The 72,089-nt window shown below is 38.4% G+C and overlaps 1 protein-coding gene across 1 annotated transcript; it reads left to right on the top strand.

Moving 5' to 3' along the window:
* Positions 1–29,392: 29,392 nt before the first annotated feature.
* Crispld1 (cysteine rich secretory protein LCCL domain containing 1) lies at positions 29,393–64,788 on the top strand. The gene is made up of 15 exons (XM_013110931.3): positions 29,393–29,770; positions 30,670–30,989; positions 47,099–47,217; positions 47,518–47,650; positions 48,499–48,614; positions 49,308–49,408; positions 51,227–51,367; positions 51,737–51,797; positions 51,897–51,963; positions 52,161–52,291; positions 54,197–54,240; positions 54,330–54,402; positions 57,696–57,771; positions 61,351–61,481; positions 63,691–64,788. Exons 2-15 carry the CDS (start codon positions 30,732–30,734, stop codon positions 63,740–63,742), a joined length of 1,503 nt encoding a protein of 500 aa, XP_012966385.1. The 5' UTR covers positions 29,393–29,770; positions 30,670–30,731; the 3' UTR covers positions 63,743–64,788.
* The last annotated feature ends 7,301 nt before the right edge of the window (positions 64,789–72,089 follow it).

Genomic DNA, 72,089 nt, shown 5'->3' with positions numbered 1-72,089 from the left:
TTTATAGTTGATTTTGGTGGCATCTCAGAAAAGCATAAACCAAAAGAAGAAGAGTAGTATAACTCTTAATTTCTTGAATCATAAAGGAGGCATGATGCTTATTACAGCAAATACAATATCCTGACTACCGCACTTACTTTAAAGTAAATTCTACTAGTCTGAACTCCTAAACACAATCTTGACCGTTTTAAATATGACTTTTAAGCCATCCTTTAATTTCCATTATGTTAGTGACTTTTAATGCAAAGATGACCCAATGTTCAATCCTGCTGGGTAACTAAAACACAAGTTTCTTGAATATTCTGGACAGCTATTTTAATGTACTGTCGAACTTATTTTGTTAAACTTTGAGTCTCAAATTATCAGTATTTCTTACTTATTATTTGTAATTTTTCCATTTTCTGTTTTTGTTCATATTTTCTTTGTATATTCCTTCAGAGAATCAGTTTCCCTATATTTCCATGAATCATTTAAAATAAGATAAAAATTTTTACTCCTTTATTGTTTGAGAACATTTTATAATCCAAGTTAAGCCAGTTGGCATTTACTGTATGACTGGGGTGGGTTAGGGTGATCTCAGATTCTTCTGTGCTGACTTGGTCATTTCAATAGTCTATCTCTTTAGTTAAATTTCCAACTTCTCTGAAAATTGTTTACTTGTTTTGGTTTTTCAAGACAGGGTTTCTCTGCATTGCTTTGGAGCCTGTCTTGGAATTCACTCTGTAGATCAGGCTGGACTCTAACTCACAGAAATCTTCCTGCTTCTGCCTCCTCAGTGCTGGGATTAAAGGTGTGTGCCACCACCTGCTGATTGAAAATTGTTTCTTAAATTAGCATATTTACTTAAAATTAGTAAACTTTACTTAAAATTCTACTTTCTTCTATCTTTTCATTCCTGAATGGGATACTGGAAATAAAAACTTCTACATATCTGGGTGTCAGCAACACACACATAAAAATTATAAATAATAGTTTTAAACAAGCTCTTCCTTAAGTGATACAATCATAAACGTTATTCATGGGGTGCTTTTCTCAACAACATGTCCCTTATCCTCCTTATTCCTCATGATGAGGCAACAATAAATAGAACTACACATTTTCCCAATCACTGTTGGAACAGAAACCAATTAATATTATACATGACATGAGTATCAGAGAGCATAATTTCAGCATATAATTAGTATGTAAAATGAGGAAAAGTCATCAGAAATGAGTAAAAGTGTTTACAGTTTAATGATGCTCTGAGTAAACTGGCCCTTTTTATACTCAGATTTTGTTCTGCACCTTGGTGATGATTAGGGAAAGTTTCAAGTTTTGTTTATTATTGCCTCATCTTGAGGAATGAGGGTAGGGGACATTTTGTTAAGAGAAATATCCAAATGAATTCTACTTATTATTTTTATTACTGATTAATATTTTATAACAATTTTAACATGGGATCCTCTCTATAATATTGAGAGAAGTAAAATAGCACAATTTGTTATACATATTAAATGATGTGCTAGCTATTTATTTACAGTAATTGTGATTATCAATTTATTAGGAAAAGTACTTATTTATACTCACAGTTTGGGGGTTTCAGTCTGTGGATCAGAAAAAAAAGACCTATTAATTATATGGTAAGGAAGCAAAAGAGATATGAGGTCATCTGTGGTTTTGATATTTGACTGAGACCAGCCCCAGTGACAGGGAGACCCCCTAGGTCCCAGACAAGTCAGTAACACTTTCTAATGACTGCAAGAACGTTTAAGGATAAATTACTGAAGCCATAAAGAGTTGAAACAAAGGTAAAGTGTTATAGTTATCTATACATTATGGAAGTGCTGGCTTATACTTTTAATTCCAGAACTTAGGCAGAGATAAGGGAATCAGAAGTTCAAAGCCAGCCATAGCTACACAGTCAGCCTGGATTACATGACACTCCTGTCTCAATAAACAAAAGGCAAACAACAAAAACCAAAGTCTATCCAAAACAACAGTAGAAAACTCTGAAGTTCAAGTCAGAGAAAGTTTTTTAATGATGATAACAAATAAGTAAATGCTTTAAATATGAAGTTTAACAGAATGGATTAGTTTACATTAAGTTAGATATTTAATTGGCAATAATGTGAGCTGTGTCATTTGGGTGGCTTCATTAACAAACTGTTGTGAAATACCCACATTTCCCCTGTGACAATGTAATATTTCATTCCCATAAAGTGAAATCTTAAATCATTGTCTCATCAGCTATACTTCTATTATAGACTTTCAGTTACAACAAAACTAGAATGTTGCAATAAATTGCCATTTTTCACAAATCTATCTGTGGAAGCCTCCACTAGATTACTGAGTGTATAGCAATTCAATTTTGTGTCAAGGTTGTTATTCTTGTAAAATTGTCTATCATGTTTCATCTCTCTGTCAAATATCAATTCAATTCTTTGTTTATTGAAAAGTCTGAACATCTTTTTCAGATCTGCCTAAAACAATCAACTGATTATTTTCAGGTCAAAAAAGAAGGCTTTGAGAAACTTGTCAGTAAATCAATGATCATTTTTTCACTATAAAGGAAACAATTGCCTATCATCATTATGAATCTAAAAGACATTGAGTTTTTCAAGCACAATATTTTGTGATATTATTTCACATTTTAATTTTTATGTTCACTTTTACCTAATCAAACTCTAAAGTAGCATTAAATATTGAAGAAAATGCTATCAAAATGATCAGAAATTATATCAGTTGCATTTCTTTTCAACACTGTTATAGGGACCACTCTTAAGAGTTACAATACTGGCCTTCCAAGACCCCAACCCCAGCGAGTCCAGCTTCAAGTGAGATTGGGTCTCCGGCGGGGACCCCTGCCCAACACCCATCCCCTTGATCTTCCGGGGCCGCTCCTGGCATCCAGAAAACCAGCCCACACAGGAAAGACATCAGCCCTTTCAAGCCCCAAACCGCAGCGAGTCCAGCTTCAGGTGAGATTGGGTCTCTGGCAGGACACCCCGCCCAACACCCATCCCCTTGATCTTCCGGGGCCGCTCCTGGCATCCAGAAGACCTGCCCACACAAGAAAGACATCAGCCCTTCCAAGACCCCAACCCCAGGGAGTCCAGCTTCAGGAAAGACATCAGCCCTTCCAGGCCCCAAACTCCGTGTCAGCATTCCCAGCTTCAGCTTCAGAAAGGAAGGAGATCAGTGGAAAGGGAATGACCCCACCAGCACCCACTGGAAGAAGAGATGGGAAGAAGACAGAACAAGAGCTCACTCAGCAATAGAAAGACCAACATGACCCCACCAGAATCTAGGGATCCAAACACCAGCAAGACCCGAAAAGCACTACATAGATGAAGAAGAGAAGACAGACCTTAAAAATTATTTCATGAAGATGATGGAGACCCTCAAAGAAGAAATGAGGAAATCCCTTAAAGAAATAGAAGAAAAAACAAACAAAAAATCCATGAAATGGGGAAAAAAATTCAAGAAATAAACAAATCTCTCAAAGAATCTAAAGAGCACCAAGAAAAAACAACCAAAAAAATGAAGGAAACAACTTAAACAGTTGAAGGATTGAAAGCTGAAATAGAAACGATAAAGAAAACACAGAATGAAGGGATGCTGGAAATAGAAAAGCTGGGTAAATGATCAGGAACTACAGATGCAAGTATCACCAATAGAATACAAGAGATAGAAGAGAGAATCTCAGGTGTTGAAGACTCATTAGAGGATATAGAGTCGTCAACTAAAGAAAATCTCAAAACCAACAAATCCTTAACACAAAATATCCGGGAAATATGGGACACCGTGAAGAAGCCAAACCTGAGAATAATAGGTATAGAAGAAGGTGAAGAAATACAACTCAAAGGTACAGAAAACATATTCAACAAAATCATAGAAGAAAACTTCCCTAACCTAAAGAAAGTTATGCCTATGAAAATACAAGAATCTTACAGAACACCAAATAGGCTGGAACAGAAAAAGAAGTCACCTCGCCATATAATAATCAAAACATCAAACATACAGAGTAAAGAGAAAATATTAAGAGCAGCTAAAGAAAAAGGCCAAGTAACATACAAAGGCAGACCTATCCGAATTACACCTGACTTCTCAATGGAAACGATGAAAGCCAGAAGATCCTGGACAGATATCCTACAAATGCTAAGGGAATAAGGATGCCAGCCCAGACTACTATATCCAGCAAAGTTCTCAATTACCATAGATGGAGAAAACAAAATATTCCATGACAAAGCCAGATTTAAACAATATGTATCCATGAATCCAGCTCTACAGAAAGTGCTAGAAGGAAAACCTAGATCCAAGGAAGATAACTACATTCACAAAGACACAGGCAATATATAATCCCACTTTACAAACACCAAAAGAAAAAGGGAGGAGAAAGTACACAAAATAACTTCACTAACAATAAACAAAGCACAAACAAGATTCATCAATCAATGGTCATTAATATCCCTCAATGTCAACGGCCTCAACTTGCCTATAAAAAGACACAGACTAGCAGAATGGATATGAAGACAGAACCCTTCCTTCTGCTGCATACAAGAAACACATCTCAACATCAAAGACAGATGTTATCTCAGAGTAAAGAGTTGGGAAAAGATCTTCCAATCAAACGGTCCCAAGAAACAAGCAGGTGTAGCAATCCTAACATCTAACAAATTAGACTTCAAATTAAAATCAATCAAAAGAGATGAAGAAGGACACTTCATATTCATCAAAGGAAAAGTGCATCAAGATGAAGTCTCAATTTTAAACATCTACGCCCCAAATACAAAGGCACCTACATTCGTGAAAAAAAACATTACTAAAGCTCAAAATGCACATAAAATCCCACACACTAATAGTAGGAGACTTCAACACTCTGCTCTCACCGATAGACAGGACCTCCAGACAGAAACTTAACAAAGAAACAAAAGAACTAATAGAAGTTATGACCCAACTGGGTTTAACAGACATCTATAGAACATTCCACCCAAATACAAAGGGCACCTTCTTCTCGGCACCACATGGAACCTTCTCTAAAATTGACCACATAATAGGAAACATAGCAAATCTCCACAGATACAAAAAAATTGGAATAACCTCCTGTATCTTATCAGACCACCATGCATTAACATTAGAATTCAACAATAACACAAATCACAGAAACCCTACAAACTCATGGAGAGTGAACAATGCACAATTGCACCATCCCTGGGTAAAGGAAGAAATAAAAAAAGAAATTAAAGACTTCCTCGATTTCAATGAGAATGAAGACACAACATACACAAACTTATGGGACACTTTGAAAGCAGTGCTGAGAGAAAAGTTTATAGCACTAAGTGCCCACATGAAAAAACTTGAGAACAGTCTTACTAGAGAATTAATAGCACAGCTGAATGTTCTAGAACAAGAAGAAGCAAACTCACCCAGGAGGAGCAGACGCCAGGAAATAATCAAATTGAGGGCTGAAATCAATCAAGTAGAAACCAGGAAAACACTGAGAAGAATCAATGAAACAAAGAGTTGGTTCTTTGAGAAAATCAACAAAATAGACAAACCTCTGTCCAAACTAACCAAAAGACAGAGAGAGAGCATGCTAATTAGCAAAATCAGGAATGAAAAAGGGGACATAACAACGGACTCGGAGGAAATCCAGAGAATCATCAGGGCATACTTTGAAAATCTGTACTCCACAAAATTTGAAAATTTAAAGGAAATGGACAATTTCCAGGATAGATATCACTTGCCAAAACTAAATCAAGAACAGATAAACAATCTAAACAGACCTATAACCCCTAATGAAATAGAAGCAGTCATCAAAAGTCTCCCAACCAAAAAAAGCCCAGGCCCAGATGGCTTCAGTGCAGAATTCTACCAGAAATTCAAAGAAGAGCTAATTCCAATACTCCTCAAAGTATTCCACACAATAGAAGCAGGAGGCTCACTGCCAAACTCTTTTTACGAGGCTACAATTACCTTGATACCCAAGCCACACAAAGACACAACTAAGAAAGAGAACTATAGACCAATTTCCCTCATGAACATCGATGCAAAAATACCCAATAAAATACTCGCAAACCGGATTCAAGAACACATCAGAAAAATCATCCACCATGATAAAGTAGGCTTCATCCCAGGAATGCAGGGATGGTTCAACATTAGAAAATCTATCAATGTAATCCACCATATTAACAAACTGCAAAAGAAAAACCACATGATCATCTCACTAGATGCTGAAAAAGCCTTTGACAAAATCCAGCACCCCTTCATGATAAAGGTCCTAGAGAGATCAGGGATAACAGGATCGTACCTGAATATAATAAAAGCAATATACAGTAAACCAACAGCTAACATCAAACTAAATGGAGAGAAACTCAAAGCAATTCCTCTAAAATCAGGAACAAGACAAGGCTGTCCACTCTCTCCATATCTCTTCAATATTGTACTTGAAGTTCTAGCTACAGCAATAAGACAACAAAAGTAGATAAAGGAGATACAAATAGGAAAAGAAGAAGTCAAACTTTCACTATTTGCAGATGATATGATAGTTTATATAAGTGACCCAAAAAACTCCGCAAGGTTACTCCTAGAGCTGATAAACACCTTCAGCAATGTGGCAGGATACAAGGTAAACTCAAAAAAATCAGTGGCCCTATTATATACAGATGATGAAGTGACTGAGAAAGAAATCAGAGAAACATCACCCTTTACAATAGCCAAAAACAGCATCAAATATCTGGGGATAATGTTAACCAAGGAAGTGAAAGACTTGTATATCAAGAACTTTGTGTCTTTAAAGAAAGAAATCAAAGAAGATACCAGAAAATGGAATGAACTCCCATGCTCTTGGATTGGTAGGATCAACATAATAAAAATGGCAATCTTGCCAAAAGCAGTCTACAGAATCAATGCAATCCCTACCAAAATTCCATCACAATTCTTCAAGGACCTGGAAAGAACATTAATCAACTTTATATGGAAAAACAAAAGGCCCAGGATAGCCAAAACAACCCTATACAATAAAGGAACTTCAGGAGGCATCTCCATCCCTGACTTCAAGCTCTACCATAGAGCTATAGTCCTGAAAACAGGTTGGTATTGGCACAAAAGTAGACAGATAGACTAATGGAACCGAATTGAAAACCCTGATTTTAACCCACACACCTATGAACACTTGATTTTTGACAAAGAAGCTAAAACTATACAATGGAAAAAAGAAAGCATCTTCAACAAATGGTGCTGGCATAACTGGGTACTGGTATGCAGAAGACTGCAGATAGATCCATGTATATCACCTTGTACAAAACTTAAGTCCAAATGGATCAAAGATCTCAACATAAATCCAGCCACACTGAAACTCTTAGAAGAGAAAGTGGGAGATACTCTTCAACAAGTTGGTACAGGAGACTACTTCCTAAACATAACACCAGTGGCACAGACACTGAGATCGACAATTAACAAATGGGACTTCTTGAAACTAAAAAGCTTCTGTAAGGTAAAGGACACAGTCAACAAGACAAAAAGGCAGTCCACAGAATGGGAAAAGATGATCACTAACCCTACATCTGACAGAGGGCTAATCTCCAAAATTTACAAAGAACTCAAGAAACAAGTCTCCAAAACACCAAAGGATCCAATTAAAAGGTGGGGTACAGAACTAAATAGAGAATTCTCAAAAGAGGAGGCTAATATGGCCAAGAGACACTTAAGAAAGTGCTCAACATCCTTAGCCATTAGGGAAATGAAAATCAAAACAACTCTGAGATACCATCTTATTCCTGTCAGAATGGCTAAAATCAAAAACACTGAAGACAACTTATGCTGGAGAGGATGTGGAGAGAGGGGAGCACTCCTCCACTGCTGGTGGGAGTGCCGACTCTTACAGCCTCTTTGGAAATCAGTATGGAGATTCCTCAGGAAAATGGGAATTAATCTACCACAACACCCAGCAATTCCACTATTAGGAATATATCCAAATGAGGCAAATTCATACAACAAGGGCATCTGCTCCACTATGTTCATAGCAGCATTATTTGTAATAGCCAGAACCTGGAAGCAACCTAGATGCCCCTCAACTGAAGAGTGGATAGAGAAAATGTGGTACATTTACACAAGGGAGTATTACTCAGCAGAAAAAAATCAATGGAATCTTGAAATTTGCAGGTAAATGGATAGCACTGGAAGAAACCATCCTGAGTGAGGTAACCCAGTCGCAAAAAGACAAACATGGTATGTACTCACTCATATATGTATTTTAGACATGGATCAGGATAGTGCCAGTCTGTACTTCCACTGATAGAGAGTCTGGGAAACAGGAAAGAACCTAAAAGATATGCATATATACATAGTACCCAAGAGAAGAGGATTGAGACAAGATCCCCTGAATGGATGGGGAACACGGCGAGGGGTGGGGGGGAGTGGGAGCTGGGAAGAAGAGAGGGGGAGAAGAGGAAGAGAGAGTAGGTCATGGGGGAACAGGAAGTTGAGTGAGTGGGGGTAGAATAGGGAGAAGAGGGAATCATAGGTTAGAAGACAGATCAGGCACCAGAGTGACCTCGAGTGATCTAAAGGGATAACACCAATTGGCAAGCTAAGCAATAGTGGAGAGACCACCTCGAATGCCCATTCCTGATAATGAACTTGATGTCTATAACCATCCGGGGGCCTTCATCCAGTGATTAATGGAAGCAGAGGCAAACACACAATTAATCACTGAACTGAACCCAAGAAACCCAGTGACAGAGAGAGGAGTGATGAGCAAATCGGCAAAGAATGGGCTGGCAAAACCAGCAGAGACAGCTGATCTGAACAGGGGAGAGCTCTTGGACCCCAGACTGACAGCAGGGAGGCCAGCATGAGACTGATCTGGACCCCCAAATGTGAGTGTCAGCGAGAAGGCCTGGGCAACCTATGGGTGTGTCTATCCCTGGAATACAAACAGTCATCGTGTGCCCATAGCACAAAGAGGAATGCACTCTCTGCCTGGACTCTTAGGGGAGTGCCTGGACCCTACCCAGAGTGAAATGACAGACTGTAGATATCCCCTATGTGGAAGGATTTGGCAATAGGGTGGGAGGCTGGGGGGGAAGGGGAGTGCGGGGGAGGAGAGGGAGAGGGAACTGGGATTGACATGTAAAACAAGCTATTTAAAATTAAAATAAAAAATGATAAAAGAAAAAAAAGAGTTACAATACTGTTTTTCTTCATCACTGTGTAGTTTGCCATAATTTACAATCTGTCCTATTATTTAATTATCATCTGGAACTTTATTATCTTAATGAGATATTTTTTAGAATGTTATAGTAATCTCATAATTCCAAACTTTACCTTAAAGTCCTAGAAGTAGGACATACATTCCTCTCAGTAAAATAGTGTTTTGCTGCAGAATGATCAATTCATTTTGGCACACGCCCTTGCTACCCTGACAGGAATATTCATTGGTGGAGGAGGAGCCTCGTGAACTGTTTCTTTGTGGGCAATGCTCTGAGATCTGTGCCCAGCACTCCATTGGATGTTCTTATTAATATCATTTCTGTATGTGACATTTGAAGAAAATGGTCATATTAAAGTACAAAATGTCATATTACTGTGCTTTTATGTTTCCCGACTTAACTTTTTTGTTTTTGAGAAACAAGACCACAAACTGTGTTAGCTGTATCAAACCAGGCTCCTAGGAGCAAGCAGTGTAGAAGTCAACTGACTAAAACAGATATTTTCACACCTGGGAAGAAGGACCTACTTTGTTTAGAAAAAAATGCTTTGCGTGCCCACTTTCAATAAGACGTTCATTGTTGTCTGCTACCTCTCTGCTCAATGACCCTGCCAGCCCGGGTATTTTTCCCTCCTCCCTCCAATTAAGCCATGAAATAAAAAACTCCCAAGTCTCAAACCTCAACAGTTTCAAAGATGATCCTCTAGAGGGCTCCAACGTGCTCACCATTTTAGACGATGGGGGGGGGTTGGAGCACAAGTTGGAAAGAGACATTTTACAGACTAAGACAGTGTTCCGAGATGTTTTTCACTGCCTTCCTTCTGCTCTTTAGGGCTTCCTCCTATGTTTCGCATAGCTCTAGCACACAGCACACTCCCCGCTGATGAAGGCAATTACTTCATTGCTGACAGAATCTTTGGCACTACTTTTCTCCCTCCACAGCCTGACTTGGTATTCTGCAAGATGCTTGCACCAGTTGGACCGTGACCATATCTTTTCTGCCACATTAACGCTCATCTAACTTTTAAGAAACTAGCATATTTTTTTAATTGGTTTTTAAGAGACAGGGTTTCTCTGTATTGTTTTGGAGACTGTCGGTCCAGCCTGGCCTCGAACTCACATGGATTTGCCTGCCTCTGCCTCCCGAGTGCTGGGATTAAAGGCGTGCGCCACCACCGCCCGGCAGAAACTAGCATAATTTTACATCTCATTCCTCTGAAAAAAATTAAAATTCCAAATCAGTGGTTTATGAATTCATTTGCATCATGGGCCATTGTCTTGGCTTCTCATCAGCAATAAACAATATTAAATAAATAAAACCTCAGGGGAAAGTGAGCTTTACTTTCTCATAAAAGATTAGATTGTATTTAAGCAGATTCCCTCAACCTATACAGTGCTTCAATCCACCTAAAATATCATCTGAATTGTAATTATTTTCTAGAGCATTGGTCAGGGGATCCTCTCAAATGTTCTTAGGCTAAGTGTACACCAAAGAGTCTTATTGCCTTCTCTTTTTAATATGTATCTACCAGAAGAGGGAGCAGTCTATCTAGTCTATGGGTGCTTGATCTGTCTGCCTTACATTAACCCTTTGAACACTAGCTAGAGCTTTATGTGAGTGACATTGGTAATTTCAAGTTTTATTTTGTGTTTATCAAAGTAAAACATACAGGAAAGTAATAACTCTAACCTACAGTAAGTAATGGACAATGAGTGTTTATGGAATGAACTACCTTCAATTACTTTTCCTGAGGGAATTAAATGAGCCTTTGCTATAGTTAAGAGTTGAATCCTGGAGGACATTAAAACATAATTAGGAGGTATGACTTTGGCATTGTAAGGACTACCAACTGCTTTCTCCATTTTATCAAAATGATTTTGACCATTTACAGAAGAAAAGATAAGAGGTATTGGGTGACTTTTTCCTGTAATATATCTTGAACTTACATTATCTTAATAAACAGAGTGTGTAAGTTGACCAACAGATTTTGCACAATTATTTTGATGCAGTTACTTGAAGACTGAACAATCATTCATCTTTATTATCAATTATAGTATACAGTACATTACCTTAAATGAGCTCTGAAATGTATGGCCATTTATTTTGCAGCCTAAACAATATGGAAAATACTTATTTCGATCTGTCTTGTGTTGTCATTACACTGTGCCTATGACTGATACTAGACTGGGTAAGTGTTGTGTGAACCTTTTCTAAAGAGACATGAACAAATGTCTACTCACTCAAGATAGTGCCCTCATGCCAGAAACGAAAAGCCAGTTCCATCCAAGTATACTTTGGTCCACCAATGAATTAAATTGGGACTAAATACAATGGCATGGACAACTAGTAGTTGGAAACAACACTAGAGAAATAGAATCTATTAACTTCTATAAATCCTGGTGTGGGACACTTATGACTCCCTGGCCCAGTTCATGCCAAAAAGTAATGAGACCATTTCTATATAGGTCACCTTTGGGTAATTATAGCGTCCTTCAAGAACACAAGAACAATGCCCAGAGTATAGCATTCCACACATTGAGATTATTATATTTATTCATCAATTTTTTAAAAATTATAATTTGCCCATGTGAAATATTAGACTGTGGCCACATTAAAATGTGGCTCTAAGAAATTGGACACACAGGGGAGCATGAGCTACACCTGTTAATATTAAATGCAGAATTAATGTTTTTGCCAGGGCTATGGGAAAGGAAGGTTTGGTGACTCTGTAGAATGGGAGCCCTCTCGACATGATACTGGGAACTGGGAAGAACTATTTCCTTTTTGTAGCCTGGCCTACCTCCCTTCAAGATTCACATAGCTGAACACTCGGCTCCGTTGCTGACTAGTCTTTCCTGGTGTCTGTTTTAAGCCACAGACACTTCTCAGCTCACTCAGTCTTGGGAGAGAGGCTTGGGCAGAGTGGATGTGTGCCAAGGCTGTTACTGGAATTAGGGCTCCACAGGGCCAGGTTAGTGTGAAGATGGTTGTGGTGTGGTTTTAGGTGTGTGTGTCTGTGTGTGTGTGTGTGAAGTTACCCTCTCTGTCAAGCTGTCCCTATTTGAACCGCCAGTTCTTTCTTCCCCGTGGTGTAAATGGAAAGGGCAAGGAGAGCTGAATTTCACACTGAGCACTGCCTTTCTCTGCAGCAGATGGAGTCCTTGCTACAGTAACATACATGTTGAGTTTCTCCATTGCTGTGACCCAGTATGTACATGAAGCCCATGGAGCCATCTGTTAGTACTAATGTCTTAGACATTATTACTTCATTTCATGTCTTACCTTCACTTCTCTCCTTCAGTGCAATTTTAGTAGTATCAGCCAGACATTTTTAATGTTGTAACATCTTCCTAAATACCTAAACAATAAAGATCTTCCAAAAGTTAACAGAAGCTACTTTTTGGTTAGAGTATATGATTATAAACATCAGTGAAATGGCATTAGGATTTTAATTACTTTAACAGCAAGAGTATGAGCTTTGGCAAGAAGGTGATGTTCTTTTCGGCAGTTTCCACTGGAGAATGACTAGAAATTCCCTTGTTTTCTTCCAGCTTTCAACTTGGCTTGACAACTAAGAGTATTCCATAGCCAGTCGGAACTAATAGGCTGAGTGGGTGGGATACTGTCCTTCCTCTGCCATGAAAACCTACAGATAACTGACTTTGCATTTCCTTCCATACATCTGGGTTGTGGGAAACAGTGACTTTATCTTTCCACCTGAACTGGTGGGAGACATACTGAAAAAGAAGACTCAGTAGAATGTATGAGAGGCTAGCATCTATGAAGTGTTTGAGACCAACATTCAGGCCAATAGTTTGCCTATGCTCTTACCAGAACCCCCAGGGAAAGCACAAGCACCGCATACATCTGTACTTCTTACATTTTTTGTTAAAATTTCAAGACACAGTATTTTGATGAGCACCATTAGTGCTCTCTTTCCACTTGAGTTTCCTTCATGGCACTTCCTCTCTTGTCCAATGATGCAGAAGCACCCAAAGATGTCTGGGTCATGGGATGAATGGGCTTATATTATTTACATTTGTTCTATGTATAAGTTATTACTATCTATATTAGAAATACCTTCTTTGGTCAATTATACTAGAGGAAAAAATGAAATATCTTTTTATTGTATCTTAGAAGCAGTACAAACTAATGTCATATAAAGAAGGAGGAAAGATCATTCATCCAAGGAGTAAATGATTAAGCAATATGGAAGTGTTTTATTTAGTCACAGATAAATTGAAATATCTTTAACCATTTCTCAAAACCCACTTAGGATCCTCCTTGAAGAGCATGGCTGTCAGCTTCTAATTCCTGTAAGTAACTCTTGATACATGCACTTAGGAAGAAATGAGATTTTTTACCTCAGAGTTTGGAAGATTCAAGAACATGGGATCTGCATCAAATTAGCTGTAGTGAGCGGCCAGTGGCAGATGGTGTGTGAACAACAATGGTGGCAATATAGCTCAGGGTAGGCATTCAAATCTTCAACAGGATAGGAAAATCTGAGTTCTGCTTGATCAACTTTCCAAGGAGAATTCAAAGGTTTCTGTGAGATCTACACTGTGAAAGCATACCCCAGAGGATCTCGGAACTCTTGAGTCATACCTTAAGGCCCTGCAACTTCCAACTGCACTATTTTGGGGATCAAACATTTAACACCTGAACTTTTTGAGCATTAGAGTGCATCTGAAACACCTCACTGGAAATTATTTGTAGGGGACTTTCATAAAGAGCTCCAACACCTTAACTTCTGGTTTCTTATCTGGTCAATGACAACATCATTATTGGGAGAGAAATGAGGGTGTGAGGGCTGATTTATTGTTTCCTCTTCTAAAAATTCTGTGTGTCCTTACAGTGATAGAGAATATGATATTTTGCAGCATGTTTCGGGTGAAGTTGTTGACACCTTTTTTTAAAGAGTTGAATAAAGTGAGATGCAGAGAGCATGGAGTGTTCATGACTCCTGAATTCAGAATGCTGACAAATGATAACTTGGATTAGACCTCCATCAAGACTCCACACTCCTCTATCCTGATATAACCAGTCAGAGGCCTTGCTAGACAATATTATTGGAGCACAACAGCCTGGTTGGCTGACTTTCTCTTATTGTCAGCTTTGAGAGAGTCACTGAGAATCTCACAGTGTCTGTTTCATTGTATGTTGGCAGGGAAAACACCATTTCCTAAACTTTCTACAAATATTTTCAGCCATTCTAACAGGAGATGGCCAAAACTTTATAAGGGCGCAGGGGTAAGAACCCTAGAAAACTTTCATAATTCATAATATAAGGATTCAATCTCTCTCTCTCTCTCTCTCTCTCTCTCTCTCTCTCTCTCTCTCTCTCTCTCTCTCTCTTCTCCTCTCCCCCTCTCTCTCCCCCTCTCTCCCTCTTTCTCTCCTTCCTTTCCCTTCCTCTTTTCCCCCCTCTCTGTCCTTCAAAGACATAGATGGCAGTGTCTTACTGGATGACAGGATAACATTCCTCTGCCTCTCTCTCAGGGAAAGACAGTGTGACTTCTGTTTAGTCTGGTATATTCCTATGGGTGCCCTCTATTTATTTACCCATAAAATATTTAGATCTATGGTAGTATACACTTGATAGGTGCTTAGTATGCGAATCCACTTTTCTGTGCTTTCTATCGAAAACTGATATAAGTAGGATAGTATTCTTCTTAAAACTCAAATTAACCCAATGAATAATGTGAGAGTGTAATTCTCCTAAAGCTTTAGATGACCAATTTTTCGTTTTCTTTTGGTATTTTCCATAATTGAGTCAGTTAGTTTTACTGAATGATTTTTGAGGTTGTTTGCTTATTCTGATCACAAATCTATCACTAATACAAGTGTTAAACAAGTTTTTTAAACTTTGTTATTTAATTTGACATGATATTCTTTTCTTATGCCTAATATAAAAATTTTAAATTTTATTTTTTGAGAATTTTATATATAAGCACTGCATTTACATCATTTCTGTCCCTCCCTTTCTGCTTCTCTCATGTCACCTCCCAGAACACACACACACACACACACACACACACACACACACACACACACACACTCTTCCTCTCAAATTTATAACTTTTTAAATCATAGTCAAATATAACAAGCGTATTTTGTTGTTATGATATTTTTGTCTTGTCTTTTGCTCCTTGATAATATAAAGACATCCTCTTTTCCTGGGTGTGATGGTACATGCCTGTAATCTCTGCACTCTGGAGACTGAGACAGAACGATTTTAAGTTCAAGGCCAGCATGAGCTACACAGTGTGGTCTGGTCTCTAAAAGATAAAGCAAATAGTACTCCTTTATATAATCTCTAGGATTCACTTTAACAGTCTTTAATGGAATCAGTGTGGAGGCAATTTCATCTTTCTATAGTGATGACAACTTCTTACAAGACAATATCTTGAATGATCTAATGTGGCTCTTTTCTACCAAATGTCAGACCTGTTATATACTAAACTTTCAAATGCACACACATACACACAGAGAGAGAGAGAGAGAGAGAGAGAGAGAGAGAGAGAGAGGAGAGAGAGGAGGAGGAGGAAGACAGAGAGAAAGTCTTGTTTGCAGACTTTCAATCCCTGAATCTGAAAGAAGCTTTTTTTTTTTATTTTAAATAGCTTGTTTTACATGTCAATCCCAGTTCCCTCTCCCTCCCCTCCTCCTGCACCCTCCCACCATTCCCCCCATCCGCCCACCCTATTGCCAATTCCTTCCCCATAGGCGATATCTAGAGTCTATCATTTCATTCAGGGTAGGGTCCAGGCACTTCCCTAAGAGTCCAGGCAGAGAGAGCAACCCTCTTTGTGTTATGGACACACGATGTCTGTTAGTATTCGAGGGATAAACACTGATCCACTGCTCAGGACCCTATAGGTAGCCCAGGCCTCCTCATTGACTCTCACATTCAGGGGGTCTGGATTGGTCCCATGCTGGCCTCCCAGCTGTCTGTCTGGGGTCCAAGAGCTCTCCCCTGTTTGCATCAGCTGTCTCTGCTGGTTTTGCCAGCCCATTCTTTGCCAATTTGCTCATTGCTCCTCTCTCTCTGTCACTGGGTTCCTTGGGTTCTGTTCAGTACTTAACTGTGGGTGTTTGCCTCTGCTTCCATCAGTCACTGGATGAAGGCTCGCATGATAGTGAACTTGATGAAAGAAGCTTTTTAATGACCACCTGAGAAGTCTCTGTCAATAGAAGATAAAAAGGCTCTATGACAGCACACATGAACAAACTTGATGAACACTTCTTCCCACACTGAAAAATTTTGGTTGCTTCACTCTGATTATGCAGAAGTAACGATGTGATGTTTTCTACAAAGAGGACCTCAGCAGTAAGCTTAGAGGTGATGAACACTTTAGTACATAATAAAACTCCACACAAGAAATATCTGGGTGAGCTACTATCTCATCATACGTTGTTATTTGTAGATGCGATCTCTGCAAAAGGGTGAAGTGGGAGGTATCATAACCCCAGTCTTAGGATGTGCTCCATTGTCAAATATTCTCAGTCCTGGTTCCAACAATATCAAGAACATAGTTTTCCCAAATATCTAGCAGATGAGCAACCTTTACTCATGCTTCGACTTTCTATATTTTCCAAAATGAAGATTATGAAATCTTCTGGAATTTCATCTGGGATCATTTGATTTAGTTCAGGTCTGTCCAGATCAGTTCTAGCAAAGGACTGAAGTGTCTACAGGCTTTGTTTTGTTTTGTTTGGGCCTCTTATTGTAAAAGTTATGACTTTTTTACATTTGAAAAATTAAAATCTTCTTAAATACAATTAAAATTTTACCTTCCCAAACTATAAAGACTAATTACAATAAGTCTGAAAACTTTGCACTTACATAGAGTAGAGAATACTCATTGGTTCTAGTTTTATAATCAGAGTGTTCACCCATTTACTCCATCAAAAGATGTGTTTTTCCATGGATTGTTCCCTGCCTACCTTGTTTGCTATGAGAACCCAGGGTACTTAAGCCATCTGGTCTTGAGAGTAGGGGAAGTGCCTAAGACCCTCATCTGGCATACCCTAAAGGACTTACCTCAGATTTCACCCAAGGCATCCAGTTTTGTTGAATGCCCTGTCATGTAGAAGATTATTTGACTAGACTTATAAACAATGGACTTTAAGCTACAATATGGTACAATGGTCATAGTTTGGGCTTTATTTATAAACTTATTCTTCTATTTATAAAAGTAATAAGCTGGATAGCTTTAGAAAATTCAAAAACACAAGAAAGGCCACAGAAAATGTTAGGGGTGCTTTGAGTTCAAGTTATAATGATTGAAGCATAATTCTATCAGACTTGAATCTAGACGCTAAAGTGATTTCTTGTTTTTGAAATCTGGAAACAGCAATGAACTAAAATAGTGTTGGTGAAGTTGGAAAAATAGGTGGAAATATTTTCTCAGAATATGGAACCAAGGTGGTTGTGTCCCTAGGAGATACTATGGCCTTTGCACGTACTATTTATTTAAGGGATTATCATAATGAATATAATACATTGAGCACATTTTAGGTTTTGAGATACTATCTTTTGGGTTAAACTTCAAAAGAAGACTGACCTTTGGCTTTTGCTATTTTCTTATAGTCATGAAAACATGATTCTTGCATTTCACAAGAAACCAAATTTTGACAATTTCTTGGTAGGAAATTACTAACATTAGATTAGATTTTTGTGAAGTGTTCATGCATACATGTGGGGTGGAGTTTGACTTCAGATGTTTTTCTGTACCACTTTCTATATTATTATTTGAGACTGGATGTCTCAATGTACCTCCATCTTACCAAATAAACTAAATTTGCTGGCCAGAAACCCCCAGTGGTGGAGGATAGGCTTGGTCTGCCATGCCTGGCTTTTTCCATGGATACTGGGAATCTGAGCTCAGGTTCTTAGGTTTTCAGTGCAGCTGACATATAACTGACTGTTCTGTCTCCCAAGCCTCACATTTTGTATAGTTGTAATTTTTAATTAAATGATAATTTGGCTTAGAGTAACTCTACATGCATAAATCTACAGCACAGGGGATGGGCATTTTCTTTGACCTCAGCTTGCTTCTTAGTAAAAAAACAATTAATAAAGAAAAGTTCTTTTTCATATACTTTGTGATCTATGATTATGCCAGTAATGATTGGGAACAGCTCAGTATTGTAATCAGCTAAAGGTATTTGCCATGTTATTTTTTAAAAATAACTAAGTAAAACCTACATAACGAGGACAACATATTTCCCAGGGGTTGCTGACACAGTTGGTAGGTATTTTTGGGGTGTTGATTACCAGTGGAAAGCAACCAGTCCCAGGACTTAAGAAGCAGGAAGTCATGATCACTGACTATTCATGAAATGCCAAGACAGAGCCACTTCTGTCTAAGGAAATTATATTCACCTTGGATGGCTACAGAAACAGAATGATGCCAGACTTATGCCACAAAATGAAGATCAATTGCAAGGTATGTTTTACCAAATTAAATAGCTTTAGAAAGGTCCAGAAAACAGTTCACAACTGAGTGCATGTTTAAGACATATAAAGTTGCTAATGTTCAAAAGTAGCACTGAGTGCCAGAAACAAAAAGTTGTCTTTGAAAAAGAAGTAGGAAGAAAAGGAAAATCGTGGATAAATAGTAAAATGGCAAGGGGAAATAAAATGGCCTGGATATCTTTAAATAATTTTCTCCCTGGTTTGCATTCCTTTAATTCTATCCCTGTCTCTTGGATTAGCAAACTGAGCCAAGGGTTGACTTTAAACAAATCTTGAGAAGCCAGAAGTAGAACAGGAAATCTGGTTAGATAGAGCAAGGGAATCTGCTCACCATGTGGGAGCAATGTTCGTCTTGCTAATGGATGGTCTGTGAGCTGAATTGTTACCAACAGATAAGCTATTAGTTTAAAGTAGAAATCAAATACAGCTCCAGGGTTTTGATGAAGTTTTTCTTACATGTTCCTTTTCAAATAATCTTTTTATAACTTCAGGCAAGGCTAATTTTTACATATTCAATATGTATAATTAAAATTACAGTTTCACCTCAATTTATTCTATGAAATCTTGAATGAACTTGGATAGACTGCTGCCTTGGCAAGTGGAGAAACGTGTCTTGAATTTTTCTGATTCATCGCTCAGCCATTCTGCTGGCCATCTGGATCTTCGCCACTGCTCATGTCTCAAAGCACACACCTACTACTTCCTTCCTGGCACTGGCTTAACCTGACTTTGCAGAACATTGCTTCCTTTATATAATAATGTTGAGGGAAGAAAGTTTTTCTACCTCACTTTTATTTTTTCCATATCAATAAATGTGTCTCACCTTGGATTTGACCCTGCATGTTTCCTGCCATTCATTTTTTTTGTCAAATGAATATTCATTTTGTACAGCTAGCTCTTTCTAAAATAAAAAAAATCTGTTTTGTTTGAACCAATCTTTCTTTCAGGGTTATGTTTTTCCTCAACCAACTCATTTATTAAAATCTATGTAACAATAGAGTGTGATTGACTAAAACATACATTTTTAGATATAGAAATTCCTTAGAAAAGCATTTCAGTTCTTCCAAGTGGAACAATCTCTTAGGTGGGATAACTGTGGAGCACACCTAGGTACAACATTTTATCTGCTATTGTCCTGCTTTTCTTTAAAATGGAATCACCCAGATTCAAACATTCTTGTACTTCTCAGTTGCTCTGCTAAGGGGCATTAACTGGAATGTTGACAAAATTCATAGAAAAAATAATTTAAAAAGATAACTTTGCAAATGACAAGCCACTAGTGAGGTCATAAGTCGGAAACTTCAAAACAAATTCGTTAGTGCAGATGTCCTCTGTGAGCATGCCATTGCCTCCTACCTCCAACACCATTTTGCACTGTACAAAGATTTTCACTTGCATTGGTAAGACAGCATTGGTGGGGACAGGTTTATTAATGAGAGTGCTGTGGCAAGGATATTAATTTTGAAGAAAAGATGGGACACCAAGTACTACTGACTTAATCTCCCTAATCCTCAACAATGTTTATTCTACATGGCTAGTCCACTGCTTACAGTACTTGTTGACCAGCAGGGCTTTTTCTCTGATGATTTTTGTGCAGCATGTAACAGTAAGATTATAGAGCTTAGACATCATTTCCTAGGCATTCACATATCTGGAGGGTGGGCTGTATGATCTTGGACAGCTTCAGGTAAAATAAGATAAATTCTGTGGATTAAAGTCGAATCCAGTCCTACCCTGAAAGAGCAATTGCAAGTGTGATTTGATGCTTCGTGGCAATGGGTGGGGTTGGGGGATTCCAAGATGGCAGGTACAAGTAGATATGTCTTCACAGTGTTAGTATAAATACTCTGTCACTTACACCAGTATCCAAAGGGGCAAGAAAGTGACAGGCTCAAGCCCAAAATCAATGCAAAGAAAGATGTGCGGTGAAAATATTCAATTTATCACTATAGGAAGGATGTTTGGTTCATAATGAATACTAAAAGAAAAAAGAAACATTTCCATAAAGGAATATGTTTTTTATCCAAATTACTGCAAATACATATTAAACCTGGTTGTGTATATTATAAGTATATATTTATTCCAGATAAAATTGATTATATTTGGAGTCTGCAAAAATGGATCAGTCAGGAAAATGTTTGCCACTCAAGGTCAAGGACCTGGGTTTGGATACTTCACACATACAAACCAGGTTTTGTGGTATGTATCTGTAATTTCAGCACCAGAGAGGGAGAGACAGAAGGAACACTTGGAGATCTAGTTGCCCAGACAGTCCAGCTGAATTGAATTCCACGTCCAGTGAGAAACTCAGTCACCAATATATATATATATTGATTTGGGCAGGAGAGATTTCCTTTCTTGCAGAAGACCTGAGTTTGGTTCCCAGCAGTAATGACTTGGAGGCTCAGAATCATCTGTAACTCCATCTCCAAGGGAGTCTGAAAGCCCTGGCCTCTGCAGACATGTGGACTCATGTGCGCATACCAACCTCCCAGACTCTCGTATATACAAATTATTTAAATCTCTTTAAAATAAACCTCACAAAAATAAGGTGAATGGCATGTGGGGTGGTCCTAGATGCCTCTGGTGTCTCTATACATATATTCACACATCGGTATGCATACACAAACACATTCACATACATGTATATGATATAATCTAGATTTCCATTGTAATTAAATCTTGCCAGTCCCTTAATGTCTAAAAGAAATTACAGTTTTATATTAATCTTGACTTTCATCGAGAATTTTAGGCTATATGCAGATTTTAGAGTAAAATGTGTTTATAGTTGGACAACCAGGAAGATGATTTGGAAGAATCAGGGTTTGAGATAAAAGGAAAGGGGAGAGATAAGATATCTGCATCAATTAAGATGCATTATAATTTAAGAAAGGATTTGCACAAACGGTGCCAAGAAAGAAATATATAGAATCAGTAAGACACCAAATATTGTTGCTGATATTCAGACCACTGAATGAAGCAAGCCAGATGCAGAAACAGGTACCTCCTGACACTGATGCAGTTTTTAACACAAAAGTTACAGATACTTCAGATACATTTGCAAAAGGAGGTTATTTAAGCATATTTCTTTTTGCTTATATGTTTTGCTTGTTGTTTGTAAAGTCATTGGTCACTTAATATTTCATTTTATAGTAATTCTCCCTTTCCCTCCCTCTTCCCCACTCTGTGTGTGTGTGTGTGTGTGTATTATGTATTCATTTACTTTGTTGATGTCAGTTATCTTCCTCATTCATTCTCCACCTTACTTTTTGAAGCAGGGTCTCTCACTGAAGTAACTAATCTGTATGGCAAGTGAGCTCCAATAATCTTGTCTCTGCCTACCCAGTTCTTGTGCTGCATTGTCCAGCTTTTATCAGGGCTCTAGGGATCCACACTTAGGTCCTTGTGTTTACATGACAAATACATTATTTACTGAACCATCACCTTGGAGACCATTTTTAGGCCAAAAGCATTGATAAAATGCATACCAATTCCTAGGCTTATTCTTAGAATAGTGGGAGGTTATATATTACAAATAAAACGTTGCTCATTTCTTCCTTATTCTCAGTGTTTTTGTCTAGTTATAATTGAGTTTTTATTAATAACTCCCATGATACATAGTGAAAGAATGTTTAATACTTAGGCATTACACACAATTTCCTAACTGTACAGTTTGTCTATATACCAGACACAAGGATTTTCTATTCACTTTGATTAAGCATTATTCTGCAAAATTGTCATTTCAAGTGGACTATGGGGCTTTTGTCAACTTTTCATTCACAGGGTAGCTAATGACAGCTGAGGAAACTTTCATCTCTTTAGGCTGGGATGAAAACCTTGCCTCAGCCATTAATTGTGCTCATGAAAGGGTGAAAGCTTTCCCTGTAACAGTGCTTCTCTTTCAACAGCTCTTCCCAATAAGCCTGGAAGATCTCTACCCCAAACCCTCTGAGGCGCTCATCTTCAGGTCTAGATAGGAAGTGGTTACCCCTGAATGTGCTTCAAAACTTTAATTTGAAAATAGTTTTGTATTTCTGCTCATCATGCTTTTAAAAAGTGAAAATACACAGCTCAAAATGGATGGTTGTATGTCAATGAATGCACCATTCAATGGACATGGTATAGATTATAAATATGCTTGTGATATAATTATGCATATAGGCTAAAATGATGTGTGAAAGCATAACCTGCCAGTTGAGATAAAATTTATAAATCAAATATAGCAATCTCCTGAAATATAATGTGACTTTTCTAATAGGAAGTCTATATAGAACATAATAAATGATTTATATGTGCATTGCATTTATTTATTTAAAAGGGAATTTATATTCATAAATTTTAATTTAAATGAATGGCTTAGGGCAGTACTCCTTAACTGGAAAGCACTGAAAATCTGTTAATGATAGTTGTTCTGGAGACACTTCCCAGAGTTGTTACATCCTGTCCACTTTGAACATTTAAACTCACAAGAATTGTCCCTCTACCCTGCAGCACATTTGTCTGCCATATACTTACTTCAACCTAGATGTCTTCCCCCAAGGAAATATGTTAGATGACAATCATCTCAAGCATGATGATCCTGTTTACTTTGTGGATTCCAGTTTGTCTGCCATACACATGTACTGTTAGACTTGAATGTGTTTACACACTTGGTTCTTGGCCACTGGCACTATATTAGAGGTTGTACAGCCTTTGGGATATGAGACCTAGCTGACCCATGGAGGCCACTGGAGTTGGACCTTAAGGGTCATTCATTGCCTGACCTCCCTTCTGACCAGAGCTCTCTGCTTCCTGTCACCTCACATCTGTGACCAGACACCTCATGCTTAAAATGCTCTTCAGCCATACCAAAGACTAAATATACCCTGTACTGTAAACTCAAATAAATTATTTCTCTTCTGACTGTGTTTGTCTGGTATTTTGTTAAGGCAACTGGAAAAGCAGCTACCTAATGTATTTTCCCAAGATCATGTTTTGTATTTCACGAACTCCAGTTCATCTGCATACTTCATTGTAAGTGATAAAATGAAATACAACTTACTCTGCCAAGAACTTTTTTTTTTAGCATTGCTGGGAAGTAGGGCAAGTATCTGCACAGCTATCCGCTGAAAAATAGAAATAGGATAGTGAAGTGGCAGAAAGGATGGCTAAAATGTGGCGGAGGGTGGTTTGGGTGTAGAGCATCAGACTGAGTGCTACAAATGTCATGCACAGACAAGAGTATTGAGGAAAGCAGAGAAGCGCATAGAAATTCCTGAATGTTTTAAATGCATAGACTGGCATAGCTGTGGGAGAAGGTGATTTAAAGGTGAACCTCTGAATGTAGTGAGGGAACAGCAGCCAGACTTCAAAATAATGACAGTGTGTCTCCTTCGAACCTAAAAAAAGGCTGATATATTTCCTAGACACTGAGACATACTTCAAGGAGTTTCCAACTTGTGACATGAATATGGGTCTGAATAGTTACAGTCTTTATTAATCCAAAGAAAGCATCATATTATGCTTGGCCTTAGCAATAGCATCTGTTTCTGTATCTTAGTTTTGAAACTTGAATTTTATGCTGAACAAATCATGACAGTTTCCCAGTGATGATGACAGTAACTGTGGCTCTTTCTAAAATATCTTCCATGGTCAACTGTACCTCCTTCACACTATACCACAAAATCCTTCCCATGTAGAATGATGGGGAAAGTTATGCAATCAGGTTAAGAGATAACATAACAGGGGTTTCTTCATAAATTTTGGATAGGCAAGTATTTCTTCTGCAGGGTCAAGAGCTGGTGAAATGCCTTGGGGGTTAAGAATACTTGCTGCTCTTGAAGAGGACATGGTTTGGCTCTTAGCCCCAATATGGTGGCTCACAACCTCCTGTAACTTCTGTTCCAGAGCATGGGACATACTCTTCTGGCCTTCCTGGGCACCAGATATGCCTGTGGTACTCATACACAAACACACACACACACTTATTGATGAATGTAAGAGAAAAATACATAAATCTTTAAAATAAGTAAATAAATATATCTACACCAGTTCTGTTTCTTAACAGTATGGAGCTACTCTCATTCCTACAACACATATTAACTTGTGGAAATTCAGGGTTAAGCTAGAACACATTTTAAGGTAATTCCTTACTCCACACATATACAAAAAATTACAGTATGGAGAATGACACTGGCAAAAGAATCATCTTTGCATAAAAGTGAGGTTTACAGTGCTCTGAGCTGCAAGTAGCTAAATACTCAAGACAGCTGGCGTGGCTTAAACATGCCTTTGTAACCTCACATATCAAGAGAATGGAGGTGAGTTGGTCTAGTGATGCATCCATAGCAGAAAGAAACAGATGTAATTTGTCCTTTTGCTCAACAGTTAAAGAGTCTTTACTCTGTCCTTCTGCTTTGCATAATGACAGTTGTACTTACAAATTTCACAAATTAGCACTTTTTATAGACCCCTTTAACCCTTCCAATCCCTTTCTTCAGCCCTAACTCTGGGCCTGCCTTCCTTGAGGTAGGAGCAAGTATTGCTTTAGCTGTCTCGTAAATAAGCTAATCACTGCTCCACCAATCTATTGTGATGACTCACTTAGAATAAGCGCCAATTGGGGTCAATCACCTCCAAGGTTGCTGACTGGCATGAAAAGGTAGACACCCCTAGTAAAACCAGAGACTATGGACTTGGAAGGAATAAAGAGGAGGGAGACCCAGTGTTGGCCAGGTACCCAACAAGGTCTGCCACAAGAAAGTAGAAATGCTACCACCCACCATGGCTTTACAAGGGACGGCTTCAGTCGAAAACCCAAGTTCCACTTTGACATGAGTTTAATGTGGATGAGATGTTTTCTTCTGTTTACAAATAGACTTTGCAACAATAAATAAAAGCATGAACAGTATACTTGTTGAGTATTCAAAAAAGCTTACATACTGAATTGGGAAAGAGTTACTGAAAGCTTAATGTTTGGCATGGTGAATATTTAAGCCATTCTTTTATGAAAATATGATAATTTCCTTACCAAATTTCTTACCATTTTGATTTCTTTAATATTAATTAAAGCCTTTTTCAAATATTTCAAATGGAGGTCAACTGAGATGATCCATCCTCACAGATACTGCTCACAATTTCAAGGAGGCTAGCTGAGGTGATTCAGGCTCACAGACTACTCTAGTCAGGAATTGAGACAAGCCCTGCACAATCCCATTGTGGACAATAAATGATACAGTTTTGAGAGTTAACCCAAAAGTTTCCTTTACAGGATCCCCTAAAGATGCTGTTGCCCCCAGAAACAGGTAGCAAGTTTAAGAACATGACACCCACTTTCCCAAGAGTTTTTGGCGGTTTTTAGTCATTTAATAGGTTATGGATATTTGTCATTGTTTGGGAAATTGGTAACAAAATGTTGTTGGTTGTGGTCAGGAAGAGAGTTGAACAAGGGGGATTAGTTATATTCAAGGTTTTTGTTTTAATAAAAGGATACACATGTGATAGGATCAAAGGATAAATTATTGAATCTACTCTTAAAAGGAAAAAGAGGATATAGCTATGATACAATAAAAAGGTAGATTGTTAAATTAAGTCTACTTCTAAAATGTAAGATATGATAAAAAGATATATTATTAAATCTACTAGTTTCAAATATTTTACATTAGATTGGATATCTGTATATTGTATACAACTATTATATATTGATACAAATTTAAAATTAATTAGTTAAATCATTCAATATATGTTTATAATATTGTTCAAGGTATTGTACCTATATAGCTCATATTTTAGAAAGACAAGTTGTCTTCAAACACTTCAGAGATCTACAGAATATGACATTTAAAATGTTTTAATACCATTGAGACATGTCTGCTTCTGGCAGCACCAATATAATTAAGAGAAGATATTGGACATCAAAGAAACTCACTTGGAGTTTACTTTCTTTGTGACAAAGACAAGCCACTGGGCAAGAAAGTGTGCTTGACTTGACTGCAGACAGTATGCTGTCCAAAATGGACAAACAGGACATAAAAGACAGTAAGCCGCAAAATCTTGCAAGACAAGGTGAGATAGCCCTTCACGAAATCCTGCTTCACAGAAAAGTCTGTCAGAGATGCTAGGCCTATAGGCCAAAGACGGATTGCAAAGGAACCTTGGGTAACTGTCCAGGCAGCCAGCTGTTTTTGTCATTTCTCATATTGTTTTGGAAGTTGCTTGATCACACTTCCTGATTACTCAGCTAATATTATTTCCTTCTTGGACTTCTGAGGGAGTTAAATACTAGATAGCATAATTATAATTTTCATTGTTTACCAGACCCAGAAAAGAAACTCACTAAAGATGTGTAAAGTGTAAATGATTTGAGAGACATTAAAAGATATTTTGATAATGTAAATTAGAATGAAAAGTAAATTAGGTACAAGACTTTAAACTCACCAAGTTAGTATATATAATGAACTAGTTTCTCTAAATTGCCAAATACAAATGGACTAGATATTTTCTCCGCACTTGTCAAATGTAAAAGGACTAGATATTTTCTTTAAATTTGTTAAATACAAATGTACTAGACATTGTTGATAAACTTATTGCCTGTATATATTGTATATAGTCTTTCTTATGTTAGTTATAGCCTTCTTTTTGTATTAGACAAAAAGGGCAATTGTAGTGATATATTATTTATGATTTATTAAAGCTTGCCTGAAAATTCAAAAAAGCAAAGTCTACCTCAAGCTACAAAGATCAGGCAGTGGTGATATACACCTTTAATGCCATCAGTCAGAAGCTAGAAGGAGTTGGTACACACCTTTAGTCCCAGGACTCAGGATTAAGAGATAGTGGGATCTTTCTGAGTTCAAGGCCACCTAGGGATACATGAGATTGAATCAGTCTAAAAGAGTAACAAATCACAGGCCTTTAATCCCAGCTCTAGAGGGGTATATAATACAGGAGCAAATTCAGTAGGGACATTTAGTCTCCAGCCACACTGAGGAGAGGTTACAGTCTGAGGCTTGGTGAGAGGTCTTGAAGACAGGATCAGCCCATTTTAGCCTGAGGTAGAGGTAAGAAGCTAGTGGCCAGCTGCTTTGCTTTTCTGATATTCAGATTGAAGTTTGGACCCCAATATTACTGGGTTTTTTATTGAGTCCTATGACTAAAAGTGTGCACCACTACCTCCTAGCTTCTGGATACTGGGATTAAAGGTGTGTCACCACTGGCTGACTTTGTTTCTTTGAATCCTCAGGCAAATTTTAATAAATCATAAACAATATATCACTACAGCTTATTACTGAATTGGGAATGAAAAATTTACTGAAAGGTTAATGTTTGACATGGTGAATATTAAAGACATTCTTTTATTAAAATTTGATAATTCCCTTGCCAAATTTCTTACCATTTTAATTCCCTTAATCCCAATGAAAGCCTTTTTCAAATATATACAGTTGCTTTTAGTAGATTTAACTCAACTCCCTGTATGGTTTTGAATGATTCATAAGGTGTATGGACAGACATCGTGTCCATCTTCAGTAATACCGCCATTTCTTCATGATGAACATACACCATGAACTTGCCTATCATTTGCACATGTGAAAGTCAGTTTTCTGAATGCCAGGTGTGAGAATAATGAATTATTTTAAACCTACAAATTTACAGCCATTTTTTAATTTAAGAGACTGAAGATAAAAATCGTGAGTCTCCACCTAAAAAAGTTCTAAACTCCTCCTGATAGGTCTGTTTTCCCTTCTTCCCTCTGGCAGGCAGCAGGGAATCTTAGACTACAGAAGAACAGCTAGCTGGGGCATGGAAAGAAGCAGGTAATGGTTGGAATGAACTGGAAATCCCTTCCACAAGGCTTTTATTTGGTCTTGTGCGAGACTCCAGATACAAAGGCAAAGAAAATTCAGATGAGGGCTCACGAAGGAGCAAAGCACAATTAAATATCGCACTTCAAAATGAAAATGTGCATGCACAACACTGCCCTCGGTAGGGTGACACGTTATGAATTTAAAGTTAGTAAATTCCTACTTTAGATTGTGACATGGGCAAGGAGGGAATTCCACTTTTCAGTCTTTTCCTGGGGCTAAGACTTGAACTCCTGTTAATCAGTCAAACACAGTTAAAGGCCCCTTCGCGTTTTCACAAATGCTAAGTGCCGTGATCTCTTTTGAGAAGTTGTATGTTTTATGACTGAAGCAGAGGTCTCAACTGTCAGACAATATCGCTTCAACAGTCTCCTGAAGCCCCTTCTCCATCTGGTCCTAATTAAGTATTAGAAGCCAAAGAATGACTTCTCCCTTCTAGAAAGTAGTGCCTAGAGACCTATGGGCCCCCATCAGAGGAAAAAAAAAACATTTCTCCCTTCATCCTTCCTGCCCCCATGTTCTTTCGTGTGGGCAAGGCTGGAGGTTCTGAGCTCACCTCCATTCCCACCCACCTCAAGTTCTGGTGCCAGCTTTGTAGTCAATGCCTCACCAGAGAGGAACGAGGGGGAGGGGAAGGGGGCCTGTTAGCAGAAGAGCTGAGAGGGGCGGAGAAGTTAGGGGCTCTCCTCCTCCAGGGTCCAGGCCATCTCCGCCCCTGTAGCAGAGGCCCAGAGCACGCCCACGAAAGCTCCTGCCTTGCTGCTAGTCGACTCTCGTGGGCTTCGGGCCAGGACTGGGTGGAGGTGGAGGTGGGGGTGGGCAAGGAGGGCTCCGGTGTCACGTGCCTGCACAGGGACCTCAATAAATGCCCGCGAGCGCTGGGGAGCAGCGGAAGCGCCTGGCGCCGGGGCTCTGCACACTGAGACTGCACCGGGCTGAAGCTCGAGGTCGCCACGGATCCTTCCACTCCTCCTCCAGCGCCGACGGCTCAGGGACACAGGGGCGCCCACTGTGCCGAGAGAGCTGCTTTCAGAGGCCACTCTGCTGTCTAACTCTAGAGTCTGCATCCGCTGCTCCTCCCAGGCTTGCTAGGAGTCACGGAGGTAGGGACTTCAGCCCGCTCCTCGCTCAGAGTCCCGCAGTGACCCGGTCCTTCCCCATCACCGCGTCTGTGCAGTCCTTTGTAGAGACTGGGGTAACTGCGGGGACCCGCAGTCCAGCTCGGCTCAGCTCTCCGGGAACATCACACTGGAGAGGTAAGGACAATTCACAAGCTGCAGCCAGTGTGGTCCAGCCGCCAGGTTTTCCTAGCTCCCCTTTTGGAAACACGATCTAGGAAAAACACCAACTTGCAGAGAAACGTCTGGCTCAAACAGGGTAGGTGGGTTGCAGAGCAGGAACCCGAGGCTACAAAGGATGAGCCTGGCTTAGTTCTTACAACTGACTTCTTTGGTTTCGCGTTGTGTTGGGCGCGCCCTCTCTGCCGGGTTCAGTGAACCATGGACTCTTGCTGTGTGTGAGGGACTTGCTCTGAAGTTCTCCCCAGCACTCTTGGCAGGGTATGGTTCACAAGTTGGGCACAAACTTTGCAGGAAACATAATTGATTTCTTCATCTGCACGGGGGTCAAAGAAGAGTTGCTCCAGGGACCGGAGCCATTCATTCCTAGTGGTTCACCCGCCCTCTCCTAGTACCCACGAGCACAGGCGTGGATCAGTGTAAAACTTCGCTGGCAACTTCAGAACATTGTGGACATTATGAATAGCCATGAACCACAAATGAGATGCTAGGATATTGTGCCTTAAATTAAAAAAAATACAAAAAGCTCTTCAAAGTTTCTACAGAAAGTATAGGCGTCTAGACAAAAATAAAACACTGTACTGATCGTACTCTTTGAAGGCTAAATGTAATCTATGTCATTTAAAACCTTATAATTCAGAAATTATTCTCAAGCTTTGAGCTTTCTGGCTGCTTTTGCCCTTGACTCTTGGCTTCATGGGAAGCTTGGAAAAATATTTTGTGCAAAGAGTGCATTGTGAAAATTTTCTGTGGGGAGATGGGGCCGTGGAAAAGGTGCTTTGAAAACCTGAGTGCTTCCTTGTTGAAGTTTGCTATTAGAAAATAAATTCATCTTAATCACATGACTTGTCTTATAGCCAAAAGCAGTGGAAGAGCCTATCTTGGAGATTTTCCCGGGGAAACCCCGAGGCCATTCATTATGGTGTGTACTGCACGGGAGTGGCTCAGAGTGACCGCATTGCTCTTCGTGGCTAGAGCAGTTCCAGCTATGGTGGTTCCTAACGCCACTTTGTTGGAGAAACTTTTGGAAAAGTACATGGATGAGGATGGTGAATGGTGGACAGCCAAGCAAAGAGGGAAAAGAGCCATCACAGACAATGACATGCAGAGCATCCTGGATCTCCATAATAAACTGAGAAGTCAGGTATACCCAACAGCTTCTAACATGGAGTATATGGTAAGACATTTTTCACGTGGTATATATCAAAGACATGTTTATTGATGACTTCTGCACCATAGGCATATTACGTCATGCTGCTCTCTAATCATTTTACAACTTGTTCTGTTTGAATTTTTTTAAAGTTTTCTTCTAGTATATCCTTTTCTGCACACTCTTTTTTCATGTTCCTGTTGATAAGGCTCTTTCATTTTTAGCATAAAATTAAGTACCTCAGGTCCACTGTTCCTACTAAGTATTCTAAAAACCTCTGCTTTGACCTTCAGGAAGGTCACCATCCTCCTGAATGTCCTCTGCACTGACTTTTAATTTGTTTTATTACATAGGGGTCCACATGCTATGATGAAGGGGTGACAATCAGAGGTCAACTTTCAGGAGTCAGATCTCTTTTTCTGCATGTGAACCCAGGTCATCAAGCTCAAATCATCAGACTTGGCGTTTATTGGCTGAGCCATCTGGCCAGCCCCCATATTGACTTTCAGATTTACTTAGTAGAAAGATTATGCCCTAATGCCTGGTAGAACCTTTCTGTAAATAGTGGAGCTACACAACTAAGACTGAGACTTTGTCAAGAGTTCTGTACTGTTGAGCCTAGGTGTGTCCCCAAGTGGCCTTTTTGTTGTCCTTGCAAATATGAAAATCATTTTATAGTTTTATGTTAGACTGCTTTAGTCATGGGTTACCTCCATGTATTTCTTGTTTGTAAACTTCAAGGTATAAATATAACTCTAGGCAAATAATTAATTTTTAAAGAGTCATTTTTGTCCTTAATCACCTCATATAAATTAGCTGGTATGGGAAACAAAATTAGTTCTTTAAAATTATTAGCATACCTTACATATTTATACAGGGGTTTAAACTATATATTATTCTCATGTACTCAGAAAGCACCGTGTTAGTGGTCTAATGGCAAATACTTTGATGACAGCCAGACATATTTAATGACCATTCAAAAACTCAATTCTCCTTTACACACATTGTAGGGTACAGTAGTTTCATTCTAGCTGTTCCTTTTCCTCTGTATTTACATTCGTCCTGGTGGATATTCCTTCAGATAAGTTTCTAGAAACATGGCAGTTCTAACTTTCTGTGGTCCATTACAAAATAGTGCATTGCATTATTTTAACATTTACTTGCAAACTATTTTACCCTAAAGAAACCAGAAAGAATTCAAGACACCTCATCAGAAGTTGGGAATTAGGGCCCAAGTAGAAGGTAGAAATTCTGGCACCATCACTGACTGGCTTTGTGAATGGCCACTTACTAATATGGCTCTGTTTCATGTTCCTAAAGGCCATGCCAGGAGGGGAGTGATGATTCATTGAGATAGCCCGTAGTTTAGTTCTTTAAGGTACACATTACAAGGTGACAATATATCATTGAAGAAATAAGTAATAGAGTTTTAGGCTTCCTCACACTGTTTACACTTGACATCTAAAGAGATTGCTAACTCTTCTCAAAATTCCATGCAGGATGTGACATATCATGTTTAATTTTTTGGAATGTTTAAGATGAAAAATTCTCTAACTTCCTTTGTTAGTGAGTCTTCAATGAGAGCAAATTATGCAGCCTCTCTAAGTTGACCGCTGTCCATTTATTCTGTGATGGCTGGCCTTGAGTGACTTCCTGTATGTGTGGTTGTATGTATGTGGTATATGTGTGTACATATTCATGTGTGTGCGCACATGTGTGTTTGTGGGTGCTCATGCACTTGTGTGTGCACGTATGTAGAAGTCTATTGCTCCCCACCTTACTTTTTGAGATAGGGTCTCTCATTGAATCAATCAGACTTGGTGGCCAATGAGATCCATGTGTTCTCCTGTCTGTACTTCTCCAGTGTTCCCATCACAGATTTACACTGCCTTACCTGACTTAGGGGAACATCTCACTCATGAGTGCTGACAATCTAAAGCTGAGTGCTTGTGTTTCTGTGGTAAGCACTTTGTGGACTGTACCATCTCTCTGGTCCGTCTCCTGACTTTTTATTTAAAATAATGAAGAACTTAGGAGTTCAGTCTCACAGAAAGGAATGTGACGATCATTGTATGTGATTTAATATGTAAATCATGAAAAATATTCTGGGATTTTCTTTCTCATGTCTACTTACAAATTAAAAACAAAACCCAATAATAACTACACAGAATATTTATGGTGTCTAGTCTGGGATGGTTATTTGGTCTAATTTTTGTTTCACTGGTTTCTTTCTAGCCTTGAAATGTAGATTGAGAAAGCAGCCAGGGTTTATGTTGTGTTGCCCTTAGATACTATTAACATTGGAACTGTGTGCTGGCTTTAACGAGACTACAGAGCTCTGTGCCCCACTATAATTCTGGGAGTTATTAATTTTAGAGTGCACAGTGAAGGCATATTTAAAAGTGATTATTGGGAATATTATTGATTTTATGAATTTCATAGGAATGAAAGTACAGATACTGATCACTCTTTTAGAAGATCATTAGCTCAATGATTTAAATTCATTTATTTTAAGAAATAAAGCTTAAATCTAAAAGTTGACCATAGAACCTTTTTCTGTGTAACTTTAAATGTTCACTTATACTTTATATGTCTTTTCAGATTAACTGTTGAAATAGTGAACCTCCTTATTTATAATTGGTTTCTATTTTAGTCCTGCAATATCTGAGCCATACACTGACTTATTAATGTCATGTCCCCACTCCTATGCTTATCCTAACTTAACTTGTAGAGTTAAAAACTTACTGTTGGAAGCTATGCCTGCCTTTTCTTGAAGAGCTTATACTTTGAAAGAGGAAAAATGAAATCCTCACATATACAGGGAAACAAAATTCTTTGATCATGCCCATGCAACACTTTTCAAGAGTAACTGTGAGGGGTGTGCTGTCTCTTAATGGTGATTACCACAACTGATTGAAGGCAAGAGCAGACAGCTAGTGTTGCTAGGGGAGAATCATACTAAGCAGGTGCCAACACAGAGCTGGGGCAGAATCAAGAACCATAGAAATGATGTTAGAACCCAGAAGCAATAGGGAGAGTGCTGCCCTACATTTCATTTATAGTGAGTTGAGAATTGAGCCTTAGGGCATCAAATGGAGGGACAAGGGATTACCAGTAAAAACACTGGCCTTGGATGTATGCTGTAGCAGGCTCACATCTTGTCCCTGTTGCTTACTGGAATGTAAACTCTGATACTCTGCTGCCCTTCTGGGCCCTGGCTGCTTCAGTGGTTAAGCTGGTGGAAAAATACAAAGCCCAGAGGTTGCATTGAAGTGAGATGTTTGACTCTGTGGAATGGACATGTTTTCTTCCAGCCTGTCTTCATGTGGATTTACAACTACATAGTTCAGTTTGGTCATTTGTATTCTTCTTTTCTTCAACATTTAAAATGTCTGATGGTATTGTTTGGTCATCTTCTTTCTTCAATATTCAAAGTGTCTTCTCTGGGTTTTCCTCTATCAGTTCAATTTAAATACCGCCAGGCTTGCCTGACTCTGTCTTCCATACTTCTATCTGGCAACCCACTCTGCTCTTCCTTTATATGTTTCCTATGATGCATGGGATGGCCTCCATGTAGAGTCATTTCATAGCAACTTAAAAAGTAAACCAAGGGGCCTTATGACATGTGTTCTAGTCCCTCCCGGAAACAGAAAAGTAATTGTATTCATCTTCAAGTCCACAAATCTGATTTCAACACCCATACCCCTAAATACACATCTGCTAACCCATTCGTGACATTTGTCTCACGGACCTCTGTAAGCCCATCTCTTCTATTTCGTCATCACATTTGTTCCTCCACTCAGAGTTGTCTTGACGCTGTGTCCTCCCCTTTAACAAGCTGCATAGATTCATTCCTGTACTGTAGCTTAGGTCACCCTTTTCACGACTGGTAAAGGTGAAATTCCCCTCAGCTTATCTCTGTTTGTCACCCAGGTGAATAAAAGTTCTTTGGACTCCTCCATAGTTGAGAAGTATCTAAAATTAACTCAGCAAGCAAACACAGGTAGTCTGCACCAAGGACCTCAGTGACCTGTGTTCACAGTGACACACTTGCTGTGTTTAGTCAGGGACATGGGTCTGCAACTTTTTTCCCTATTTGGTATCATCTACATTTAGATGCCTGTGACCAGCCTCTTCCTGTTGTTTCCTCACAGTTGATCTCATGTGCCATGCTTTCTCTAAAGCATGTCCTGGTGTGTCCATTCCTCTGCCCATTCTAAAGTGCTGTATTTATATGAAAGATTCAGTGAAATGTATGTGTGTCTTATTTCCTTTCTAAGACTTTGGATTCCTAGAAGGGTAAGGATTACACCAGATTTATCTTTATAACTAAGTGCCCATTGCAGTGAAAGGATTATCTATCCAGTAAATTCTTGTGCTTGAATATTATTACATTCTAAAATACATGTGTTAAATGAAGGCACAGGAGGAAGAATGAATAAAATAATATCTGAGACAACTGTGAAGAACACACATAAGAGATTAACTTAAATGTTTTACCTTAAATAGAAGCTGCTTATCTAGGCCTTTAGAGAGAAAAAGTGCGGAAGGTCGGGGATTGTACTGCTGTTAACAAATTTCCCATGGTGCCTGGGAAGTGGTACAGAAAATGAAGACAGAGATTAATTGTGGCGATGTTATGGGCCACCTTTAGTCAGTATGAAGCATTATTTGAGCACTGGAATAGAGGAAGGAATGATTTCAGGATTACTCCAGGCTTCATTGGAAATAGGCTGTAGGTGCTTGAAACTCAACTGTGTATAATAATATGATGATGAAGCAGCAGCTGTCTAGTTGAGAGTGAGCAGGAGTGAGTTGCAGTGCCACGGTGGTAAGAAACGGCAGAAATCTGAATATCACCTCCTTGCAAGTCATTTATCTTGAAAAATTCAAAGAAGCCTTGTTCCAAGATACATAGAGTTGACTTGGCTAGCAGGCAGTCACAGACAGAATTCCCTCTCTTGGTGATGACCTGGCTAGCAGACAGCCAGCAGAGGGAATTCTGTCTCCTGGTGAAAGACCTGTCTAATCAAGCCATGATGTAGAATTTTGAAAATTAGTGGCAGTTTCCACTCTGGTTTACATATGAAGGGAAAATATTATGCATCCTAGAAATTTGAAAGGACTTTCACAACATTATGAAAATTCTAGAAATAGCTGATTATATTCTTTTAATGGATACATTAAATATAGAATACAATCCCCAGAGATGAAAGGAGGCAGAACCCAAACTCTATCTCTTTTGTAAGAACAGACTGGCTGCTTGGCTTCCTACCTAGTCTGACCCCCTCTATCCAAATCAAAAATTGTCTCTTACTCCCTCTGTAATAGAAGATAAAAACTTTAGCCCAAGACACAGAATAGCACAGAAGTCAATATCTGTTCAGATTGTCATTGTGCTATCAAGGATGCATCATTTGAGCTCGTTTTAAAAAAGTAGTATTGTTATGATTTGTACATGGCAATGGCTATGTGTGCTTAAGGAACTGGAGTCATTGGAGATGTCATCTTCTAAAATAGGGAATAGTTTGTATAGAAAAGCTTTTGTTAGGGGAAACTGGAGCTCAGTCTTGGACACTGCATAGATATCCAAGTGAATTTATTAGAATGTGGTTAAGACATGCAGCAGTAGGATTAATGATGTCCATTCTGCGACATGAAGGTATGGTTCATGAACACTCAGACAGTAAAGTCAGAAGGAGGGCTAAGATCTCCATAGATGGAGCTCTTCAAGACAGGAGCTCTTGATAACTTCTGAAGACTACAGGTGTGGACAGTGTGAAGGAACTGCAAAGAAAATGGAGAGGAGGGATGAGGCTGGAGAAAAGCAGAAAGGTAAGTAACTTGAAAATGACACTTTAAAAACTCAAAGGCAATGAGAGGGAGGAGGCTTTGTAATGTACTTGATTGTGTGGAACCACTAGAAACTTAAGCTATTCCAAGGCTGGTTCTAAAAAGAAGTATATAGAAGAAAGTATAATGTTTTTCATTTTCTTTTCAAATCAGTAGCATTTTATATGGGCTGGTAGCGTTCACAATGCTGCATCTTCTCAAGCCAAAAGTTTTCGACTTCAATTAGATATCACATCTCAAACTTAGTGACAGTTTATAAGAAAATGAAATTTCCTTGCATATTAAGCTGTCTTTATTATGTACCTTGAAAATATTCTTTTATATAAATATAGTCACAGTCAAAAGTGATGCTAATTCAGGCCATTCTTTCTTTGCTGTTCAAATTGGCTCACATGTTCCTGTTATGAGTTTATATACTCAAAACTTTTCAGTATTTTGTTGGTAAAGATATTATAACGAGTCTATTGAAGGCAGTGGTTTTCAGCCTTAGTAATGATGTGATCCTTTAATACAATTCCTCGTGTTGTGGTGATTCCCCATCTATAAAATTATTTCATAACTGGAATTTTATTACTTTTATAAATTGTAATGTAAATATCTGATATGCAATCCTTAAAGGGCTGAGAACTGCTGATCTAAGGTATCTGTCTACCTTTTCCTGAGTATCTTTATAATTTTAATAATATGAAACAAGACCTTTAAAATCATTTAAATAATTTATTTGTATCAATAAATTTGTGTTTCAGGAATGCATCTATTCACTAGATATTGGCTGAACTTTTTTTTGCTACAGATATTGTATTTGAGTCTCAAAAATGTATTAATGTTCAGAAATTCAACATGTTCACAAACATAAGCTGAATGCGGTGTTAAAAAATGTTAGACGTGAAACTATCCTACCATTAGTATTATAGCATAGGAATGCCTTTCACTTGCAACTGGATTATAATGCTTCAACTACGCACGGATGCAAATCATAGTGGGCAAAAGAAACAACATACACTAAATCTGTTACTCTGTGGTACTCCAGAATAAGATGAAGTATGATTAGAGTTTTACAAAACAGTTCAAGGTGACTTAATTTTCTTCAATAACTATAGAAGTAAAAATTATATAAGTATGAAAGCATAGACTAGAAATATTTTATGTTTCAAGTTAAAAGAAAATTGGATTACTGTATTCTTCATAAAATTAAAAACCATTGGACAATTTCTTCTAAGGGACTGGTGTGTTCTTATTTGAATTATTGTGAAACGTCATAAAATTTCCCTGATTATCTGGTAGACAATGGTTGGATAGAAAGCAGCGACTTAAGTTAGGAAGACTTAACTGCACCCTAGGTGGGAAGATTTGGAGCAGCAATGAGACATAAAGATGGGTGACACAGCTAGTTTCCTTGATGCTAATGACTCACTTTACATTGAAGGGCAAAGGATAAGGAAGCTTTTGACATTATGTTTGGAAATTACAGGCGCTTGATGATTAATGGAAGCATTTCCTGTGGCAGAAGGCAAAACAGGACAAGGTGGAGATGAAATTGTAAGGTCATTTGGGAAAGATTGAGTTTGGTATGCCATGCCATCTTTAATTCCATTTAATGTGGAGTGAAGAGACGGGGCTTGAGATAAAAAATAGGGGGATAGTTATAGATGTTGTTGGGAGTTATCAGTGCAGACCAGCTTGAGTCAAAGAGAAGACTGTTAAGGACACCATTGTCCATCGAATGCTGTGGGCTGAGCCTGAAGCACAGCACGTGAGTGTTAAACAAAAAGGAGAGGGCAGCAAAGGGGACTGAGTGCAAAGACTTAGCCAGGGTGGAGGAACAGATGGCATACACGGCTGTCCCTTAAGGCGGGAGCAGAGTGTGAAGAAGTCAACAGTAATTCAGTGTTGTTGAAAAGCTCGTAAGATGAAGAACACAAATGAACAATGGTTTCGTCAGTCTGGAAGCCACTGGTAACCTTCATTAATGTTAGTGGTGAGGGGTGTCCAGAAGCCCTAGGGAAGAGATGAGAAAAGGGAGGCAAACAGGTGGTGAAGTCACCTTAGCTCCTTGAGATATTGCTGTGAAGATCAGAAAAATGAGAGGGTAATCCTGGGAAAGCTTTTGGTCTTCACCTGAAGAGAACTTGTGCTCATGTTAAGGGAAGGGCCTCGCACTGTAGAGAGAAAGCATTGCCACCACAATGTCAGTTTATTTATTCCAGCAGCAAATCAGAGGCCACAAGTGTGGAAACAGTTGGATTCATTTGATAAAAAAGAGACCCTTTTTTTGTGTGAATTCTTTTGGTTTTCTAGTGATCTCTAGAGAAAATTCCATCAGCAGAGTCTGAGCAGACAAGAATGAAGAGGGCGTGATGGGGGTTCGTTGTGAAATAGCATCTAGGCTCACTCTTCTATACAGGGGTCTTGATGGAGTTGAATGTAAGTGAGATTTGAGTTACTACAAGTTCATTTGTTTCACACTGCTTAGAGTTCAGAAGGGGACCATAGCCTGGTATGGCCAGGGTTGGGAATGCAGAGCTGTGTTGGAGGTCATAGTTACCATGGAGAAGGAGTTGGCTTGGGAGAGATAATTCATATATTCTCTTTCTAACCACTGTCTTCCACTGGTTAGTTATTGCCACAATCCAAGAGACAAGTGAGCTCCAGATCACAGTTAAGTGTGAGTTGAGCCTTTGAAGTACAGAACACAGAAGGGTAAATGAAGACTGCTTCTCATAATTGTTCTCAAATAGAAATACTTGAAAGCTATTATATGCATACACTATATAAATATAATATATATTCATATTCATACATATAAAGTATCATGGTCCTTATATATTATCGTCATTTATTATTTAACTATTCAGAGAAAATTAATCCTCGACAGTCCCTAGAAGTTTCATAGAAGACTTTCTACTTATCTGCCTTTAATCCCAGCACTTGGGAGGCAGAGGCAGAGGCAGGTGGATTTCTGGGAGTTCGAGGCCAGCCTGGTCTGCAAAGCTACACAGAGAAACCCTGGCTAGAAAAAAAGTTCTGCTTATCAAACTGGTTTTAATTGTCCTAGCAGTCAAGGAAAACAGGTAGTATAAGATTTATGTAGCTCTCACTAGCTGGAAAGATACCAGATTATCACTTTTAGGCAAGAGTTATTAATACAGGTAGCATAGAATGTGAAGATAGCAGTTTTGTTGGAAGTGTGTAGACTTGTGTTTGAATAGCAGCCTTTGGTTTAAGTGGATGTTTTGTGGGTACATTGTAGTTTTAGTTTCTCTATTTCTATAAGCTTTCTTTTATTAATTTATCCAAGAAGTATTTTCTCAATTTTAGTCTTTTTTTTAAAAAAAAAGCTATGTGAGACATTTCCAAGTGCAACAAATAGAAGCAATTAGATTTTCATTCACCTTCAAAACATTAGATATCTGTATTTATTATATTTTGATTGTGAAATTCCACCCCAGGATCACATGTTTGAATACATGGCCATCATTTGATGTTCTGGGAGGTTATAAACCTTTGTCACATGGAGGCCAGCTGGTACAGAGAGGCCATTAGGGATGGGACTTGAAGACCGTGCCAACTTCTGGTTCCTATCTGACTCATCTGCATCCTAATTCCTGCCATGTAACAAGTTCCTGCTTTCTGGTCATTGCCACAGACTAAGCTGTTCCACCACACCTTCCCTGTTATAGTGGACTATAATCTTCAGAAACTTTCCCCAAACCAAAGCTGTCCTTGACATTGTTTCTCACAGATTCTTTGGTCCCAGTAATGAGCAAAGTAACTAACACAACATGTAAATAAAAAAACTTAGTTTGTAAGTAGATGCAGTAATTTATTGTGAGAATTTTTCCAATTCTGTATTTTTCTAGGTTTGACTTTCTAAAATTTATTGGGCTCTCAATAAACCTAACGAAGAAATTCATCCTCATGAATTGATCCCATACCCACAGATCAAGATGTAAAGGGCTAATCAGTTAGATTGTTGCTTTTGTTTGTTTTAGGTGTGTAATATTTGTGTTTATAAACACGTGTGTATACAAGTGCATGTCGAGGCTGAAGGTCAACATTAGTGTCTATCTAATCATATGCATATTATTTCTGAGACAAAGTCTTAATGTCCCTTGAACTCAGTCATTCCTCTAGAATGGCTGGTCTACAAGCTGTAGGGGTCTTCTGTTTCTGATGTCCCAGCACTGGGATTACATGTGCCTGTACTCCCAAGTTTTCATGTGGGTTGTGGAACTCTGAGTGAAGGTCCCCACACTTAAAATTACCCTAATCCATGCTTTACCCTAGATTTCACTTTAGCAATTACTCAAAGATTTTACTAATCACTATGATCTCCTGAAATATCTAGAAGGCATTTTTAAACATTAGACTACTGTTTTCTTTTTAAGAAAGACTTTTGGGGAAATTATCTGTGTATGACTGTTTTGCCTGTATGTGTGCCTGGGCACCACCTGCATATAGTGCTTCCAGAGACCAGAGAGGGTGTTCAGTCCCCTGGAACTGAAGTTGCACATAGTTACTCACTGCCGTGAGGCAATAAGAATCAAACCCAGGTCCCATGGAAGAGTACCCAATGCTTTTAACCACCAGGCTCTATCTCCTTTCCAAACTTGTTTCCTCTTTTTTTATTTTTTTTATTTTTATTTTTATTTTACAAGACAGGGTTTCTCTGTATTGTTTTGGAGGCTGTCGGTCCAGCCTGGCCTCGAACTCACAGAGATCCACCTGCCTCTGCTTCCCGAGTGCTGGGATTAAAGGCGTGCGCCACCACTGCCCGGCCCTAAACTCGTTTCCTCTTAATTAGATGTCAATGAAAATAATGAAGGCATTATTTGGTTTACAAGAAAGCCTATAAAATTAATACCATTAACAAAAAGATTTCAAGCTTGCAGGCTTTACTGTTGTGTAATACAGGTGTGTGTGTGGTGTGGTCACTCTATCACTTGCACTGAATCCCAAGAATGTCTGAGGCAGGAACTCTGGACTGTCCGTCTCTGAACCAAGTCGTTCCACCCTGGTCATCTGGTGAGATGAGAAGCAGGGAGCATACTTGGACAGTCAGGGCTTCCCTAAGTCAAGTCATATATAGGTGACACAGAAACCCCACAAAGACATATACAGCAAGGTTCTGCTTTTAAAATTCTTGTCTGGACATTAAGATTCAGAACAATGGAGATAGAGAAAGAAGGAAGTGTAACAATTGTTAAATTGTGTGTTTAAACATATTGAGAGGGTTGAATGGGAAAGAGAGTGTTGGTGTGAACATTCTTTTGGGGGAAACTTTGAGTAATTAAGAAGAAAAAAGAATGATCAGTCCTGCTGGAGAAACACTGATGAATTCAGCATCCAAGAAAGATGAATGGACTGGTGTATACCCTGCTGCTTTGTCTTCTTATTGGTCCTAGCTCCAGGTGTTGGACATGTCATAACTTCTCTCCTGTACAACTGAATTGTCATTGCATTTTGGCAAGAAGTCCCTTAAAAGTCTAATAGTTTGATAGTGTAAGCTTTAGATGGCCAGCAAGGACGAAAGTTGGGATATAAAGGCCTTGACAGTGACATGAGATTAATAAATACAAATTCTCAAGAAAAAGGTAGAAATTGTGTCAGGTTAGTGTCTTCTCTACCCAATGAGGAAAGTCTGTCCTGTCTCATGCATCTCTTTGATGCTGGACATGGTATTTGTGTCATATCAGACCACTAAAATGGTTTGTTGAATATATATATATATATATAATTTATATATATACACTAAACTTCCAGTTCAGAAATTAAAACAAAAAGATGTTGTTCTACATGGTTAGGTTGCTGCTTTCTATAATGTGATCAAGGATTTGTTTGAAAGTAGATTTTTGAGAGAAGTCACATCTCTGTGGTTTCCAGAAAACCACACTAAGAACATTCTTTGTCTCAGGATAATGCTGCTTTCTCAGTCTCTGCAGTTGTGAGCCTACTGTGTGTTCCTTCTCACTACAGAGTTCTTCAGAATGAAGCACAGTCCTTAAAATCTGACGTTATCCCCAAACTAGAAGGAATGTGCTACATCTCTTTCCCATAGGGTGTGTACATGTTATATATGTAGTTGGAAAATGACCATGTTTTCTTTTTGACATACCTCATGTACCCATTTTATGAAGGAATGGTAATTTTGGTGTAGGTTGACTTTAAATTACTGCTGGGTGAATAGTTCAGAGGAAGAAAAAAGGCCTCTTAAGTCATCTTGATCTGATTTACAACCAGAATTTAAATAGAAATGTGTAGGGTCCAACCTACATTTAAATAGTATGGGTATGAATTATTGGCAATCTTAAAGCCTGAAATATAATGTTGTAGAATTAAAATACACATGTACCAAAAAGCACACATATATGTACCATGCTGTCATTAGGCCTCTGTAATAATCCAATTAGGAGAGCTATATTTTCAGTACCTTATTGTGGAATTTTAAAAAAATTTGTATTGTTGGTCTTGACCTAGACACTTAGGCATGATTAAATTTGACAAATCATCAATTTTAATTATTACAAATTACTACTTATTGAATATTGATTTAAAAATTAAGTTTAGGTTCATGATTCTCTGCTGCAGTGCTTATATTCAAATATGAATTTATGAGTATATTTACATGTGCATGGCTATAAATGAATTCTGTTAACTTTCTTCTTTTATTTTCAATGGGTTAAAAGAATACTTGATGTTTCTAAAATAAGTTATATCTTCTTTTTTGAGATTATAATGTAATCACAGCATTCCCTCCTTCACTTGCCAGTCTCCAGACTCCTCCATATACCCTCCTTTCTACTTTTCAAATCCATGGCTTCTTTATTCATAATTGTTGACATACATACATACTTACATACATACATACTTATACGTGTTGAGTTGTCCATAGCATGTATTGGATGAATACATTTTAGTCCTTAACATCATCTTTCTGGGTTAGCTTGCATTTCATCTGACAGATTTTACAGTTAAGGAAGGTTAACCTAGCATATTTTAAAATTTATTTCACTTTCTGTGTAGCAGCTATAAACACTGTTTTGGAAAACACAGATTTTTAAGTTTAAAAGCAGTTGTATATCCTCTCCCAAACACTCCAGTTTTGGTTGAAAACCTCGCAGCCCAGAGTATTCATTCAGTCAAGCGCAAAGCAAGAAACTGGCTTGCAGTAGTCTCCAAGACTTTGCTGTGGGCTCCTCTGGGTGGTCCTTAGGAGAAGGTGGTGGGTGTGAGGCTCTCACTTATTTACTGGACCTGGGCCACCATCACCTGAGGGTCTGTGCTCTCTCTGGTCTCAAGCCTGGGCCAGGAAATCTCACAGCTGCTGCTCCCTCTGTGTGGTCCCCTCCACAGTGTCCTTCCCGCCAATTTTCCTCTGTGGTTGGCTGCCTGATGTGTTGGCTCTACTTAGTCAAGATGTATCTGAAAAGAGAACCAAATAGAAGCTCTCTTTCATAACCTAGCCCCAGAATTCCCAGGGCCTCATTCCATTTGTCAGGAATGAGTCACTGCACCTCTGATTGAAAGGGGGAGGCAGGCATCCACGAACACCTTGTGTAGAATAAGTATCTAAAATCCAACACCATGCTCTTCAGATACTTTATTTTTAGCCATGTAATTTCTATCTGTGGTTTTCCTCTTTTTCTGCATCTCCTTTAGCATGAGGTTGGCCAACTAGGAAACCTATGGATTGGTGTGGATTTAAAGAACGTGGAAAACCCAAGTTTTCAGATTGGAGACACAACTTTTTACTTTTGTCTTTTTTTGTTGTGGTTTTTTTTGAGACAGGGTTTCTCTGTATTGTTTTTGGAGCCTGTCCTGGAACTTGCTTGGTCTCGAAATCACAGAGATCCACCTGCTTCTGCCTCCCGAGTGCTGGGATTAAAGGCGTGCTTCACCACCACCTGGCCACAACTTTTTTCTCTTAAGACCACTCTGTTCTCCAGGTGACTCTTCCTGAAAGCTTGATTGCTTTGGGAAAGTGATTTTTTTTCTAATTTTCTAGCTACAAAAGGAAGACAGCATTTGCCCATCTTCTAGGACTTCATTCAAATTCATATTTCTTATGTATATTTTTGTTGAATATATGAAAACAACCGTGACTTAAATATTTTGTATGCTAGCAATGAAATTAATTAATAGCTTTCTTACATCTGCAAATAAGGTACTTAACTGATAAATAGTTATTGGTGGCATATACTTCTCATGCCTATGGTAATGTGCAATGTTTGATATTAATCCAAAGTAAAAATAAATTTTGTAATGAAAATTAGCTACTGTTTATCTCTCTTTAGTTTGTAGTTGAATGTAAAGATGTTTTGTATTTTTTGGTAAATAATAAAGGTATACAATATTAAGAATATACCTACCTAATGGAAAATTTTACTTTGTGGATGCAAAAGCATTTTCCTTATTTCAAATTCTCACTTGAAAGGAAAGAAATACTCATTTATGAAAAATTATATGAATGAGGAAGAAAGATTTCCATCCCTGTATGTGTTTGCATGCGTGTATGTATGAATGTGTATATATAAGTCTATGTGCATGAGTGTGCATGTCTGTGCTCATGCATGTGCATTCATACCTTTGTGTGTGCGTGTGTGCTTGTGTGTGTGCTTGTGTGTGTGTGTGTGTGTGTAGGAGGGTGGAGGGTCTCTTCCTGAGATATTAGGGTTCTTTCAGCTTCTAAAGTCATAGAGAGCAATCAAGTCTCCTCGGAGCCTGATTCTAAGCTTTGTTAGCTTCTCCATCACCTCTCTTCTAAAATGTTGGGAAGGTCACCAGGCTTGCATTTGCTTTCCATTCACTTTCTAAGCTCTATGGCCAGATTTTCCCATCACGAATCTGGAGTTGCTCTTATTCATGCATTGTTACTTAGCCAGCCTCCTGTCTTGTTCCCTTTGTGGCATTGTTGCCCATCTACCCCTGAAATCTCTTTGGTCTTGCTATAGTTGTCACCGTTAGCTTTCCCTTAGCCTTTATGATTTATTTTTCTTGGTTTAAAGAAAATCTCATTGTTTTTCTCCCAGTTTTAATAATTCTAGAATTCTTTTTATCACTCTCATTGTTCCATATCATTTTTCTGATGTTATTATTCTCTACATATTTCTTTAGAACGAACTTGCTTTATATGTTCTTACACTACAGTTGGTGTACATATCACTATCCTATTGGTGTACATATTGCAACCTTGTGAAATTCCACTAGAGAAATACACAGACACATGGTTGTTGTTTCTTTTATGCCTTTGTGGTAGCTGTATTGCTCCACCATTTCTTTTCCCCAACAACTTACCTCCAGGTACACATTGACTTTGAGGTGTCTAAGTAGCTATGTATTTTTTGTTATGTCCTTCTTCAATCCTGTCCCTTTATTATTTGGAGTTCTGTTCTGTAATTGCCAGTGATCTCACTTATACATGGTTTTGTAACTGTAATACATATCTAGTAGAGCAGCCTATGTTTTGAATCACTAATAACCTGAACACTAAATCCAGAACTTGGAAAACTTACTAAGTTATTAATTTATATTTTGATTCTTTATAAGTTATTTTAAATGAGTCAGCCACCTTCATTCACTTTTGTAAATAAGGATAGTGTGCACTTTATTGTAGTCAGTTTCATTATTTTTTCATGTATCCAACATGTACTTATTTACCACTGTGTTTCTATAACAAACACAGAAAATAGGCCAAAGGTACCAGTAGGAGTTGAATGACTGCCTCTAGGCAATTTACACTCTCTTGGGAGAGGTAGATGTGTAAATAAACATTGCCATGCAGGGTAATAGTGCCAAACAAAGGAATGTAACAAAGCTTCCAGAGAGGAGCTTACTTCTGGGAGAGTTGGAGAGGTAACACAGAGACCATGTTAAGTAATGTGGGAAAGAAAGCCAAGAATAGAGTTCTGCCTGGCAGATAACCAAAGGATGCTTAGACCAGGATCAGGCCCTGCAGGTGTAACATGCTTTAGATATTTAGAGCTGGCACTAGATACTTGTGGGCACTAGATACCTTTTTTGGCCGCATTTTAGGGAGAAGAGTCAGGTAAATGCCATTGTGATCACTCTGGCAATTCTAAAAATGTGTAAGCTCATTAGAAGAGGGAAAGATGTAGTAAAGGAAGTTGTGTAGGAAGGAAAAACTCGGGGTGGTAGATGAGGAAAAGCCTAGACCAATGTGTTCTCTTAATAAAGAAGGAAGAAAGCAAGAACCCAGTGATTCGTTTTTGAAGAAATGTCCAGTGTGTACATTGAATATGTGTTTTGCTCTGTTTACCCTGTAGACATGGGATGTGGAGCTGGAAAGATCTGCAGAATCCTGGGCCGAAACATGTTTGTGGGAGCATGGACCAGCAAGCCTGCTGCCCTCCATTGGACAGAATTTGGGAGCACACTGGGGAAGGTAGTAGAAAGCGCAGCTTTTGGTTTCTGAAATCACAAATGTCATGAATGAAATGTTTATTAATCTACAACTGCCAGTTTTCTAATGTTTGGTACCTAGGAGTAAAAAGAGCTAATCGAGAAACAAGGAAAATTCCTATATCCTATCAGTATAGTCATCAATTTCTTAGCTTATCCTTGCACTACGTGTGTATTTAAGATTTGTAGCTTACACCGAAGGAGCTTTCTGTCAAGCCTTGTCAATGTAAGTTTTATATTTTCTTTAACTTTTTTGTTACCTTTAATTTTTTTCTTCTAACAGGTATCGACCCCCAACATTTCACGTACAAGCGTGGTATGACGAAGTGAGAGACTTTAGCTACCCATATGAGCATGAGTGCAACCCGTATTGTCCCTTTAGATGCTCTGGCCCCGTTTGCACACACTACACTCAGGTATGCTTTGTATGAGCTACACTTGGCTCCTCCAAATTCAGTTACTGCAGCTACAGGAGAACAAACAAGCATGTGTCTGGTATTACTTAATGTGATTATTTAAGAAAACTTGTATTGTTGTTAATCTCATGGAATAAACAAAACAATTTCTGTAAGCAATAATATTATCACAGATATCCAAATACTTCCTTAAAAAGGTTATTTATTTTAATGACTTTAAATATAAAATATTTTACTACGGCTCTAATAGAGATAGTTGAGGAACAGTTTTCCATCTTCTAAATCAATTTGCTGCCAAAAATATACACTATCATCTATATTTATTATTTATATATGTGCAGAATTTATATTATGTACATATACACTTTATATTTCATGTTCACATTTAGCATTGGGTGTATTTGCAATGTCTAAGTCAAAAAAAGGAGGGCAGGCTAGGTAGATGAAGGTTCCTGCTTCCTGGGGTCGAGAATGGAAGGCCTCTGAGCATCACACTTTTACTTCTTGCTTGAGAGATATACTTCTGTTACTCTGGTTAGTAAGCTTCTTCATGGAAATGTTCACAGCGTAAGATGTAGGTGTAGCTTTGAATTATTTAGTATGTTTGTACTTTGAAAATGCTGACACTGGATTGCAGAGAAAACTATTGACCTGCAAATTTCCTTTATAAATGGAGTAGCAAGCCCAAATCCAAATCTCAAGTGAAATGCATTTGACACTTCTCACTCTAGTGGGCATGATCATCGTTGGCTTCTGCAACTTCGTTTTCCTCCATTTCTCTTTGATGCACGGCTGTGCTGTCTCATTTTATATCAGCCCTGCCTGAGCCTCTCTTCTTTCTAACACAGGTGGTGTGGGCGACTAGTAGCAGGATAGGCTGTGCCATCAATCTATGCCACAACATGAACATCTGGGGCCAGATATGGCCCAAGGCTGTCTACTTGGTATGCAATTACTCTCCGAAGTAAGTGGACAAGGCACTGGTGTCTTGTGGAAAGTTTTCCTAGTGTTAAAATAGTTCTAGTCCCAATTTCAAAGGGATATTCATAAAGCACATTGCTTAGTTCAGTTTATATCCAATGGCAGTGATTATAGTTGTTCAGTGCATTAGTCAGTGATTAAAGGAAATGGGAAAATAGAAAACAAGATCTCCCATAAAGACATAGAACACTTTTCTATGTTTTTCAGTTTCACACATTATGCTAGTCTAGTCCATACATAGTAATTTTGATGAGAAATTTTCAGCTACTCGTTAGTAGAGAAATATATATATATATATATATATATATATATTTACCTGTGTAAAGAACACTTGAATAACTGTTAAAATTTCAGAAAGCCATTCTGAGAATCTGATTTAAATTATTAGTATACATGCAGTAGGTGAATATTCTTCTGAATTTAGTTGTCTTCAAATGTTTGATTTGAAAATTTCTAACAGTTTTCATACCATGTTACTTGGGAAGTTTTCAAAATAATGATTTATTTAACTGTATATAACCCTAGACCCAAAGGAATTCATACTAAAATATATGAAATGTATAATGGTCTTTATCCTAAGAGGTCTCAACCATTACTTCCAAAATGCTTAGTAGTGATTTTTGCAATGTCTTAATAATGCTATAAGATGTCTTAACGGAGTGAATCATCTCTTTAGGGGAAACTGGTGGGGCCATGCCCCTTACAAACATGGCCGGCCTTGCTCTGCCTGCCCACCAAGTTTTGGAGGAGGCTGTAGAGAAAACTTGTGCTACAAAGGTCAGTGTTGTGTGACTGTAGTTTTCACTTTGAAACCTCTGTTCATCTGGCTTTGCATCATTGGGTATGTTCTTGGGGATGTGGCCAAAGGCTAGAGTTTGCCTCATGTCTGTGAGGGAGGTCCTAGGTGGAATCACCAGTGCCAGAAAACTAAAAGGAAATCTAAACCCACGTTAGTTATCACACGAATACTTTCCAGAGTGCTAGTTCAATTATTTTGAGGAAGTAATTTTAAATATGAATAATTACTTAAAACTTATTTCTAAAAGACTGTTATTGTGAACTGATTATGACTGGGTCATGTGCCTACAGGACAGTAACCAGGGTTTTAAAAACTTCCCTTAATCCTCCATTGCTACCTCAGAGAATGAATATCTTAAAAGCCATCTTAATGTGTCCTTGAGAGTTACCTCTATAGCTGTCATTTTTAAGAATCTGGAAATGTAATTTAATTCATTTTTAGTGCTTTGAGAGTTTGGGCAGAAGTGTATCTCTATGTGTTGTACTGACCCACGAACAGAGTAGAATGCCTCCTCATTTCTCACCACAGACTCTATTTCTTATGCCAAAACAATTTAAAAAGTGTAACCATACTGTAGAACTTATAAAATTGGTGCCCTGAAACACATTTCAACTCTTAACTTGTAAATGTAAGGCTCAGGTACTAGGATGCTTACCTGGTGTGAAAGTAGCTGAATCCCTAGCCCTGAATTAACCTGAAGTAATAGTACTCATCTTTAATCTCAGCATGAGGAAGGTAGAGTTCAGAGTCATCCTCAGCTATGGCGCAGGTTCAAGGGCAGCCTGGAATAGATGAAACCCTGTCTTAAAATATGAGAGTATAAATATAATGTGCTATTAATAATGCTTGTGAATATAACACAGATGAAGAGGTTTGTGAAAAGTCGTAAACTTGGGCATTCCTGTGGTCACATTTTACCTTCTACATTCTTTTATATTAATCATGAAGATTGATGTAGATCATGGGTGTAAGGAAGACTTGAAGGGAGACTAAATGCTCCTTAGTGGTGATAAGCAGTCAGGAAACACCCATTCTGCCTTTATATTGAATGTCCCTGTTTGAATCCCTAACCACTTCCCAGCATGCCTTTCTTCTGTGATGGTCTTGGTACGCTCCATTCCCAAAGTTGCACCCTCTCCACCCTTCATCAGGGCCTGGTGTGTTCCTCTTAAAACTGGCACTTCTCTGTATTCACACCTTTCTTCTGGGTTCTGAGTTATGGGTACAAATGAAAACAAGTTATTTTTTACATCATGATAATGACAAGCTCATGATATATGCCATACCAGTGTCATAGGGGGTGGTGGTAAAATTTCAAGCTTGAAACTATTCTCTATTTAAAGCTAAAATCTTCTCAGTTTATTCTAAAAGAAAGAAATCATGGAAATTGGTGCTGTAACCGATAACAAGGGTATGCCCACCCTTTACGAGGAAAACGTACATTTCCTGTGGGGGAAAAAATGTACATTTCCTAAGCCCTAATCTTACTGGAGAACAAGATTAGTTTCATGGTGTCTTTATGAAATAAAACATTGATACCATATTGAAATTAGATTAGAGATGAGTCCACTGAAGGCTAACTAGGCACTAACATAAAGAATCAAGAATTTGGAGGCTGTAGTGTCTATTTCATTTCATTGTGGTGCACAGAACCATGAACTTGTGTCAAAACCTGTGCCAAAATAGTACTACATTTTTACTTTTACATTACTTAACAGGTGTAGAAAGGCATTTATTAATAATTTGTGCACATGTAAATAAAGTCCAATTATTTTTTAATCTTTTTCCTCTGACAGAAGGGTCCAATGGGTATTACATCCCCCGTGAAGAGGAAACAAATGAAATTGAAAGGCAGCAGTCTCAGGTCCGTGACACTCATGTTCGGACGAGATCAGATGACAGCAACAGAAATGAAGTCATCAGCACTCAGCAGATGTGTAAGACCTTAATCTTGTATCAGTTGCTTATACTTTGAGGGGTGATAACTGCCCTAGTTTTATTTGCACATTTACAGAATATAAAAAAGTATGCTTCAGCTGGGGCAGTGGTGGTTCACAACTGTAATTCCAGTACTCAGGAGGCAGAGAAAGGAAGATCTCTCTGAGTTTGAGGCCAACCTGGTCAACAGAGCAAGTTTCAAGATAGCCAAGGATACACAGAGAAACCCTGTATCAAAAAACCAAAACCAGACAAACAAAAAAACCCAAAACAAAACAAAACCTCTGCATGTTTGAATAATACATAAAACCCATTTTAGAAGTTTTAGAAGTATCAATACTATTTTGGTATTTTTGTTTTCCTTTTAGCTCAGATTGTTTCTTGTGAAGTCAGATTGCGAGACCAGTGCAAAGGGACCACCTGCAACAGGTAGGCATCGCTGAGTCTCAACATCAACTGTCAAAACAAAAGAACTGTGTGTTCTGTATGCAGAGAAGCTGACCTTTCTTCCCCATGACTGTCACTTAGGTACGAGTGTCCTGCAGGCTGCTTAGACAGTAAAGCTAAAGTCATTGGGAGTGTACATTATGAAATGGTAAGTGGAAATGAAAATTATTTGGGAATACAATCTTTTCATGTAATATCTATTTTCAATGTGGAACATGCATCTTATATTAAGTGTAGTTATTTCCTCAGGAATTTTTATTTAGGTTAAAGTCATATGCAGAATAATTTGCTTCTTCTACAGAGCTTGAATTCTTTAACATTCTGTGTCTTTTCCCTCTCTGCAAGCAATCCAGTATCTGCCGAGCTGCAATCCACTATGGGATAATAGACAATGAAGGCGGGTGGGTAGATGTCACTAGACAAGGAAGAAAACACTACTTCATCAAATCCAACAGAAACGGAGTTCAAACAATTGGGTAAGAACCTGTATGGTCTTTTCTGTCAGATGGAATGAAATGATAATAACAAGCTAACTTACCCTTTGACCCAGTCATAGAAGAATTTATGGGAGAGTGGTTGCTAATTTTCCAAGCTCATTTTATCTTAGAGTTTCCACATATAAAAAGAAGGGGAAAGCCTCCAAATTCAAAGCTAAATCTTTTTGCTTAAAGACATGATAAAATTCTGAATTGTCAAGAGATTTCATAAGTACATGTAAATTTGTAGTTGGTTGGCAGGGCTGGACAGATAGCTCAGTGATTAAAAGCACTGGCTACTCTTTTAATACACCCAATTTGGTTCCCAGCACTCACATGGGTGCTCCAGTTGCAGGGAATCCGAGTTTGTCTTGTGGAATTGGCAGGAACCAGGCATGCACACGATGAATATATGTACATATAGAAAACTCCTATACATAGAAAATAAAAAGGGATTTTTAAAAAAATAACTTATAACCAGTTTCTAAGGCTAAACAATAAACTTTTCATCTATGTCAGAAATATTCCAACGAAGCCTAATTTATTGCATGTTCTTTTATGCAAGTGTGATCTAAACACATGAAGAGTGTTCACTTTTTAAGTGTTTCTCGTGTTTAGTATACTGTGTCTTAATTCTAAACCATGGAACATTTTCACCTATGCTTTAAGGAAGAGCAGTGCAGGCCTGTGAAACATCTTTGTGTTGTGTCTTTTTCCTTTGAAGTAAAAGAACATTGACCTTCACATAGAAAGCTTTCTGTAGGAATTCTAGCATAGACCCTTTCCTTGTGAGTGTGCAATTGCATGAAGTTTCACAGGTTAAATTGGAATTCATGGCTGAGTATACTGGTGCATGCCTTTAATCCCAGAATATGGGAGACAGAAGCAATGGAATTTCTGTGAGTTAAAGGACAGCCAGGTCTTCATGGTGAGTTCCAGAAAAGCCAGAGCTACATAGTGAAAATGAGAACCAGTCTTGAAAAAAACAGCAAAAAACCGAATTCATAATTATAAACAAATAATCTGATTAGAGTCTCCCTTGCAAATCAGTGCCCTGACTTGTTATATGTGCAGCTTTGTGGTTTTAGTCATTGGCAATGTCACTTCTTAGTACAATGCTATTAGTTTATTCACTTAGCAAAATATATAAGTCATTACCAATAAATAATAGTCATTAGTAAAACAGACACTGGTTTAAGATATATTAAGGAACAGTTTTTCTATATTAGGCTTCATTTTTTGGTTGTCCTTTATAGAAATGCTACAGATATATGAAGTGTGATCCACTTTGTAGGCTCTGCATTTTGTGAAAAGAGAAGTTGTTGATTTTGTAGGAACGCATTATAAATGATGAATATTAAGCATTGAATTTGAAACTGGTAGAGACAAAAGAATATTAAGATTTTATATCTTTAATATTAAGCGAGGAAGTAAAAGGGTGAACCATGTTGAAATAACATTGCAAATTAGCCATATATCAATAACAAATGATGTTTTTCAAAATTTGAATATATGTAAGCCAATTAAAATTTTAATATATAATAATATTCTTAATCTAATGTTCCCCTTTCTAGATGTTTCATACAATAAGAAAGGGTTCATTCATTAACTGTAGACCTATTAATAATACTGAATAATTGAATAACTACTTCCTCTTTAAGATAGTAGTCATTTTTTCAGTCTTTTTTGTCTTGTACTGATTATTGTAAAGGTTTAAAATGCTTCTGGAGAGAAAGGTCATTGGTGTATAGGGTTTCTTTTATGAAATAGATGATGCGTACTCATACTACTTGTTCAGACATTTTAATAAGAATGTTTAAAAGACAAAGACCTGAGCTGTATCAGGAAATAATTGTTGCCAATACCCATAAGCAAATGATTGATATTTCTTTTTTTTGTCTGCAGCAAGTATCATTCTGCTAATTCCTTCACAGTCTCCAAAGTAACAGGTTAGCGATCTTTCCTTATTTGTTTTCTTACCATGTATGGGATGTCTTGCTTCAAATGGACTCATTTGTTTTGTGCTTTACTTGTTCAGTTCAAGCTGTGACATGTGAAACTACAGTAGAACAGCTCTGTCCATTTCATAAACCTGCCTCACATTGTCCAAGGTAATGCTTTCCACATTTCCTCATCCACATAATTAAAATAGATATGTGCATATTTGTGCTTCCGCCTACATAGTCACTTAATGTGTGTGGCATTGGTCTTGTGATATCTGTTTTTAATCTGAAATTCTGGTTATTTTGATGTTTAGAATTGTTTATGATCCAGAATTGCTTCCCAGAGGAAGCAACAAGACAGCACATACCACATGTACCCAAGTACCCCTATTATACCTTCTCCAAGTGTTAGCCATTCCCTGGTATCAGATCTTACACATGGTCACATGTGTTCATGTGTGCTACAAAGAGTTAGTACTAATTTACATGAACTAATAATAAGCTATCACACAGGGTATTAGAAACATCAGAAATTTATTTTTCACATTGCTGAAGATTGGAAGTCTAATACCAAGGTGTTCCTGACTTGGCCACTGATGTGACTCTCTTTCTAGCTTACAGATGGCCTCCTACTATGTAGATTTAGATGGTGGGAAGCACTCTATCCTCTCTACCCTTTTGCAAGGCCACTAATCCAATTGGTTAAAGGCTCTTTTCTTAGGACCTCACTTAGTCAAATTACATCCACAATGACCCTATCTATCTCCAAAGAGTAATGCTGTGGGTTATGTCTTCAATACATACTTGTGGGACTGACAATGCCATTCATTCTATGACAAATTCTTCCAACATCTTAGCATCAATTTCCAGTTTCTATCTAGTTCCTAAATTAGAAGAATATCATTGCAATTGCCAATAAGATTGGAATAGGATTCTTCATTTTCTGGCTGTAGGAAGTCTCTCACTTTGAGATGTGGTGTGGCCAATTGATCTTGCCCATAGACACAGCCATTCTGTATCCATTAAAAGAAATTACCCCAAAAAGAATGTGAAGAAATATGTCCTCGAAGATTCCATATCTGGCAGGACAACGCAAAGTAAACTATGAAATAAATAACTATTAAATAGTTAATAAATAATTATTATTCAATATTAATGGAAACCTTATATATCTTATATGTAAGTAATTAGAACTGTAAATATCTGTTGAATACCAAAATGAGTCATTAGCATTTTTAAATCGGAGTATACAGGCAAATGTGAGTCAAGGACTAGTTATTATACCACCCCATTGTCAGTAATATATGGAATGATATTAAAACCCCCAAACACTCAACCCTCCATTTCCTTTACATGGACTTTTCCAAGTAGAAAGAGGCCAAGTTGGAGCTGTTACCACTGACCTGCTACAAGCTAACCGCTAACTAAGAGTAAGGTGCGGTTTATACACACAGCCTGAGCCTAGGGCGAGGGAAATGGTTTGGCAGCCATAGGAGAATGAATATCCGCAGTTTTCTCATTCAGTGAGACCATTTATAATTTCAGTTCTCAGAAACTCCAGATAGGTTCTTTTATAATAATCAGCCTTCCAAGAAATTAATGATTCTGACTTACTTATACTATGAAGTCTACACAGTATAGAATATTATATGGCATTGTACAAATTTTAGAAGTAACAACTGAATCTATTTCTTGAGAAATATCTACCTAAATTGGTGAGGGTAGATTCAATTCAGTTCTTTTCTTTTTACTAACATTAACATAAAATTCATGAATGCAATCATGTACAAGGGATTTTCACATAGTTGTTCTGTTGAAAGTCTCATAAACTATGTAAAATGATGTTTTTTTTTCAGTTTGAGTTTATATTTCCTTTAAGTCCCTACTTGGGGTACCAGGGAGACAGACAGACAGACAGACAGACAGACAGACACACACACACACACACACAGAGACAGAGAGAGACAGAGACAGACAGACAGACAGACAGACAGACAGAGACAGAGAGAGAGAGGAGAGACTGAGAAAGGAGAGGAGAGACAGGGAGAGAGATGGGAGAGAGAGAGAAAAGAGAGAGAGGAGAGACAGAGAAAGGAGAGAGAGGAGCGACAGAGAGAGAGGAGGGAGAGAGAGAGACAGACAGACAGAGACAGAGAGAGAGAGAGAGAGAGAGAGAGAGAGAGAGAGAGAGAGAAAGAGAGAGAGAGAATATCAATTAAGAAGAAGCAACTGGTTATTTTTTTAGTTTCTTGAACTCCAGGGATGGAATTAATCATTATGCACTGGATGTTTTGACTTAAAAATAGAAAGCTTTTGGGAACCTTTAAAAACTGAGCCTAGCCAATCAGATATGTACATGGCAATAGGCTATCTGGAGGAAGAGCAGTCCATGCAAAGTGAAGAGTGTAAAGTGTAAAGGCCCTGAGGCATGAGTCCATGGCATATCTTGTATGCTTGAGGAGTAGCTGCCCTTAACTGGAACTTGGAAAGCAGGCAGAAGAGGAGCCTCATATAAATTTATCAAATACACAGAACATATGGTAAGGATCTGCTCATTTGTTTTCAGTGAGGCAGAAAGCCTTTGGGATAAGTGGAGGAGATGAGTGGTATATTTGGGCTTGCATGTTTCAGTTTAAATATGTGTAAATTGATTGGAGAGGACCAGGTCAGGAGAGGATGTTGCTCTAAGTTACGCAGTGGCTGATCATGTCTGTACTTACTGTGGTTTAAGTTCTTTTAGGGAAGCCCTCTCTTAGGTGCTTTAAGTATGACTGGTAAGAATTACTGTTCAGTTGAATATGAAGTGTAAGGTGAAGAACAGCCATGGTACATTAGAAGCTTCTGCAGAGTTCCCTGCAATATGGAGTTGCATTGTATTGTGATGGGGAGCCCACCCAAGAACAGGACATGATGAGAGATGCATCTTATTTCATGCCAGATGAGTTTAGACGGAAGTGCTGAGGGATCGGCAGGTATTCAGGGTAGAACTAAGAGAATCGCAGATGGAGATGTAAGTTTGGAAATGAAATGTTTGTAGATGAAGCTAACACTGAGCCTGAAGAAGACACCAAAGACGTGAGCTCAGAGAGAGATGCACACTGTGTCGTCCAGGCAGTCACTGTCATTTCCCATGCCCTCCACTTGCAAATCCCGCTGACGCTGAGTTCCAAACTCACATTCATGGGGTTTTGTTCATGTTTCTTTATCCTTTGAGCTCCCAAATCAGAGGGCTTCTGGGTAAACTTTTAAAAAACCCCACAGAAATGATATCTTTGTTAAAATCTGAAAGTAAGTGAAGGGAGTCACTGTGCCAACCACTGGGTTGCACAATTGGTCTATTTCACGAGAGATCAGGGTAAACAGGGCCTGCAATGTTGACTTTATTTCTGTATAGGATTTTGGTTTTATTATTATGAAGCACTGAACTTACCAGCCTACATTTTGTGTTTATTTTTATTCAGAGTGTACTGTCCCCGCAACTGTATGCAGGCAAATCCACATTATGCTCGAGTAATTGGATCCAGAATTTATTCTGATGTAAGTAAGCTACTTTGTGCAGCTCCTGATGTCTCCAAGTATATGAATGTACACTCACTTAGATATACATATGTGCTCTACATAGAGTCAGGGACATTTCTGAACTGGTACATATATTTTCAGAACAGTTAATCATCAGGGTCACTAAAATGAATATTTATATAAAATATGCTTGTGTAATTATTAGACTATTTTTCCTCATGCCTTATCCATAAAGCACCTGGAGGCTTTCTTGGGAAGGAAAATGCAGCTTGCTTCTCTTTAGTCTTTCTTTTGGTTCTTCTGTGTCTGAGATGTGAACTGGATAGTTAATAAATTGATTAGATATACGCATCATATTCTTAAAGAGGCACTTGACAAGTAATAAAGGGTCAAAACCAGGTGATGTATTAAAATACATACAGAAGGAAACTATCTGCCCGTACATTGTAATGTGTGACTGTGGTTAGAAAAGGCGCTCCAGCAGTGATGGCTTCAGAATGGATACACACATCGCAAGTGGGTTTTGTAGCACTGGTCGTTAGAGGGTTGTTCTGGTGGTAGGAATGGAATCTAGCAAGATATGCAGGTAAGAGTAGATGCAGCTGGCAGCATTGTTGAGCTCTGGACAGAGGAGAACTGAAGCTAAAAGAAGAATCAGGAGGGAGGGAGAAGATTGGAGAAAGAAGAAAGGAGGGAAAAGGAGATGGAGATTCTGTACTTGTATGCTGATGAATTCAACTTTCATTCAGTGGATATTTGGAAGGCATTGAAGATGTCAAAGCTAGAATTACAGAAACAATGTAGGAAGTCTCTACTTGATGTACATATTCAGTAGAATATTCTAGAAGATTGATTGTGTGTGGTGGCTAGGATTATGTACTTCACCTCACTTCTCTTATCACATTTAGTTAAGTTCAAGCCTCTGCTTTTGATGCCATTGTTAAGCCTCCAGCCCCAGATTTGGTTCTTTGTTAAATGTCCTATGGGTGCCAGGAGTTTGCCCATCCTCACAGTCCTTCCTGAAAATTTTCTGTCATGAGAGTGCTCTCTGTTTCTCAAATTATAACCACTTTCTTTGTGAGGTACACAGTGAACCCCACTCTCTAGTAAGCTGTCATCCTTCTTTTGACCCCTTTCTCACACTAGCCTATGTTACTAGGCAGTGTGACCTTTGTTATGATTAGTCAGCAAGTTCCTTGAAGGCAGCTGCTGGGAAATTCAGTCTTGACTTTTGTTTGCCAAACTGTCCTCAGTTAGGACATAGACCATGGAAAAGGAGTCATTCCTTGAAGGTTTTCCTTTAGTTTCCAAATTTTCTCATTTTAGTCATGTCTGATAAAAGTCTTTCAAAATATCCTCCCCACAACTCTGCCTTTAAGGCATCTCTTGATAGTGAGGGTATTGCTAGAACTTCCACCCTGAGGATCTTAACGTTGTCTCTTGGTGAAGTGTGTAGGCAATGTGTATTATTAGCTAGAGTGAGTTGAAAGTATAAAGATTCCTATCACACAATAACAGCAGAGCTGTAGACTGCACCCACCAATCTTCCACGTTCCCACAAAATGTGTTGTCCCTAGTTAAAGTTGGCGTGAAAAGGTATGAAGGAATCAGCCAGCTTCCTCCTGTCACTTTGCCTTCCCCTCAGTGTCACTCTCTTTCTGCCTAAGGAGCTAGAAATATATTGTACATTCTGCTACTGTGCACATCTTTTATAACTTATTACAAACCATATTAATTCTGCATGTGTTCAAAATTTTACTATATTCACAGAGGAAAAGTACCATTGAAATAATATAGTCATCTAAAGTATGGGTAGGTAAAGATACTACCTTTGAACTCAGTAGTGCAAACAGTACTCTAAAAACATCTACAGGGCTTGGGTTTTAGTGACTGTCATATGCAAGCAGTTTGCTGCCTTGAGGAGGAAGTGCTGATTATACTATTTTAATAAAGCAAGAGGAATACTGAATTGTGAAGAGAATTACTGTTAATTTAATCTATTATGAGCAGTAGCTCTCCTGGATACAATGACCAATGTAGTCTGGGCTTTAACCTCCTGAGTGAGATGCCTCCTCCACAGAAGGAGGAGACACAGCGTTTGACAGAGAGCACTTTGTAGTAGAGGAAAAGCAGAAGGATTAGACACCCCAGCCTTCAGGCTGTTGGAGCTAGTAAGTACTGACTGATGCCACAGAGTTCAGCATGCCATGATAAAGCAAGGCCAGGCCAAACACACACGCTTGTGTGAACTTTAAAACCCTTACAGAATATCAAGTTGAGACAGGACAAAGCCCTTCGCCCCTGTATCAAAGCAAAGCAAGGTATCCCACCAACGGGAAAAACGCCAGTGCATGCACCCTGGACAAGTCCCTAGTCCCACTGCCAAGGCTGCCCCAACAACATATCAAGCCACATAACTGTCACCCACATTCAGAGGGCCTAGTTTGGTATTGAGCCCCCAAGGGAGGCCTTAGCTCTTCTGAGGACTGGGTGAGGTTTGGAGTAGGTGGTTGAGGGGGGAGAACAGGAGGGAAGGGGAACTAGTAATGAAAAAAATAAATAAAAAAGCCAGAAAAAACTCTTATGGATCTATCCACATGAAAGCCGAGATAACCCATTGGGTGCCTGTCACAGGCTGGGGAAAGACACAGACTACAGGAGGTGAAGTGGATTGTGGGATGCTGAAACACTTCATGGACATCCTGTGCAGCATTGCCTCAGTTCCCAGCTATTGACACGCTTCTATAGAACATTTTAATTGAAGCCAACACTTCGGTCCAGGGAAGGCTTCCATGGGATAAAAGAAAGGATTTTCCTTTTGGAAGACAGTGACTTTAAACACTGAACATTTGGACCCAAAACAGTAAACAAGAATTCTTCTCCACAGAATTTCTGTTTTATTTAGATTTTGTGTCTGAGTATGTGATCATGGCACATAAAAATGCATAGATTACTTTGGTTTTTTCTTCCTCCTGGAACTAGCTCTTGTAGACTGGGCTGGTCTCTAACTCATAGAGATCCGCCTGCCACTGCCTCCCTAGTGCTGGGATTAAAGGCGTGTGCCACCATCCAGCCTATAGATTACTTTTGTTAGAGCAAATGCATCTCCATTTCATGTATGCCAGCATTCTGGCAAGTGGATCTTAGATATGGACAGAGCCATGGTTGAGTTGTGTATAAGTAAAATCTGAATGTAAGTGAGGTCATCTCCTCCATATTGTGACTGTTTCATCCCGTGTCCCAATACCCACTAACAGAGCCTGAGACTTATGAATGGCAAATAATGCTTGAAGAATTAAAATGAATTAATTGGCTTGGTGTTCCTTTGGTTATAAAACTGTTACTGGGACAGAGCAAGTGTTTTCCATATTAGATGGTGGAGAGGTTTCACTGTGACAGCTTTGTTAGATTCTGCATTCAAACTTGAGAACTGGTTTGATGTGTGGCTCTCCAAACACTCCTTTATATGTGAAACATTATGCAGCAGCTGCTCAGTGGCTTCACAGACAGATGCCAGAGACCTCGTATTGTAGAAGCAAGGGATAGACAAGTGCAGCAGGGAATTTCTTCCTGATGGTATTGTCTTTGCTTCGGCAGCTCTCTAGTATCTGCAGAGCAGCGGTGCATGCTGGGGTGGTTCGAAACAATGGTGGTTATGTGGATGTCATGCCTGTGGACAAAAGGAAGATGTACACTGCTTCTTTTCAAAATGGAATCTTCTCTGAAAGGTAAGGTCAGACAAGATACGCATGATTTTACAGTTTAGTCTATAGTCTGTCTCATTTGTTGCTATTTTCTAGTTCTACTTAGACTGGTGTCTGAGTGACTGAATGGTGTGTTTCCTTTGAATCCTTGCATGACTGCTGGCCCTTCTGGGATGAGAGGGGTTGTAGTACCAGACGTGAATGTCTCCCGCAAGCTTAGAAAAAAGCAAAGTGAAAATCGGATTACCCAGAGAACCACTCTTTTGTTAATTGATCTTCTAAAAAGGAAATTGCCTTCATCCTCTTTCAGATTTTCTAGATTAGTTTTCATATTTAATTCTTTCTAGGTGTGCAAGGCACTGAGTATTTCTCTAATCCAGTTATCTGACAAAGTATTTGGCCAAAACAATGAATCTTGTTTTCCCTAGAAATAAATTCTCTTTTTGAGTGAAACGTGGATGCTTAGTGTGATGAAAATGAACTCTTTCAGGTTATCGTTTGCTGGTCAGCTCATTAGTGTGACACATATTTTCTGCCTTGGGAAAATTTATCTATTCGGTTTATAAACTAATAATAAACATGAAAAGAAATGAACTTTGAGTGAATTTTTAAATCATCAGTATTTATGGCACAAATGGGAAGTTCCACTTATTAGCGCAAATGTCAACATTTTAGCTATTTCCAGAATCATATTTCAAAATCAAAGCAGAAGATTCAGGTTTCCAGTAGTTTCTCTAAGAACCCAAAGACTATCTCATGGAGAGTTCATATTGTTTTTCCTGACTAAGGTGCACACATTGTGCCTTTGATTTTGGATGGGAGTCTATCAGCGGACCATGGTTGAAGAGGCAGCTTTCTGCAGCTTGCCACAAGACCTTCCTAAGCAGGCAGAATCCTGAGTTATAAAATCCAACACATATTTTGTAAGAGGGTTTCATTTAGCCCTCACACTTAAAGCTTGTTTTAAGAATAAGTGATAACCTACCAGAACTGAGGATAGCATTTAGTTCTTAATTATTTAGTTCTTAATTATTTCAGCATTTCCACTGGCCCTGGTGGATTCTTCAGCTGAATAATGTTGTGTCTGAACCCTGATTTATATATGTGTTAGGTGAGGTTCAAATCAGTTAAATAATTGATGTGCCCAAGGTCATGTAACAATCAGTCTCCAGGCTTAACATGGGTTCTGTGAGTTCAGAGGTGCAAATTTGTTCAGGATAGCACTATGTCCAAAGAAACACTCCAGACACATACACTTCCCAGGGCTTGTATCCTATGCCTTGCAAAAAAGAAAGAAGATTTTTTTATTGCTTTTCTCCATTCATGAACACTTGGCATGTCACATGAGTGCATTGTGAGTGCTTATCTATACAAGCATGTCACATTCTTCCTCCAAAAGTCTCTCCTTGCTTATTGTATGAGAGTAAATAGAGAAAGGAATTATGCTTTGTCCCTAGGAATAGTCAACGTGTCCTTCTTGAAAATTTTTGAATTATTGCAAAAAATTTTTTGTTTGAAAATGCAAATAATATATATATAGAGAGAGTAAAAAATATATAGTTCTGTATTGCTTTTACTGTCTCCTTTAAAATGAATATAGCTCCAAAATGTAATTGGGTGGAGAGAGATAATGTGAGAGAGAATGAGAAAATTAATTCCCATTTTAGTGAGGAAACTTAGGTGTTTCGAAATTTGAACATTAAATTTCACTGATTTTTTTTCATAACTTGCAATGCTAAGACTTAGACTGTGATGGTATTATAATGTATGTTTTATTAGAGTTAGGAAATGATAATAAGCTAGTACTCTTTAGCATTGCTTAAGTATCAGCCGCTTTAGTTTGCAAATAACTATTAATGGGATAAACCAACGGCAAAGTAAGTCTCAACATCCGCGTACCAGAATGAAATAGCAGTCTAACTCGTATGTTAGGATCTAAGGAGGCGATGCATGAAAACGTGCCCCAGATGCTGTGAACCTCTATAGCGGCTGCTCTCCTTCCTTGGAGACTTCTCAAGTTTCTTTAGCAAACTTTCAGTCCAGTCAGCAACCGAGCTCTAGAGGATGATGTCATCCTCCCAGGAGCTTCCCAGTAAGTGTGAATTACAGCAGTTTGACACAATTGGGCCATCTGGACTCATGGAGCTACTTGCTTGCCCGTCCTCAGAGAGAATGATTTATTGGGAGGATTATACGTACAGATGACCTCAATGTATCTTTTGTGCTCTTGCAGTTTACAGAACCCTACAGGAGGAAAGGCATTCCGGGTATTTGCTGTTGTGTGACAGGGAACTCTTGGAAAGGGATTGGGAAGACTGCTCCACATGCCACAATTCTGAAATTTGTATAGAACTGTAACTGTACAGAAGAAAACAAGTATTGCCAGCCCACCCCCAGAGTGCAAATGCGTGCCATTCTTGAGAGACAAAGTCTATAAAATAAAACATGGGACATTAGCTTTGGGGAAAGAAATGAACATTTAATGGTTTTAGAAATCCTGTGTTAAATATTGCTATATTTTCTTAGCAGTTATTTCTACAGTTTATTACATAGTCGTACATTCCGTATATTATGTTATATGGTGCTTTGTATATGCCACTAATAAACAAATCTAAACAGTGAATGTGAATGGCCCTTAGAGAATTATCTGGTGCATTGAGAAGCGATCAAGCCTAAAACGGAAAGAAACTCAGTCTTTTATCAGTCCACCTAATTGCCTTACCCTTAGGACTGGGCAGTTTCTCTCATCTTTTAAGTTGTGTTGTGTAGAATATCAAGTCCTGATGTTGCACTTGTTGTTTTGTATAAAACAATCCTTTAATTTCCAAGTGAAAATATTTGGTACCTTGGGAATGGCCTCAGTCACATGTGGGGTAAAGTCCAAGTAGTGTTGTGAGAACACTCCAGGCGATCATTAGTATCTAGAGGATGAGGTGGTAACCAAAGCTTGATAGCGTTATTAGAAGTGAGTTCCCATGCTTTTTTTGTATCCTGGCAAGTACTCCTGCAGGCCAGGAAGTATATTGAAAAAGTCTAATGAGGATGAACTGATACGTTACATTATTATTACCACTGGTTTTCATAATGGCGAACGGCTTTGTGTATAAACCTTCCATTAGTGTGATCCCACGGTGGTGATATATTTGTTTCTGTGAAAATGTATTGTGCTTTGATACTTAAATTCTGTAAAATGTTACTGTTAGTATTTTTTTCTGCTGGTGAACGTACTTGTTTCCCATAAACGTATTAAAATTAATGTTTCAGAAGATTATTTTCACTTTTGTACACACGCTTTCATTTAGAATCCTTCTAAATAAATGAGCACAGTTGACTTTGGTTTTCTAAATTTGACTCACTGACATCAGTATACACAAGTGCTTACTATCAGAAGCCCACAAAGTCCACCTAATCATGCAGTTGCTTGTCTTAGGAAAACAGTCATTTACTTAGAAATATTAAAACAGGAGAAAATTCAACTGAGAGGGGAACTATGAAAAGGACAAGGAAAGTATCAGAAAGCAAGGTAGTGATTATAATTATGAAAGAGCTGTATAGGCAGTAAATACTTCAATTATTTTTAACTGAGCAGGTGTTAGAAGCAGGTAAAGTAGAGATTATTTGCATGCAGGGATCAGAGCAAGCAAAAAAACTGGGTAAAACAAAAAGAAAGTTAAAGAAACAATAGGCAGAAGTAGTTTCAGAAAAGTAGTTTATGAATAAGCCAAATTGTATGATCATTTGTTGAAGACTGCAAGACAGTTAAGTTGTTCAAAATATAATTAAGAACTGTATTTCCTCCCAAAATGCACATTACTTTTTTTATTGGGATATATTTACTGAACTCAGAGCTAGGTTTTTATAAAGCATTTTATACTAGTGTTAAATATAACTTTCCTGTGTGCACGTGGCTCTCTTGTCTTTTGTGTTCTGCTCACAGTTATCCCCACAGAATGCCCATCATCTTTGGCAGGCACAAGGTTCTTCAGACTTGTCCCTAGTCTACATCTCCACTGCGAATCTTTTATTGCTGTATCTGCAGCTTGCCTCTTCCCTTCGTACTGGCCCAGTGTAGTGCATCCCCCAAGCCCTGATAGAAATGCTCCCTTCTTTAAAAATTTCTTCTGCCTAGGAAAACCAAACCCTACTCTAAAATCATTTGCTTCTTCATGAGCTATTTAATACATAAGGTGTGGCTTTGGGTAGCCTACTTAGCTCTTCGTATCTCTATCACTTTTACCTGTAAAATGGGACACATAGTGTCTTAGGGAGGTGGTGCTGAGAATTAATTGAGACATTATCTATGACATTATATAAGAGAACATTGAACATGCAAAATGCTATCAGTATATGTTAGTTTTTAATATACTCATTTTTATTTTGGGAAAATTGTTCACCTATCATATTACATCACATTTTTATACTGGTGAACTTATTAATTTCCAAGACATATTAAAATTAGTCACTTTCAAAGGATTAATTTGCCTATCCTTTAATCATTCTGCTTATTTCACTGATCCTCTGATGGATGCTTCACAAAATGTGAAATCTCACATAAATTTTCCCGCATTTCCTCTGATGTGAATTAAATTCTGTCTGCTATAGCACCCTATAATTTGTCTATGTTAAAAATACACCATGAATTACATATAGTTCTTTAAACTTAATGTTTTTTTTGGTTGCTCAAGATGTGGAGAATCAGTGACAGATGCTGGTCCAGTCCTCTTCAAGTCACTTTAGACTCGTCCAACTGTTGCAAACATCAACTCGGGAATACTGTAGTTACCTGCACTGGGCCCACACAAGAATGCTTTATCACAAATAGTCAAGGAAGGAAGCATGCTCATGAGTCCGTGCCTTTTACCTCTTGTATTAGGTTTCTTTTACTGAGACCCAAAGCAACTTTGGAAGGAAAGGAGTTATTTCTGTTACGTTTTGTTGAGGAAAGACAATGCAAGAACCTGAAGCAGAAACTGTGACTAGTTTGCCCCCATGGTTTCTTCAGTTTGCTTTCTTACATGATCCTAGACCATCTACCAAGGATTTGAACCAACCATAGTGGAATTGGGTCTTCCCACAACTGATGCTAACCAAAAAAAATGCCCCATGGACTTCTGTACAAGCCAGTTTGATAGAGGTAATTCCTCAATTAAGATTCTCTTTTCCCAGGTGACTCTAGTTTATATCAAATTGGAAGAAAAAACTAACAAGCAAAGCTCTGAACTATTGGCTGTTTTGGTGGTTTCTGGGAGGAGGACTTACATTCTTTAGTTGATATTTCCTATTGAGCCGACTAAGCTCCTGTGGATATCTCCAAATCATTTGTCACAAGGATGGACCTGGTTAATCTCAATAGATCACCAAACAAAATGACATGAACATGAGAGATTTTACGGGGAGAAGAGGATTAGGAGTGGTTAGTACATAGAGTAAGTGTGAGAAATTGTAATAACATTCTTTTTTAAAGAATGAGCTCTTTTCTACCCATTTTCTGCCAAATAGTAAAAGTATATGGGTGATGATTTTTATGCAAATTGAAATTGATTTCTAAAAGTGGTTGGTCAATATTATTGAATGAACAATCTAGTACTTCAGCATTTTATCACTGATGGCATAAGTAAATATTTTCTCACATAATCATGCCTGAAATCAACACAAAGATAAAGTATTATAGTGGTTAATATGTCAACTTCTCTTATTTAGATTTAAAAAAAGAGAATCAATGTTAATAGAATAGTATTAGTATCACTATTAGAGTATGCAAATCTGACTAGACAGCATACTGCCTTATAGCTCTCCATTTATTAGAATAATCTGTGTATTTTAAAGGTAATTTTCATATATTGTTGGCATTGTATTTCCTTTAATACCTTTTTCAGGCATTTTTATATTTTAGAAACACTTATTTACATATCCATCTCCCCATTCCCTCGACCTCCCATGCTTCCCATCCACCGCCCAACCCTACCCCCACCCACTTCCCAGGGATAGTGAGGCCACCCACGGGGGATCATCAAAGTCCACCACATCATATGTGGGAGGGCCGAGGCCCTCCTTTCCATATCTGGCTACAAAATATCCCTCCACAGGGAATGGGCTCCCAAAGTCCATTTGTGACCTAAGAATAAACACTGGCTCCACTGTTATAGGTTCCATAGACTGCCCTGGCCTCCTAGCTGGCACCCCCATTCAGAAAGATTGGTTCAGTTCAATGTTAGTTCCCCAGCTTTATGACTAGGGGCTCCGTGGTCTAACTAGGTCAGATCAACTGTTTCTGCGGGTATCTCCAGCGCCGTCTTGGTTCATTTGCTCATCTCTCCTCGCTCTCTGCATCTGGATTCTAGGAGTATGGCTCAGTGTTTAGCTGTGGGGTACCTGTTTCTGCTTCAATCAGCTACTGGGTCAAGGCCCTAGGAATGGTAACTAAGGTAGTCATCAATCTTATCATAGGGGAAGGGTATCAAAGGCAGCCTTTCCCCCACTGCCTAGACACTTAGTTGGGATTATCCCTGTGGATCCCCTACCATTTCCTCTCTGCCAGACCTCTCTCCAAACATGTGCTGGCTCCCTTTATCAAGGCATCTCCTATCTTGCCATCCTCTATTCCTCCCTGTCTTCGTCCTCCTGTTCTTCCCACTTTCTCCCCTTCTCCCCTCTCCATCTCCCCCATGTTCTCCCAATTTGCTCAGGGGTGCTTGTTCCTCTCCCCTTCTTCGGGGGAACCATGTGTTCTTCTCTTGGAGTCCTCCTTGTTTCCTAGCTCCTCTGGCGGTGTGGTTTGTAAGCTGGTATTCCTTTGCTCTGTGTCTAAAAACCATATATGAATGAGTACATACCATGTTTGTCTTTTTGTGACTGGGTGATTTCTTCTAGTTCCATCCATTTGCCTGTGAATTTCAATATTCCAGTGTTTTTCCCCACTAATTAGTACTCCATTGTGTAAACATACCACATTTTCTCTATCCATTCTTCAGTTGAAGGGCATCTAGGTTGTTTCCAGGTTCCGGCTATTACAAACAACACTGCTATGAACATAGTTGAACATATGTTTTTGTTGTATGAAAATGCATTCTTTGGGTATATGCCCAGGAGAGGAACTGCTGGATCTTGAGGTAGACTCATTCCCATTGTCCTGAGAAACTGCCATACTGATTTCCAAAGTGATCATACAAGTTTGCACTTCCACCAGAAATGGAGAAGTGTTCCTCTTTCGCCACATCCTCCTCAGCATAGACTGTCTTTGGTGTTTTTGATTTTAGCCATTCTGGCCCATGTATCTAAGAGTTGTTTTGAGTTGCATTTTCCTGATATCTAAGGATGTTGAGCACTTTCTTAAGTGTCTTTCAGCCATTTTAGATTCCTCTATTTAGTTCTGCACCCCACTTTTGAATTGGATTGTTTGGTGTTTTGGTGGCTAGCTTCTTGAGTTCATTGTATATTTTGGAAATCAGCCCTCTGTCAGGTGTGGGGTTGGTGAAGATCTTTTCCCATTCTGTCAGCTGCTTTTTTGTCTTGCTGACTGTGTCCTTTGCCTTACAGAAGCTTCTCAGTTTCAGGAGGACCCATTTATTAATTGTTGATCTCAAAGTCTGTGCGACTGGTGTTATTTATGTTCAGGAAGTGTTCTCCTGTACCAGTTTGCTCAAGGATACCTCTTCTAAGAGGTTCAATGTGAGTGAATTTATGTTGAGATCTTCGATCCATTTGGATTTGTGTTTTGTGCATGGCGATAAATATGGATCTATCTGCAATCTTCTACATGTCTGCATCCAGTTATTCCAGCACCATTTGTGGAAGATTCTTTTTTTCCATTGTATAACTTTAGCTTCTTTGTCAAAATTCAGGTGTTTGTAGGTGTGAGGGTTAACATCAGGGTTTTCAATTTGATTCCATTGGTCTACCTGTCTATTTTTGTGCCAATACTAAGCTGTTTTCATTACTATAGCTCTGTAATACAGCTTGAAGTCAGGGATGGTTATGCCTCTGGAAGTTCCTTTATTTTACAGGGTTGTTGTGGCTATCCTGGGTTTTTTGTTTTTCCATATAAAGTTGAATATTGTTCTTTCAATGTCTGTGAAGAATTGTGCCAGTATTTTGATGGGAATTGCTTTGAATTTGCAGATTGCTTTTGGTAAGATTGCTATTTTTACTATATTGATCCTACCTATGCAAGAGCATGGGAGATCTTCACATTTTCTGGTAACTTCTTTAATTTTTTTCTTTAAAGACTCAAAGTTCTTATTATACAGTTCTTTCACTTGTTAAGTTCTTTTATGTTCTTTGTGGCTATTGTAAAGGGTGATGTTTCTCTGGTGTTTTTCTCAGCCCATTTATCATTTGTATGTAGTAGAGCTACTGATTTTTTAGTTAATCTTGTATCCTGCTACTTTGCTGAAGGTATTTATCATCTGTAAGAGTTCTCTGGTAGAGTTTTTCGGGTCCCTTAATATAAACTATCATATCATCTGCAAATAGTGAAAGTTTGACTTCTTCTTTTTAAATTTGTATCCCTGTGATCTCCTTTTGTTGTCTTATTGCTCTAGCTAGAACTTCATGTGCAATATTGAAGAGATATGGAAAGAGTGAATAGCCTTGTCTTGTTCCTGATTTCAGAGGAATCACGTTAAGTTTCTCTCCATTTAGTTTGATGTTGGTTGTTGGTTTGCTGTATATTGCTTTTATCATGTTTAAGTATGTTCCTGTTATTCCTGATTTCTCCAAGACTTTTATCATGAATGGGTGTTGAAATCTGTCCAGTATGAGTCCTCTTTTTGTTCTAGAGCTTTCAGTTGTGCTCTTAATTTTCTAGTGTTACTATTCTCCAGTTTCTTCATGTGGGCACTTATTGCTGTGAACTTCCCTCGTAGCAATGCTTTCAAAGTGTCCCATAAGTTTGGGTATGTTGTGTCTTCATTCTCATTGAATTCTAGGAAGTCTTTAATTTCTATTTTTATTTCTTCCTTGACCCAGGTATGGTGCATTTGCACATTGTTCAATTTCCATGAATTTGTAGTGTTTCTGCAATTTGTGTTGTTGTTGAATTCTAACTTTAAAGCATAGTGGTCTGATGAGATACAGGGGTAATTCCAAGTTTTGTATCTCTGGAAGTTTGCTATGTCGCTGAGTATGTGGTTAGTTTTAGAGAATATTCCATGTGGAGCTGAGAAGAAGGTATATACTTTTGTGTTCAGATGGAATGTTCCATAGATGTCTGTTAATCCCAATTGTGTGATAACTTCTGTTAGTTCCTTTGTTTCTTTATTAAGTTTCTGTCTGGTGGTCCTGTCTAGAGGTGAGAGTGGAGTGTATTCCCAACACTCTATTCTGAGGTAACATCTGTCTTTGTCATTGAGATGTGCTTCTTGTATGCAGAAGAAGAATGGGTTTTATCTTTGTGTCCATTCTGTTAGCCTGTGACTTTTTATAGGCAAGTTACGACCAATGACTTTGAGTGATATTAATGACTATTGATTGTTGATCTTGTTTGTTTTGGATTTCTTGTTGGTGGTGTTATTGTGTTTGTATTTCCCCCCTTTTCTCTTTTGGTGTTTGGTAAAATGGGATTATCTTTTGCCTATGTTTTTGTGAGTGTAGTTATCTTCGTTGGGTTCAAGTTTTCCTCCCAGTACTTTCTGTAGGACTGGAGTTGTGGATATGTATTTTTTGAATCTGGTGTTATCATGGAATATCTTGATTTCTTCATCTATAGCAACTGAAAGTTTTGCTGGGTACAGTTGTCTAGGCTGGCATCCATGTTCCCTTAACTTTTGTTGAACATCTATCCAGGATCTTCTGGCTTTCATAGTTTCCAATGAGAAGTGGGTGTAATTTGGATAGTTCTGCCTTTATATGTTATTTGACCTTTGTCTTTTGCTGCTCTTAATATTTTATCCTTATTCTGTATGTTTGGTGTTTTGATTATTATGTGTCGAAGGAACTTCTTTTTGTGGTCCAGTCTGTTTGGTGTTCTGCAAGCTTCTTGAACTTTCATAGGCACAGCCTTCTTTAGGTTGGGGAAGTTTTCTTCTATGATTTTGTTATGTTTTGTGTACCTTTGACCTGTGTTTCTTCACCTTCTTCTATATCAATTAGTCTTAGGTTTGGCCTTTTCATGGTGTCCCATATTTTTTGGATATTTTGTGTTAGGGATTTGTTGGACTTGAGATTTGCTTTGGTTGATGACTCTATATTCTCTTGTGAGTCTTCAACACCTGAACTTCTCTCTTCCATCTCTTGTATTCTATTTGTTATACTTACATCTGTAGTTCCTGATCATTGCCCAGCTTTTCTATTTCCAGCATCCCCTCATTCTGTGTTTTCTTCAAAATTTCATATCTTTTATTTATAGCCTACTAAATCCAGTTAATACTTTCCACATATGCATAGGTGTGGGGTCATGCATATATGGACAGTCTACAAATCCTTCACACACCAAACAAAAGTGACCTTCCTATCATCAGCAACCATCACCTGCTAATCATTTCTCAAGTAGAACTGGATGATCAAGAGCCTCTCACCCCTTCAGGCTGGAATTTTTGAGTAACTTGATCTTGCAAAGATCTGTTCAGATAATCCCAGCTGCCATGAGTTCTTGTTTGCAACAAATTGTCACAACCGGAGGCTAGAATGTTCCAG

This window comes from Mesocricetus auratus, unplaced genomic scaffold, assembly GCF_017639785.1.
Source record: "Mesocricetus auratus isolate SY011 unplaced genomic scaffold, BCM_Maur_2.0 Super-Scaffold_6730, whole genome shotgun sequence".
NCBI classification, from domain to species: Eukaryota; Metazoa; Chordata; class Mammalia; order Rodentia; family Cricetidae; genus Mesocricetus; species Mesocricetus auratus.
Note: the sequence above shows the minus strand (reverse complement) of the source record. Positions and strands in the feature narration are given on the sequence as shown.

Excerpts from the sequence above, each read along its gene's own strand:
- Crispld1 (XM_013110931.3), top strand. The coding sequence starts at position 30,732 with ATGGTGTGTACTGCACGGGAGTGGCTCAGAGTGACCGCATTGCTCTTC. Across the intron at positions 57,772-61,350 it reads GATCCAGAATTTATTCTGAT|CTCTCTAGTATCTGCAGAGC; the intron begins GTAAGTAAGCTA and ends TTGCTTCGGCAG. Across the intron at positions 61,482-63,690 it reads AATGGAATCTTCTCTGAAAG|TTTACAGAACCCTACAGGAG; the intron begins GTAAGGTCAGAC and ends GTGCTCTTGCAG.